The 72089-nt window shown below is 36.2% G+C and overlaps 1 protein-coding gene across 3 annotated transcripts; it reads left to right on the top strand.

Moving 5' to 3' along the window:
* Window positions 1-25206: 25206 nt before the first annotated feature.
* ANKRD50 (ankyrin repeat domain containing 50) lies at window positions 25207-60144 on the top strand. 3 transcript variants are annotated; one of them, XM_047718386.1, is made up of 5 exons: window positions 25207-25496; window positions 27062-28005; window positions 49044-49273; window positions 51949-55499; window positions 57118-60144. In XM_047718386.1, the coding sequence occupies exons 2-4, from the start codon at window positions 27494-27496 to the stop codon at window positions 55494-55496; spliced, it is 4290 nt and encodes a 1429-aa protein (XP_047574342.1). In that variant the 5' UTR covers window positions 25207-25496; window positions 27062-27493; the 3' UTR covers window positions 55497-55499; window positions 57118-60144. The 3 variants fall into 3 exon arrangements, with proteins under 3 accessions (XP_047574342.1, XP_047574344.1, XP_047574343.1); XM_047718387.1 differs by lacking the exon at window positions 25207-25496 and adding an exon at window positions 25527-26934; XM_047718388.1 differs by lacking the exon at window positions 27062-28005.
* Window positions 60145-72089: the final 11945 nt, after the last annotated feature.

Below are 72089 nucleotides of genomic sequence, written 5' to 3'. Positions count from 1 at the left end.
ATATTATTTCATAATTATTTTAGGATAAAGTGAATATTTTACAGTGTACTCTATAGAATCCTTTATTAATAGACTAAAACTTTCTTTTATTAAAAAATCATATAACTATATATACATATATTTTTCATATTGTTTATATTTTTATTTTAGGTCCTTGACCAAAAAAAAAGTTTTGACACTAGGATATAATATATTTGGATGTCAAAGAACCCGTCTTAATTTGGATAGTTAATAACTTGATATAGCCTTCAAAGTTTATTGTATTAATTGTATTTAAAATTCTTACTTAGATCTCCAAAATAGAATGTAAAATGAATATAAATTTAGCTATTATGGAGAAATAAAGTTTGTGACTTGATAATAGTAAGATTTATAGGTTTATTAATCATGTAAAATTATTCTAGAGTATTTCTGGTCTATAAGGTGGAGCCACAGATATAATGTTGTCTAATTCAACTATTGTGACATAAAATATATTCATTTTTTATTGAAGTATAATACTTCTTACTACTATAATATAATTTTTGTTAAGTGCATTAAAATCTACTTATCATTCCAGGGACACACACTCTTTCATCTTTCTCTTTAATAGATATAAATTTTAAGGACATTGGGATAACGAAAATGATGATAATCATTATTTAAAAAGTCAACTCAATTATCCTCATCACTGAAAATGGATATAAATGTTTTTTAAACTGTCACATTTAGAAAGTACAGAATGTGAAAAAAGGAAAGTATAGAATGTGTAGATGCATACTTTTTTTGTTTTCATGAAACAAATTTAAGCATAATCTAGCATTCTGTGTTTAGTGTTGGTTACTAATTTTACTTTTTCTTACTAAGGAAATGAAAAGTCTGGCTATGTTACTATTAAGTCATGTCATAATTTTTACTCATGATTATTCATTTGTACTAATCAAAGATAATGTTTAATGCCCCTTTTACACTTCAAGGGATGATTTAACAATTACCAACAATGAAATCTATGATTTAAAAGTTAAGAAATACAGAGGTTTTCTTTCCTATAATGCATATTAATTTATTCCTTAATCCTTTTTCATAAGACTTCATCATGTGCCTATTGAATGACTTTGTGAAATATATTCTACTAGGTTCTAAATATATTCCACTAGGTTCTAAAAGTTCATGTTAAAAAAATTTGTATTCTTAAAGAATCTAATGGCAAAGTAGACAAACATAATGCACTGTTTTAATGAAATAGGCATTAACACGTATAATGTGGAGGGACAAGAATGAATATAGTGAAGACAGCTGGAGGAAATCAAGAAAGGTTCCATAAAGAAATGTAAAGCTAAAGGTTATATAGTTTTTCTGGTGAATGGAAGTTGTGAGAAGGAAGTATTCTAAATAGAATCTTTCCAAAAGTATGGAAGTATAAAGAGTTCAAGCAATTCACTAGGTACAAATTGTATATGGGGAAAAAGGTCAGGAGATAATTTAGATTGCTAGTTAGGTACCATATCATGAAGGGCTATACAAAGGAACTTTACTCCCACACAGATAGGTTCAGAGCAGCCAAGAGGGGGAAGAAATTAACAAAGGAGCATGATGATCAGGGTTTTTTTGTATTCAAAATACAACTCTTACAATAGTATAGAAGATGAATTACGGAAGGTTGAGGCTATACGTAGGAAGACCAAAAGAGATAGGTGAAAAGCTGAACTAAATAGTAATGTTGAAAAGGAGAAAACGGGTATAAAAAATATTTAGGAAAAAAATAGAATTTAATATCAAGAGTAAAGAATATGAAGAAGTGTGAGGTGATTCCCAGGTTTTTGACTTGGGGCAACCAAGCGGATAATGTAGCTAAACAGCAAGAGGAAATGCAGGAGGAGGAACAGATTTGTGTGGGATGGAAAGATATGTTCATTTGACTTAAAATGAAAATATCATGTTGTGGGTATATTGAGTGAAGTTGCTTTTTATAAAGTGGCTCTGTGCCTCTCTGTATTAGTCACAGTACATTTATTTATTCAACATTCTTGTTGAGGAATAGCAATGTCAAGGTAGGGTGATAGGTGAGGGTGGGTGGTAATGACTAGTAATGGATATGCATGGCCCCTGCCCTTCAGGAACTTATAACTGAGCAGCAGAGTGGCAGTAAATTGCACAAATAGTCAGCTTGTATCATAAAATAATACTATGAGAATTCAGGTAAGAGAGCAATTATATACAGTGGCAAGTCTCAGCAAATACACTTCTTTTTAAAAAATAGAATTGGGACGCCTGGGTGGCTCAGTTGGTTAAGCAGCTGCCTTCGGCTCAGGTCATGATCCCAGCGTCCTGGGATCAAGTCCCACATCGGGCTCCTTGCTTGGCAGCGAGCCTGCTTCTCCCTCTGCCTCTGCCTGCCACTCTGTCTGCCTGTGCTCACTCTCGCTTCTCTCTCTATGACAAATAAATAAATAAAATCTTTTTAAAAAAATAGAATTTAAATTATATCTGGGAAAAGGATTTTGATGAAAAATGTGGGGAGGTCTTTCCAAGAGTAGAGAAGAGAGTGGGCAGAGAGGGCAAACCATACAGAAAGACCATGCAGTGTTAGTTTGACTGTCTGACAATTGTAGTTAAAATAGTGATGAGCAGTAACATTGGAAAACTATCATCTGACCTAAAAAAAGCCAGGGAATCACAATTCGACTTAGTAGTACTGGGAATCTACTGAGAGTTTCTGAGAAGGGAAATTAAGGATCTGTCAGAGCTATTCTTACTAAGATTAATTTTCAAGCCAGCTTAGTGGGAAAACCGTTTAAAGGGTTATCAGGGCTTACCTAGAAAAAGATCAGCTGGTATGGGGGAAAAGACAATGGGAAGACAATCCATGGAATTTGTCTAATTGTTGGAATTGACAGAACTGAAATAAATGATGGCATTGAAGTTTTAAACCAATATTACTGTATTCTTGCAGTGACATTAAAATTGGGAAGACCAAAAAGTTTTTATTTTAGGATAAAATTATGAAAGGCTATGGATGAATGATGTTTCCTAGCAGCCTTTTGCAAACAAAACACTGAAAGTCAAGAAGGAGGTTAGGCCTGGATTTATAGATTTGCAGACTGATAAAAATCAGTAATATAGGATTGTTGTTGGAAAACTGAAGATTCAGTCTCTGATGTATTCTGAGTCATCTATTTATAATGTTTGTCCTACTTCTGGTGACTGAACTCTGTAGGTGCAGAGGTATCTCCGCATCCCAAGCACCTAGAACATAATATGGACTCATTGTTGAATGTTTGTTCAGGCTCTTTTGGTTGCAAGGAGCAAAGTCACTTAAACAAGCTCCAGTAATGGAAGTTTAATATAAGACTCAGTAAGAGATGATGATGCTTACATAGAAATATATGAGAAAGATGCAGAATAGAATCGGTATGTATGGGGATTGGAACTAGATTCAAGGCAAGAATAGGGACCTCAGAAGTGAGAATTTATGATTCTTCCCTTTAGAAACTAACAAGGAATATAATCTCTCTACTTGCTTTCCCATTCCTCCTTTTTGAGTCTTTTCTCTTTTGTTTCAACTACAAACTGGTTTTATATTTCTTTATTTTTCTAGTATATGATTATTGATAGTTTCTGTCTTCTTATACTTCTGCTTTAACATGACCCATCATGGCTCTTATTGGAATTCATGATCTCTCTGCATCTTTTCATTTATAGTTTCTGCTGTACCTGCCTGAATTTCTCTGTGTATCTGAAGACTGCCCAGAACATACAGCAATGTTGGCCCAATTCATCCCAATTTTTGCAGAGCTTTTCAGTTTTGTTCACCTTTAGGCTTTCTGGTCAATCTATAAATGTCCTTACTTGGGTTAGCTGCTCATTCCTGGTCCAGTCAGTTGAAGTGTTATGTAAGGTGGATGGTGGGGGGGTTCGTGATAGAAAATACAGCCATCTAGTGCTACGTTTTTATTATAAGCTATGCATGTCACTGAGATATTTATATAAATACAGTTTTTCCCATTAGATGTGAATTGTTAATAGTACATATGTTTAACTCAAAATGATTTATCATATAAATATTACTTCACTGAAAGCAATGAAGGAACAGGATGATAACTCTATTAAATGCTATGAAAAATAAATGTATTTATTAAAGCAAAAAAGTTTTTCATTGTGTACATTTGAAATATTTCAGAGACTAATCAAATGATTACTCTCTATAAACTGCTATGATCATATTAAATTTATAAAGTTAAATTGGATGCGGTTGGTGGTAAAGCATTTTTTTTTTAAATTTTTATTTATTTGAGAAAGAAAGAGTGAGTAAGAGAGAGAGAACAGAAGTGGGAAGGAGCAGAGGGACAGGAAGAAGCAGACTTCTGGATGCAGGTCTCGATGTGGGTCTCGATGGGGGAGCTAGATGGAGGCCTCAGTGGGGGGCTCAATGAGAGGCTTGATCCTAGGATGTTGGGATCATCATAACCTGAGCTGAAGACATGCTTAACTGATTGAGCCACCCAGATGCCTCTGGTGATAAGGCATTTTCTTTAATTTCAACCTGCAAGTCATAGAATAGAGTCTTTGTTAAGGAGGAGGCTTTATTTCATGACATATTCTACCAATATTCTTTTACTATTTTATCAGTATGTGTTTTCTTTTTTCAGTTGCAGGATAAGCTGCTTTAAATCAAGCAGTATGTTTTCAAATAACATTTTATTCTCCCACAAAGTTTAATAGAATTGAGAGTACACAATTAAAGGAATGCTGTTGGATAACTGATTGATTTCAGGTTCTATAAATTCATACCTCTCAATTTAAAGTTTAAAAAGTTTGAAATTTAAACTTCAAAAGACTTGTTATTTTTGTGTATATGTATATGGGCATGCATATGCATACATCCCCACATACACACACACACAGATTATCAAATGCCTGTACATTATAATTAATGTCTTTTACCTGTCAGTCCACATAAAAAATAAGAGAATTGCTGTAGGGAAATTTCATAATTAACTGCATATATGTAATTGCTGTTTCCTATCTCATACTATTCGGCATTTTTTATGCATAAATATATTAAGATATACAAATAACAGAAGAGTAAAATCCTTTAGATTTTTTTGCTGACTCATTCATAATAGCATGATAGGATCTAATTACATTTCTAATTATCTTTTTTCTTTTTCATTTATGTGGAGTCAATTTATGTTGCTGTTAATTAACTCTCAAGGGCTAATAGCCCACTCATAAAGATAGCCAGAGTTTCACTGTCTACTTTCAATATGTGTATGTGGATATTGAAGATTAGAATCCAATTTTTGTGTTATTAAGATACAATTGTTTCTTCCTATTCTTTCACTTTCACTTTCTTCTTGATAGCAGTAAAATCAAAAAGGAATAGAGAAATGAACAATAAAGAAATAAACATATTTTTATTTATTTATTTTAAAGATTTATTTATTTGACAGAGAGAGATCACAAGTAGATGGAGAGGCAGGCAGAGAGAGAGAGAGAGAGGGAAGCAGGATCTCTGCCGAGCAGAGAACCCGATGCGGGACTCGATCCCAGGACCCTGAGATCATGACCTGAACCGAAGGCAGCGGCTTAACCCACTGAGCCACCCAGGCGCCCAGAAATAAACATATTTTTAAACCACTTAGCGGCCAATCTGAAACCTGTACTTATGAAAGAGTCAATGATCTTGTGATATTTCCACACCACTTGAAGAACCATTGTGGGCAGGTATTATGCAGGCTCTGGTAATACTGAAATGAATAAAAACAATATCCTGTCTTTCAAACGTTTACAATCTAGATGGGGAAGACAGATTTGGAAACAAATAAATGAAATAAAGTGTTATAAATCCCATATTAGAAGGCCAGGATATAAAAAAAAAAAAACTTAGTCTTCAAACACAGTGTGCATGAATTGTGATTTTACTTTTTCAGTAATTCAACATATTTCTATTGTGACTTCCATTCAGCTTGATAATAGAAATTTAATCTCAGAATCAGTCAATTTAGAATAGCCTCAAGAAAACTTTTGAATTCCCTCAGTTGATTTATACTTCATATTCCCCCTGATCCTTAGAATTATTTCAGTGTTCTAAGGAATCTCTCAGCGCCTAGATAGAATGGAGGAAGAAACAGTGGGGAATAGAATGGGAACAGTCTATTAATGGTTGTTACCCTCCAATTGCACTGGCCCCTGCTAAAATGTTCATATTCCCATTGGTTCTCTAGTTTTTTGTCCATGCAAGCCTGTTTTTCGCTTTTCAATCATACTTAAACCCTAATCTGGAAGACCAGCTCTCTAAAGTACTTATGAGCCCCTCAGAAGCATATAACGAACAACTGATTTTTACTCATACCACTCTGGGTACAAGAAAACTCTGGAGTCTGTCTCAGGCACCTTTGCTCAGATACTATCTGAGTAGTCTTTGCGACTCTAATCATGCAGCTCCACTCTGGAAATCTCTGCTCTCATGTTTCATCTTCTGCAAGTGACCTAGGATTTCCACTGTATATTCTATGACATGAAGCTAAGAACATGAGGCTCAGGGTGCATCCTCAGGGAGCCCCTGGTATCACACCTTCTCTCTACCTCCACTCTGACTCTCCCCTTTCTTCCCCCCTCATAGAATGTTTTCTCCCCCTAGAATGAGAAAATGTTGTTTTTATATCATTATAAAACTCCATGATTTATCAGCATAAAATGTATACTCTTCATCTTCCGAAGTTTTGGAAGCTCAAAGTACCTAAGATATTATAAATCAAAAGCTTTTGCTTCAGAAATGAAAATGACTTTTTTCTTCCTTTTTGTTGTGGCATCATCTGTCCCCTGAGGCAATGGATGCTTACTGTCTATATTGAATAGAAAATAGGGTATATGGATAAAAAGAATGACAGAAAATGAACAGAACAGAAAAAGAATGAACAGAAAATACATCCATTGATAATCAAGAATAAATCCTACCTTCGATATATATATATACAGACTTCAGGAAATGCAAAGAGAAGGAGTTATTGCCACCAGAACTGGGTTGGTGGTGATGGATGGAGCAAAGCTAAGCAGAGGCTTTATAGAGGATATTCTGTTAAGTTGAATTATGGAGGATGAAAAGGATATCCACAAAATATAATTTTGTATATGTATTACCTATTCAAATAAATTAAATACATTTTAAAAGCATAATGAACACTAGTTTATCAGCTTCGTTATGTGAGAAAGAGGAGAAGGAGGAGGGGGAAGAAAAGAGAAAAACAAAGCAAAATGAGTAAGAGTTCAAAGGATATGAGGAGGGAGAGTCTCAGGTGGTAGGAATAACATGCAAATACACAAAGGAATGAAAGCATTTAGGTAAGATGGCTGCCTTTGATTGGAACATGTGATGGAAGGGTGGGAAAAGTAGGAGTTGAGAGCAGTATCAGTAGGCAGGAGTAGAATTATGGAGGGATCTGTATAACCCAAAAAGGTTGTTAGGCTTTATCTTATGGTAATATGGGCTCAATAAAATATCAACGTTTTTAAACAGCTCAGAATTATGATTAGATATGTATTTAAAATGAGCATTATGCTGGCAATATGTAAGATGGATTGGAGAAGACTAGATAAACAAAGACCTGTTAGGAAAATATTATAATGCCTAGATAAGCTTTGAGGAAATCCTGAACAGAAACAGTGATGAGAGGAATCAAATATGAAAAATGCTGAGTTAAATTAGGAAAGCAAAACAGCAGATCCAGTGAATGCTTGAATTATGGGTTTACTGAATAAGGTGTAAAATGCCTTCCAAGACTGAGTTGAATCCCTGGATGTCTTCCTTCTGTCCTTTGAGATCTATTCTTCACTGGTCACTAGACTTGAGCCCAGAGATTAATCTGTGCGAATTCTACCCTTGCCCTCTGGTTTCACTGTGAGTTAGGCAAGTGGGAAGTGAGGAGAAGAGATGGGAGAAAGCAGGGATGAGAGGTCAAGAAGTTCTTCTAGTTCTTTTTCTGAGGATTCACCACAGGTTGACTCTGTCCTCTAACTGAAGGCCTGCTTCAGGCAGCCGTCTTTCTGAGCTCCTCTCTCCAGTTTCCAGTAATTACGCTCTCCACTTGTCCCTTCAGGTCTTGGGTGGTAACACTTTCTGCTGTGGCTAACCTTGGAGTACTGCACTTGTCCTTTCTTTGTTTCCATAAAACTTACTTACACACCTCTCTTTAGCTTATTTAGTAGATCTTTAGTTTTTTTAAGATTTTATTTATTTATTTGAAAAAGAAGATGAGAGAGAAAGAGCATGAGAGTGGAGAGGTCAAAGAAGAAGCAGACCACCCACCCCCCAAAGCAGAGAGCCTGATATGGGACTTGATACTGGAACTCCAGGATCATGACCCAAGCCGAAGGCAGTCACTTAACCAACTGAATCACCCAGTTTGAGTAGGCCCATCCTTTTTCCTGCCAGGACCTTCACTGAAAGTGGTGCCATTAAACAAGACAGGGAATATGGAGAGAGGAGCCAGTTTAAAGAAAAATATAATAAATATGCTCTCTCTTCCTATTCTCCACTGTAATTCATTCTCGAGTATAATTAGCTCTTCTCAAATGTGCTCTTTAGATCACTAAGAAAGGATCCCTAAAACCCTTTCAGGGTATCCATAAGGTCAAAATTACTTTCATAAAAACAATAAAAATTGGGGTGCCTGGGTGGCTCAGTCATTAAGCAGCTGCCTTCAGCTCAGCTCATGATCCTTGGATCCTGGGATGGAGCTCTGTATCAGGCTCCCTGGTTGGTGGGAAGCCTGCTTCCTTCTCCTACTTCCCCTGCTTGTGTTCCCAATCTCTCTATCAAATAAATAAAAAAAATAATAAAATCTTAAAAAAGAAAACTAAAAATTTTTTTTTTTGAAAACTAAAAATCTTTTGACTTTTCCACTGTGTTGACATTTCCAGTGATAGCTACAAAAGCAATAGTGAATAAAATTGCTGGCACCTTGACATGATTCAAAAGTAGTGTGTACTGTGCTAGTAGTCACTGCATTTTCACTGCCATACACTCACAGTTAAAAAAAAAAAAAAGCCAGTTTCACCTAAGAATACATGTGACTAAGCAATAAAAAATTATTTTTATTAAATTTCATGGTTGAGTACATCTCCTGCTGCATACCAAACTATGACTGACTCCATGAAAAGCACTTTTGTGTAATGTGAATTGTGAGGTAAACTGTTCACTTTTTTTTTTTTTTAAATGAAACACCATTTTTAATTGAAAGAACATCTGATGGACAAACTATGACTCTCAGACTTGACTATCCGGCAAATATTTTCTCAAAAAATGAATGAAGTGAGACTGTCACTTTAAGAATACAAGTAATAGTATTTATTGCCAATGACAGCATTTATGCTTTCGAACTGAAATTAAATTTTTAAAATATCAACTTCCATCTCTGTGAACTTGACCAACTTTTCTGATTCAATTTGTGGTAATATGAACAAACGTGGAGTTTTTTGACATCGTATAATGAAATGTATTTGCATAACTGTGTGAACTAAATTTTTCAAATGACCAATTATTGATGTAACAAAATCATGCATGGATAAAAGTCAATTGAAAGTTCAGTATTAAAAAAGAAAAAAAGAAAGAAAGTTCAAGATAGGCCAGTCATTATAAACTAAATGTTTGTGTCCCTCCAAATTCATATGTTGGAACTTTAATGTGTTGGTAATTGGACTGGGGCCTTTGGAAGATGATTATGTCCTCTCTATGGAGCTTCTATGCCCTTTATGCCACGTGAGGACACTAAGAAGATTGTCGCCTATGAAACAGAAAACAGGCTTTCACCAGACACCACATCTGCTGGTATTTTGATCCTGGACTTCCCAGAATCCAGAAATATAAGAAAAAATTTCTGTAGTTTATCAGCCACCCAGTCTATGGCATTCTATGCTGTGGTTATAGCAGCCCAGCAGACTAAAAGACCAATTAAATTTTTTGTAACAGAGTATGAAAAGTCCTTTGATATTGGTTCCAATTCCATATTGAAGCTAAAGCCTTAAAGCATTAAGACATCACCATTTGCCAAGTTTTGGTGTAGTATAAAAGAGAATATTATACATTGTCTGAAAGTATATTAAAATACTCTTCTTTTTCCAATTACCTATTTGTGGGAAGCTGATTTTTTTTCCCAACATACTTTAACCAAAAAAGCACATCAAAACAGGGTGCATGCACAGGTATAAGAGAGTCCAGCTATCTTTTATTAAGCCAGACATTAACGACATTTGCAAAATGTAAAACATTGACTTTTTCTCACATAATCTTTCTTGTTTTGGAAGACATAATTTTGTTTGGAAGATATACTTATTTTTATAAAATTATAATGGGTTTATGGCTATTTAAACATAATAATAATAGTTTTATTTTAATTTCAAATATAGTAAATATCAATGGATACAGTCTACATAACAGATTTTCTTAGCTTCCTCAGAAATTATTAAAAATGTAAAGGTATCTTGAGACAAAAAACTTAAGAACTGACAAGTGTTTAAGAATGAAAAAATATATGACTGATATAGGGGCTGATATTAACAACTTCCATTATAGTTTACTTCAGAATACATAAATATTTCTTTGACTTGTCTTTATAATGCAGAGTTTTCATAATTTAGTACTGCCCTTGAAAACAAGAGCATAACAAAATCTAGAGGCCACATTAACTGATAGCCATTGAACTCTTCTGCTTTTTTTTCAGAAATAGAGACTTGAGGGCTTGCTGTATTTTGCTTTAGCTTTCTTATCTCTAGCAAGTTTGCGCTGGAAAAATATTTACTCCAACTCTAAGATTTACATTATCTCCCTTCTATTTTCTCAGTGCACAATTTCCTCTATTTTAAAATTATCATTGGCATTCAATTTTGAACATAATGAGTCTGAAATCCTGTGTGAAATCCAAATGGAAATCTGCAGTAGTGAGCATAGTACAGAGAAGTTGGACCAGGCATATCTCTTTGGGAGATCCCTTCAAATACAGACACTAGCAGAAGTTGAGGCCTTGAATGAGAATTTGGAAAGAGAAAAAGAGGACAATGAATAGAAACAAGCAGAATAATCTTATTTAAGAGAAACATGGATGGAAATGAATGAACAAAAGAAGACTGGAAGAGATAGTCAAAGATTTATGAGAAAAAAAAACAGAACTGTGACTTGAAAATAAGGGCAAGCTAAAAAGTGTTGTTTTGACAGAGTAAGATTGATTCAATGAGGAAGAGTAGTCCATTAGAAGGTCATTAATGACATAACTGAAAATAATTTGGCTGGATTTTGAAGATAAAAGTCAAATGATAGTTGCAGAGAAACAGAAGTTGAGACACTGAAAACATTAATCTTGTCCTAATATTTCTGGAAGTTTGAAGTTAAGAATAGAAGCCAACAATCAGCCTTCATATTACTTGTTGTGCTTATGAGTGGATATTACTGTTTTTGTTCAGTATGGGTTTCACTATTGAAAAAAAGCAACAACAACAACAATGGATGAGCTCTGCACAGGGAGCAACAAAGGCACTGAACTACCCTGCCAGGGCTACTTTAACAGAACGCACAGCCTACATGGCTTAAACAACAATAATTTATGTTCTCACAGTTCCAGGGGCTGAAGTCCAAGATCAGATGCTGGCAAGGTTGTTTTGATGAGATCGCTCTCCTTGGCTTCCAGATGACCACCTTTTCATTGTGTCTTTACATGGTCTTTCTTCTGTTTGTATACATTCCAGGTGTCTTTTCCTCTTCTATAAAGTCATCAGTCCTATTGGTTTAAGGTCTCACCTTTCTTTCCTTATTTAATTTTAATTAATTATTAATTATTTAAAAAATTTAAATAATTTAATTATTTAAATTTAATTACTTGGAGGCCTTATCTCTAAGTAGAGTCATATTGAGGATGAAGGCTTCAACATATGAATTTTGGAGGGAACACAATTCAGAATCACAATAAAAGGCACATGGAAGGGCACCAAATACTAGGTGAAGTGTTAGAGGTCTGGTGCTCTGATTTCTAAAGGATGGAAAGTGCAGATTGAAAAAAAGAAATGACAAAATTGCAAGTCAGTTCAGAGTAGAAAGCTCAGGAGGCACAAAAGAACAAACAGCATGTCCAGGGACTTACACATAGTGTTAAGTATGTGTGGCTGGGATGGAGAACACAAGTAGAGGCATCATGGAAGAAAGATGCAGGAGTCAGATCTCTCTAAAAAATGAGGAAAAGACTATTTTATCAGAGACAACCACAGCAGTAACAGCAGTGTCACAGAACAGATAATTATTAATAATGATAATACATGGCTTTGCATTTCTTTAATGGTATTTTTGAAGCTTTTATTACAAAACTATCCTATGGTGAAAAGTGATTCCAATAAATGATTTGCTCAAAATTAGAATCAGAAACCTGATATCTGGATTTCCAGTTTTCTCTTCTGATAGGCTTGCTCTCTCAGACAATTCCATAGAGTTTTATCCCAATGGCCATTAAAATAGAGTACTATGTACTCTTGTCATTTTATCCCATCAATATTCTTCAGATAACATTCAGTATTGGCAGTGTAGCGAGAGTGTGGCTGTAGAGAGAGTGTGGCTGTAGAAAGGAACACTTATAAAATCAAAGGTGGTTCCAGCAAAGACACTGGCTTGTGTTTCTCATTTTAACTGAGGGGACACATTTTATGTGTATTGCTGAGGTACTGAGAGTTTCTCACTGCTTAAAACTGAAATGGGCTCATACACTCAAATACCAGAACAAACCCTGAAATCAAGAAAAGAAAGAGAGATTCAAAGCACAAGAAGGATTCCCTGTGCCTTTGCTGGCTCTGAAGAAAGTGGGGGGGGGGGTGGAGGGGCATATGCAAAGGAAGGTGGTCTGTAGGAGATAAGACTGGACCCCAGCCAATAGCCAGCTAGGAAACGGGGGACTACATGAACTCAATTCAGCCAATGAACTCTAAGACAGATTCTTCTTCAGAGCCCCAACATAAGAGTCCAGCCTGGCTGACATCTTGATTTTGTCTTTCTAAGACTCTGAGAAGCCAGATGAGCCATAATAAACTCTGACCTAGAGAACTGAGGGACAATAAACTTGCATTGTTTTAAGTTTATATATTTGTGGTAATTTGTTACACAGCAATAGAAATCTAATATAGTCATAGGCATTCTGGCCCTAAAACAAGGAAAATGAAGTCAGTTTTAGATCCAGCTAGGAAGGCCCTATTAGGTTTCAGGACTTAAGGATATTCTCTGGGGCTTTCACCTCTGCCCTCTGGTGATCTTAGCTCCTCTGAGTCATCCTTCCTTTTTCATGAAGGTAGATCCTGTTTGTACTTGACTAATATTATCAGACCCTGCTTCCTGCCAGGAGAATTTGGGGATGCTGAGAGTCTCCTTTTATTTCATATTCCTGCTGCCACTTTCAGTCAAAGCTGGAATGCTCTGCTAATAAAATATTCCCAAGTACCTTGTGGCTTTATGTGGATTTCTGGAGGGTTTACTCCATCAGACAAAGACTCACTCATAAATTTCTTTCTGAGGTAATTCCTTTTCTATTTTTGGCTTGAATGAAATATCTAAGGTACATTGCCAATAAGCTTCTCAGAGAGGCCATCGGATCTAATTGAAACCTATGAGGCATACATTTAATCTCTGGTGATTGAACACTCTGATCTTTGATCTTTCCAGGGTGGCAGCAAAATGTTGTATAGACACACCCACACCTTTAATTCAGTGCCACATTTTCAGGAGTAGTTTCTTAATTTTAGCATCTTTTGACATCTCTATAGGCTGAGAATTTCTCAAATCCTCATGTCCTGGGTCCTTTTTGGTTAACGGTTCTTTCTTCAATGTCTTTTTCTTCTTCTTACATTTTATTAAAAGCAGAAAGAAGGAACCAGGTCTCACCTTCAACATTTTGTTTAGAGATCTCCTCAACTCAGTATCCAGGTTTATTATTACAAGTTCTGCCTTCTGTGTAACAGCAGAAAACCACTTTTCTGAACTTTCCACTACTACATAGCAAGGATCTCCCTTCCTCTAGTGTTCAGAAGCAAGTTCCTCACTTCTTGCTGAGCCCTCAGCAGAATATTTTTTTTTTAAGATTTTATTTATTTATTTGAGAGAGAGCAAGCACACACACACAAGGTGGGAAGAGGTAGAGAGAGAAGCAGACTTAAGCAGATGCTTAATCCACTGAGCCAATCAGGCACCTCCATAAGCAGCATTTTTTGTGTTTGTATTTCTACTAATGGTCTTCTCAAAGCAGTTGAGGCTTTTCTATCATGTTTCTCATCCTCAGTTCATTACCTGATTCCAATCCCTTTCTGCGTTTGTGGGCATTTGCTCTGGTGGCATTGTGGATACCAAAATGTACTACAGAATAAATTATCAACAAATTTAGGAGCTTAAAACAACATACACTTAATATCTCACAGTTTCTGTGCCTCAGAACTCCAGCCAGACTTGAGTGGGTTCCAAGTATTCAAAACTAAAAGTTGTCTACTGGTTATGTTTTCATCTAGAATTCAAGTTCCTATTCCAGGCTCATTCTAGCCATTAGCAGAATTTTGTTCCTTGCAACTGTAGGACTAACATCCTCATTTCTTTGTTGGAAATTAGTCAGGGATTACTGTTGGCTCCTTCCTGTCATTATCCACTCTTTGCACATTGCCCCCTTCCATCTTCAAAGTCAGCAGTGGTGTATTAAATCTTTCTCAAGTTTTGAATCTTTTTGTATAAAAAAAAATTCTACCTGAAAATCATTACTCAGAGTTGGGTTTAGTCCAAATGTGAGGCTTGAACTGTAGATTTTCTATTTAACATGTAATTTGTGGACTTGAGTTTTAATATAAACTTCCCACAATGAACACTTAAATAATCTTTTCTGCCTTGGTCTGAGAGCACATCTTGATTAAGGTATTTATCTCTTTCCACGTTCTACCTCTATCTATTGAATGGGTATCCCCTTATTCTTCACCTTTCAGGAATCATGTAAAGCTTTCCTTTATCTAACCTGTGCACCTATCTGAAAGTCTTGCTTTTATCTTATCAATTACAGATTATAGACTAAAATGCCAGGCAGTTATTTATGTGACATTTTAAAATTCTTCTGGAAGCAAATAATAAATGTATATAAATAAATACAAATAATAAATAAGTCTTTATTTTAATTGGGATTTAGTCAAATTAAACTACCATGAGTTATAATACTTGTTCATTTCTTAAAGATTATATCAAATAAGAACTATGTCTTCAGAAGCTATTACTAATGTCAATTACTACACATGAAATTATTTTTGAAAAAAGTTCATGTTGATGTGTGTTCTAACATACACTTGGTTATTTTTTTTTAATTATTAACTAAAATTATGCAAAAATTCTACTTCACTTTTCCTGTTTGAGAGAAGATCCTTCAACTACCAGTCACTAAAGAAAATAAAAATAGGCTGCTTTTAACCTTCTTAAATTAAAAGAATTTAGTCAAAGATAGAATGACAACTTGATTTAATCAGAGATAAAGTGACAACTTGATTAAAATCAGAAGAATTTTAAAGAACTAGAAAAAAGAAATTGTCCTTTGTTATGCATTCATTTACATAAGTAATAATTTCATCCAAAATCAAGTGAATTATCAGTATCTGTTCAATTATGATATAAGTTTTCTGTGCCTTAACTCTTCAAAGTCCTGTTATGTTAAGTAAAAACATAATTTTTAATATAGAATATAGAATCTAACACTGAAAAAGATGTCATTGCAGATGGCCATATATTTCTTTAACCTTTTACTAATCCTTTTGACTGTATTCCTGTTTATTCATATTAAGCTATACACTGAATTTAAGGGAAGCTGTTTAAATCAGGGACTCTTAACCTGGAGTCCCATGACATACAGGGCATCATTGCTTTAAAATTAACACAGACCTTCTGTACATTTACCCCCCACCCTGTCAGTGGAGAGTTTAAATTATTCTCAAATTCTCAAACTTTTCTATTTGTAGTATTAAAATCTTAACAATAATATTCAGCCTTTCATCCATCAAAAGGTGAAGTTAATCTATCCCCCCCCCTCCTTGAATCTGGTCTGTCCCCCTGAATCGCTTTGACTTATGAACCATGGCAGAAGTGACATGGTGTGAGCTCCAGACCAAGGCCTCAAGAGACTTCCCTGATTCTGCCTTAGCTCTCATGGAACTGAGAGACAATCTTGCTGTGAAAAAGCCATGCGAAGAAAGCCCAGTCACCTCATGGCCAACCCAACATGTGACCCAAACATGGGAGTGAAGCCAGCTGAATGCAACTACATGAGGGATCCCAGGTAAGACAAGCAGAACCACCCAGTCAATCCACATCTTGTGTTGTTCTAAGTCACCAAGCTTTAGGTTATGGTATGTGATGTAGCAACAGATAACTGATTCACCAAAAATCTAATACACCTCAAAAAGCTGAATTAGAGGCAAACAGCAAGTTTCCCTTCAAATACTTTTTCCTTTACTAAGAACCATTTTGACCAATGTGGCCCAAATGGAGACTCTTTATCAACATTTTCATGCTATCTTCTAAGTCAAAAGTAGGTGATATTGATTTTCAGAATAAATGTATTACTTCACAATGCTTTCATAATTTTAAAAAATACCTTTGAAAGAATTTTATTATAAATGTTTTCTTCAATCAAAATTTCCAGGACCTTTGTATCAGTACAAGAGCTCACAGGCCTAAATCCACATTCAATTTCTCAGGCTAGGCAGCCACTTTTGCAAGTAATATTTGCTCTGCTCTATTATTGTCTGATTGTTTCCTTTTTCCATTAATTATATACATACCCCAAAATAATGTGTTTCTTTACCTTTCTGAAATTCTTCCTTTGACAAATCTCCAGCCCTGATTTGCCCTTTGTGTTTGCTTTTTCTATTGTCGTCCTATAGATACTGAGGATTCCTAGAGAAAGTCACAAAATTATACACCTACTGCTGTCTTCCTATGCACTCTCTCAGTTCCTTCTTACAAATGGAACCCCGAGTTTTTCAGGGTGGCAATGTGTCTAGCTAATATAATCCATTTCCCAGCTTATCTTGGTAGTTCTGGTAAGTTAGACGGGTGCTGAGAATTACTGGAAAAGTTTTATTTTTCTGACACAGGTTCTACACACCTCTTTTTCTCTACTTCCTCCTCATCTTCTTCCTGTCTCCAAGATTTGAGAAGAATATGAGATATGAATCTAAAAAACTAGAGGTAGAATATCATGTTGACACCATGAAAGGTGACCAGCTGTCCTGGTTTACTAGGGAAAAGGAGGTTTCCTAGATGTGTGACTTCCAGTTTTAAACCCAGGACAAATTGGTCATCCCTCCATGATGTGACAATGAAAATACAAGATATATACTTAGGATGGCAGAAAAGGAAGAAGAGAAAGATAGAAGGGTGATTCCTGATGGCACTTTAGAGGTCCTGTTTGAGTCATGACATCTAGGCTTTTTTTTTTTTAAGTTTATTTTATTTATTTATTTGGCAGACAGAGATCACAAGTAGGCAGAGAGGCAGGCAGAGAGAGAGGAGGAAGCAGGCTCCCCACTGAGCAGAGAGCCTGATGCAAGGCTCGATCCCAGGACCCTGGGACCATGACCTGAGCCGAAGGCAGAGGCTTTAAGCCACTGAGCCACCCAGGTGCCCTTAGGCTTTTTATTACATAAGAGATATAAGTCCCTATGTATCAAACCATTGGATGTGGGTTTGTTGCACCTACTCAAATATGATCTAACTGTCCTCACTACCTTGAGCTAGTGAAGCACATGGCAATCCATCTGAATGGTGTCATCTGCTGTTTTATAGCACACAGCCTATGTGTGCCAAAACTATACTTTCTTAAAGCCAGGAACTTCCTGATGTTCCAAGGATGATTATTCTTTGCAGAGAATGTTGTTTCTTGATATTCTCCTCTCGAAATTTCCCCAAACTATATTCCTTTTCTTGCCATGGGTCTTTTAGAAAACGATTAGCCTCTTTTCGAAGTGTACTTCCAGGTGAAGTGATTTCCCTCCCATCTCCTCTGGGGTCTTAATTTATATGATTTGATTGAAAAATATTTAGTTTTATCTTTTTGTGTTTGTAACAATAAATTTGATGGAATTCTCATATAAAGGTATGATCCTTGGGTAAACTAGTTTACCTCCATGTTAAATATTCTAGTTACATGGTGAGATTTTGAATAACTTATTAATGAGCTTGCTCTCCTGAATTATCCAAAATTTAGATCTATCTTTTATTTGTATAAGTTTCTTAATAATATGTTATTAGCAAATATAGAATCCTCTATGGAAAAAATAATTAAAAGCTCTTAAGGCTAATATTAAACAAATTTTTTCTTTTTACATTTTGAAGTAGCTACCAACATTCAGAACTTAAATCAACATTATTAAAATAATATACTTCTAGATCTACCCCATGCTCTTCACCAACACATGTAAAATTTTGGTGGTAAATTGAGAGGGCAACTTCTGATTCTCATTTATTATTAATCAGTGTGCTAGAACCTGATGTTTTTATGTATTTGGAGATATCACATGGCTATCTGATAGGCTACAGTGAGAAACATCCTTGTTGAATAAAGTTTCTAATGTGATAAGAAATATTCAATGGAAAGAAAAGACACTTGGAAATAAATATAAATCCTCAATCCGTATGATCTTAAAAAGTTCACTTAACTTCTGTCTCATTTTTCTTTTCTTTTCCCTTTTTTTTTCTTTTTAAGATTTTATTTATTTGTCAGAGAGCAGAGCAAACGAGCACAAGCAGGAAGAGGGAGACAGAGGGAGAAGAAGGCGCCCCACTGAGCAAGGAACCTGACGTAGGACTCAATCCCAGGACCCTGGGATAATGACCTGAGCCAAAGGCAGACGCTTAACCAACTGAGCCACCTAGGTGACCCTTCTGTCTCATTTTTCTAATTATTTCTCAAATGGATAGTGTATATACCACAGAAAAGTAGGATGGTATAAATAAAGGTATGTTATTTCAGTTATCCAAACTATGGAAATTGCCCAAGAGACTAGATGAAGAGAGGGACAATAGAAATTATGTGTAATATTTGTGAAATACTAAGAGATTTATTTCTACCATATAATGTTTTAGTTACTACTGTATAGCAAACCATTCTACAACTTAGACGCTCAAAATAGCAATCATGTTGACATCTCTTATAGTTTGTGATTCCACTAGGCTCAACTACACAAATCTTGCTGTGTGTCTACTTGGGATTCTTCATGAAGTCATAGTAAATGGTGGCTAGGGCTGGAGTCATCAGAAGGCACAACTGGGTTGATGGGCTGGCAGGTCTCTCCACTTCTCCAGAGGATCTCAGGGCCTCTCCATGTGGCCTCCTGGTGTGGTCTCTCCATATGGTCTCTTTAGCAGGGTAGCCAGACTTCTTTAATGGTGGTTCCCAAAGGTAACCATTCCAAGACATGAAACAGAAGCTGCCAGTCCTCTTCAAATCTAGATCAGGAGACTATATAGTGCCACTTCTGCCTTATTCTATTGGTTAATACAAGTCACAGGCCAGGCCAGATACTATGTGAGGCAATTGCTTAAGGGTGTAGAGTTCAGTAATCATGGTTCATTGAGGGCATCTTTGGAGTCTACCTAGGACAGAAGTTGAAAAAAAGTGTAAAAATCATTTCTTCCTTTTTTTGATGTGGGAATCTATAGATAAGCCTTTTAGAAAATAATTTTTGGGTGGTATTTTCATTATGTTTCTAGCTCACCAATCATTTCTGACAGAATGCTATGTTTCATACTTTAAAGACTTGGCATCAGCGCTCTTCAACCAATTCAGTTCCAGACTTGGGATTTCAGCTATGCTTTTCCATCAGAAGAATTTTTTTAAAAAATAGAGGGACTTAATCAAAATTAAACAAAAATAAAAGAAATAATTTAAAAGAATAATCATGTATTAGGCTAACTGAAGAGCACTAATAAGAAATATAGGCATCCAGATAAAGCTGACTGGGAAAAAAATTATGAATTACTTCATGGAGGTCATTTAACTAGCCTAATGGAGGAAAAAACAAAACAAATTTTCTGGGAAGTAAATCATCCGCCATAGGCCTCTTGGCACTGCTACATTATATGACCGTCTCTGCCTCTACCATTACCACAGAGATATAAATGAGTTCCCTGGCAACATGTGGGATGGGAAGCGTGGGATTCACAGGAGCCTTTGTGACCTTAAAAAATGTTTTCTGAGATGAGTTACTCCCACAGCTCCTTCATTCAGTTTATTTTTATGCTTTCTGGTTTATTATATTAATCTTCCAAATTAATACAACCTACCTACCTCTCAAAGGTTGCTGATGCCAGCAATTAGTATTTCACAAATACTGGTGTAGCAAATAAAAGAGACTTGAAAAAAAGGAAAAAAAAAGATACGGTATCTTGAAGAGCAGGAAGACTAAAGACAACAAATAAAATAATATCTCTCATTTACCTGGGGCCCATCAAGTTAACAAATTACATGCAGCAAATCAAGAGATTAATTATATCTCATATTTCACTGACATTTTATCAAAGAATGCATAGTACATAGGCATAATGAAATTAGAGAAGTCCACCTTGACAAATGACATTTTGTACTATTTTTAAATAACTATAATTATAGGTAATTACTGCTGTTTTTACATATGACCATATGACATAGGAGTCAGGAATGTAACTCATTACCAAGTCAGTTTCAGCTGTTCTCAGATCTTTAAAATATGGTTCAGAGATTTTACAAATTACCTTTATCAGGATAAGAGATGTGAGAAAAGGGCGGTGGCGACTTATGTTTGGAACTGGGCATTATAGAAGCTTATATAAGAAAAGGTAGGAAAAAGCAGTTATGAGAATCCAATGGAAGGACATATTTTAGAAGATTCTAGTTTGCTGCTTTATATTCCTTGCTGTCTTTTGGAGCTGGACAAGTATATGAGATTCAGACTCATACTATCCTGTGTACTATAGGTGTAATATTGGGGTCTACGGAGTTTCTGCTCTATCTGGGAGCCTGTAGGATAAGGTAGAGCTTTGTAGCCAGTTACTCGGTAAACAGAGCTAATTGAGTCTTTATTCTGGTTAGCTGGTAATTCTGCAAAATGTATCTTACTTTGGAGTTTGTTTAATTGTTTGAAGGAAAGCACTATACCTTGCACATTTTATAAGCAAAAACAATTTTGGGGCTTGTTTTCACAGAACAAACAAATAGAGCTGGCAACAATACTTTTTAAATGGAGAGCTTGAATAAGCAGTTTTTAAAAGAAGTGTTTAGGTAGATAGCCACAGCTGGATGTTCCTATTATTACACCTACTGCATCAAAGACTTCTATAGTCTAGGGCTACATCAGGCCCAGTTAACTAGCGTAACTTGTGCATGTTTGTGTAAACAAAGCCCCATTATCAACAGTAGTATTAAAATAATCCAGAAGGTTTGGTAGACCTTCATATTTATTTGCAGCTTCTGCTATGGTCTTGTTTAATAGTGTGTGAGATACATTAGCAGTGAACAAAATTCTTTAAATTTGTTGGGAAATTTGAAAGACTGCCAGCAATAACCCTTTTCCGGACTCTTTCCAGATGCAAAGTAACTAACCCCTTCCTTTCAGGGATGGTGTGAAGGATAGCAGCTAGGGGAAAGAAGTACAGTTTGATATGGGAGGCTAGGTTCAGCCAACTGCTGGTCTTCGGAATAGGGAAACTTTCAAGCCTGTTGATCTGACCAGGAGTTTGATGTACTAGTCAAGAGTGCTATGGTCTGGTGCTGCTGCCGCCTTTGACATGCATGAACTCACCAGGCTGCCACATCAGAGAATCAGGGGTAAATGTTGAGAAACCGAAGGTAAGGTATAGGTGAAATGGAGACTGAGTTACCCTGTAGTAGAGCATACAGCAAGTACACTGAATGCTTTTGTGTAGTAAAAGTTCTTTTAAATTTGTGGCATAATTTGCAAGACTGCCAGTGATACTTATTTAAAGAATTACTTTGTAAACAAATCTGAGTGATCTACACTAGTTAGAGTTAAACTAGAATCCTTTGCATTTTCATATCACTTCATTTAAAATCATCGAAACTTTAAAATTAAAATATTAGAATTTTGCAGCTTTCAGTGATTGTAATTATTGAAAACAAAAGTTGCAAACAGGAAGATATTGAAATATACCTCTACCAATCAAGGAAGGAATTGAATGTATTCCATAAGGACAACTATCAAAATAAATGGAAAGAACATTTAAATGATGAGCTTTGTCTTGTAAAAATGTCTGTTGAATGATGTTACTCTGAGTGAGGTTACAAAAAAGAATACACCTATGGAAAGATTTGGGCTGAAAACTCTGTACATTTCAATATAAAGAAATTTAAATTGAGAATATATTTTATTTATTAGAGTTTGCTTTCAATGTACTAGGTACCTCAGCACTTAGAAAGAAAATTTTCCATTAAAAATACCATGGTCTACAGAGAAGCATTGACGGTGTCAAAAATTTCAAATTTATTCAAATGTAAGGAAAATTCAGGCAATTTTTATGAACAGACTAAAATAAGGAAAACTACATCCTAAAAAATGCTTTCTTTGGAAAAATATCAGTATGGTGCTAGAAAAAATATACTGAAGTTGATTAATGTATGTGAATAAGAACTAAGAGTGAGTATGCTGCTTATGCCATTTTTGGCATTCATGTAATTGATTAAAAAAAGTCATAACATGTTGTACATAAATGTATATTTATGTGTTTATATATGTAATTGTTATATTTTTGGAAAATAATGCTTGAAAAGAACTATTCGATGTCTCCACTAAATATAATACAATCAAGTTTCCAGTCAATAAAGAAATATATCTAAGAATTACACAATTTTAATTAATTTTATTGTCTTTCTGTTTTTTTGTTCTCAAAAAATGTCCTGGTTAGGTGTGCCAGGGTGGCTCAGTCAGTTGGTCATCTGCCTTCAGCTCAGGTCATGATCCCAGGGTTTTGGGATCAAGCCCTGCATGGGGCTCCCTGCTCAGCAGGGGAGTCTGCCTCCCTGTCTATCCCTGTTTCTGCTTTCTCTCTCCCTCACTCTCTCTCAAATAAGTAAATAAAATCTTAAAAAAAAAAATGTCCTGGTTAGGTCAATAAATAGACTCACTAAGTGTACACACACAAACATACACACACACACACACACACACACACATACTTCCCAACAATGGAGATTTCAGCTTTTGGTGAGAGAGATTTAAAGGCAGCAATATAGTCTAGAAGAGGTTGAAAAAACAAAAAACATCATTGCTTCATATCAAAAATTGGGGTGATAAATGGATATTCCAAAAAGAAAGGAAGGCTAAAGTAATCCGAAGTTTCCTTTGCCCTGCAATAGTCCCCCAGACTTTAAGAAACTGTGTTCATCCTGCCAGTTGTGTATAACCTATCACTAAGCTCAACATAATGTAAGGTACATTGGAAGTCTCTAAGTGTGGAGTGAAAAAGCAGACAGGCTTTACATCCTGGGAACCTCGCTTAGTGTTGGAAATGCAAGGCTGTGTAGGGCATAGTCCCTGCTCTTCAGAGATTTTATTAGGGAAAGCAAAAAGCCATAAAAATGAAATGTGAAATAAACTTTAAAGTCAAAAAATTTTCTAAACGAGTCTGAAGATTATTACAGCTCGGTTATCCCTGATGGTATTTCAAACAGCATTCTAAGATGGTTGGTTATCATAAAAAAATTAGGCCTACTAAACCCAAGTTTCCATTACTTCTCTCTCTATTGGGCAGAAATTATTTTAATTATTGTATTAGCAAATAGTTTAGTGGAAATGATAGTATGATGTACATACTTATTTGTAATTTTTCTAAACATATAATATTACAGCCATGAAATTGAAGGACTAGATGACTATAAAGCTGTGTGGCAAACAAGCTGAGTGGTAATTAAAATTGCTTAAGCAAATGCAAATAAAAATTGTATTTTTTTTTAAAAAACAATTTTCAACTCTCTAATTCTGGGAGTTTTCTTTTGCCTTTTTTGCTTCTACTTTAGAAAAGAACCTCAGAAGTCACAAAAAATGAATTAAATACTAAGATCAAGCTTCAAAATGCCATGGATAGGCTAGGAATAAACAGAATGGAAGGGTAAGCACAAGCACAATCTATTTGGTTTTGACTTTCTAGTTACATGTGATAACTGTACTTTGAAATTCCAGAGAAAACAGATGGGAGGCTGGTTTAATATTTGGGAAATAAACATTCAAATTAATAGTGAATGGGAGATGGAGAGCGCATGGCTTTACCAAAAATAATGAAACAATAAGGATAGCACATTTTCTACTCTCTCAGTTGACAGTACATTTACCTTCCCAGCAGAAATGTGGAATCTAATAAAAGAACCCAGGTCCAAGCGAATGCAAACAACTGGCCTCTCTAGTTCAACAGTAACTACCTATAGTCAGGCCCTCTAAGGCAGTTTATCTGATTCTACAGTCTAACCTCCACTGTGGACTTTTTCCCCTATAGTGGCCCCTGCAGGTCATCCAACCACCCAGGAGGGGAGGAGCCTGAGACCGAATCATGACTACTTTCAACTACATCTGGTGGGAGGCCATGTCCTTTTGATGAGGCGGATGGGAATGTCGCCCTATACCCTACTATTTTTTTATTTTTACAATATTCTTCCCAGTCCTTTCCTTGCTTCTCTGTCCCAGACTGAGAAATTTAATGGATTGAAAGGGAACCCGGACGACTGAAGAATAGGACGGGTCTGGAGTGGTCTTTTCGAACAAGGGGTTTAAGGGAGAGGCAAGAGGGAACTCTGCCCGCCCAACTGCCCTTCCCAGGAGCGGATATGGCCCCCAAAGCCAGCGAGTCCCTCCGCCCTGGAAGACAAAGAAAGGCTCAGGGCCGAGTAGTGACGGGGTGGGTGGGGGCAGCGACTCGCGTGAGCTCGGGAACGTGAGAACGCAGCCCCCGCCCCTTTCTCCGCCCCTCCGAAAGGCGGGGCCCCAAGGCCACCCCCCACCCCCTCCCCAAAGGTTCCCCAGCGACGCGGGCACTGGGGTCCAGGCGCCCGCACACGCCCAGCCACTGCCGGCGACGGGTGGGCGCAGTAGGGGGAGGGGAGGGGCAAGGGGAGGAGCGGGCGGGCGAAGAAAGGGCGAGCGGTTGGGGGGCGGGGCCTGGGCGTGGGGGCGGGGTCGAGGAGTGGGGCGGGGCGGAGCCGGCCGAGTCCCGGGCTGCCTGAGACAGTCACTGCCCTGACGGCGGCGGCGGCGGTTGGCTGGTGGGGGTTGGGAGGAGCACGACCAAGGCTGCTGGGGCAGCTGGAACTGGCAGTTGCCGGGGGCCAACAGGCGAATCTGGACCGGAGAGCGAACCCCAGGCCGAGCGAGGGAGGCGGCTGCAGTTGGAGTACAAGGAGCGCTGGCGGTCGCGGGTTCTCAGAGGAGCAAGTGTCTGGGGCTTAGAGTCCGCCGGGGCGGCAACGGCCACGGCGGCGGCTGGGGCCGAGGTAACTGAGGGGCGGCAGCGGGAATAGAAGCGAGGCCCCTTCTCAGGTCGGAAGCTTGGGGGCTTTGGCTAGGCTCGAACCTGACTTACCCGCCCACCCTTTCTAGTCTCCAGCCCAGACCGACTTCTCCCCACGTTCCGCCGTGGGTCGGGGGGGCGGGAGCGGCGCGTGTTGTTAGGGGCGCAGAGCTGGACACCCAACAGGGAGGCGACCCCTCATCTGGGATTGGCAAGGACGTCGGGCACCCCCTCCCCCTTCAAAAGACACACCCCAAAATCTCGGGGCGGGGCGGGGTGTTTGGGGCGTTCCCAGCCTTCTGGAAGGGAAGACCTCAGCGTAGAAGCTGCACCTCAGTCCGTGTCTTCTCCGAGGTGGCCCCCCTGTGGCTCCTGGCTGCTCAAACCGAAGGTGGTTCCCGTCTCTGGGAATCCCGGAGTTCCTTTTGTCTATCAGCTGAAACTAGAGGCCGGAACTGTAGGCAAACACCAACCAGCCCTGGAGCACTCTACTCCTTATCCCTTTTCTGAGTGGGAAGAAATTCTCCCCAGCAGCCTTTTCTCCGGCCACAGTAGTAGATTCCAATCCTCATCCCAATCCAAAACGTTTATCTGTAGCGCAGAGGAAGGAAGAATTCACATTGTACTGGTCTTTAGATTTATGGTTTAAGATCATCCTCATCCTCCCCTCAGTTTTTTGTTTTGTTTTGTTGTTTGTTTTTAACCCACTCCCATCCAGCCACAACCCTGGTAATCATCCCCTAGGTTTTGCAAACTATCAACAAAGAAGTGTGACTAGTCGAGTAAACGGAGTCCTTGACTGGCTGGACTGTGCAGTTTAATAGAGCTTCCTTTAACTGGCGCTGTTCTACCAAGCTAGTCGGAAAGACCTTTTTGGCCAGAGTTAAGGATGTTACTGTGTGTGCATAAAGCCTTTTTTTTTTTTTTTCCTTTTTACACAGTTTTGTTTGTTTGTTTGTTTTAATCTAGGGTAACCTGATAAAAATGCAGCTCTTTGGGAAGCATAACCATAGAGGAAGTAGAATACAGAAAGGAAAATGTAATTTTGATTCTGGGGGCAATTGTCCAACTTTTTGAAAGTACCAAAGATGAAGCATATGGATTTTTTTTAAGTATATGGATTTTTGAGATTATTTTAACTGGCAAATTGTATCCTTTGTAAACTTTTAAGTAAACAAGCTCTTAACACACGATATTTTGCACTAAGATATTGTTGTTTTATTTTAGTTATTTGTGGAAATTGTTGATTGCCAGCTCTCTTGAACCTAGAAATCTGTGAACAGGTTCATTAAGAATCTACTCTCTTGAAAATGCAGTTTTTGAATGCTTTGGATTAAGAAGGTGGTAACAGTGGACTGTCATTTCTGCCACATAATCTGAAACAGTTCCCTCCCTGGCAATTGCCCAGATGCCTAAAACTGGTTAAGGTCTAGTACTTTGAGTGACTGTCCTTCAACAAGAAATATAGAACTACCAATCTACTGTATACATGTAACCTCTTTGATGGCATTTACTATAATAGACATCTTTTCTGCATCTAATTTTCAGATACAGAATTAACACTTCGAATTTGGAGAAGCATTTTGTACAATTTGAAAGATTGGGCATTCTCTTTAGTTTTCCAGATGTATTGTCTCATCTGCACACTTGAAACATCCACAATCACATAAACTCTAAGATATAACCATGGAGTTATGTGACCAATCAAGATTTAGGGAAAGTATTGCCACGCTTTGGAACCAGGCAATTTTCCACCAGTTCAACAGTTAAACTAATAGAATCTCTGCTGATAATCAAGAGTAAAGAGTCAAAGTCATGCACATTCTGTTGGCAAACGGCATCTATGGCTGTTGAGTTTTACTGTAACTCGTTACTGTATCATTCAAAGTCAACTTAATTTGCAAGTTATGTCCTAATGGATGTAAAGACCTGTGTTGATGTATCCAGGATCTAGCAAATGTTGAAGATAAGGAACCTATTATGACTAATCCTTGGGAAGAGAAAGTCTGCAAAATGGCTCAAACGAGTTTACTGCAGGGGAAGCAGTTTTACTGTAGGGAGTGGGTTTTCCACAAGCTTCAGCATTGCCTCCAGGAGAAAACTAACTGCTGCAATAGTGCTGTCAACACACCATCCCTTGTAATGAATTCTGGGAATAATGCTAGTGTTGTCTCTGGAAAAGGAGCTGCCTGGGGTGTGTTGTTGGTAGGAGGGCCTGGCAGTGGCAAGACAGCCCTATGTACTGAGCTGTTGTGGCCAAGTTCACCTGCAAGCTTGCAGAGAGGTTTACATCGCCAAGCTTTGGCCTTTCATTTCTGCAAAGCCCAAGACTCTGATACTTTGTGTGTTGGAGGGTTTATTAGAGGTCTAGTTGCCCAGATCTGCCGCAGTGGACTACTCCAAGGATATGAGGATAAGCTAAGGGATCCAGCAGTCCAAAGCCTCTTACAGCCTGGAGAATGTGAAAGGAACCCAGCTGAAGCGTTTAAAAGGTAACAGTAAGAATGCCCTGATGTTCTGGTTTCTAAGCAAAAATTAATGTTTTCTAGATTTTTTTTTGGTTTGTATTTTTGTCTGTTTTTAAAATTTTATGGGGTACCTGCACATTTGGGGATAATCTGTAGTTGTAAATACACATGTTTACTTTGAGTATTGAAGGAAACAAAATTTAAGCTTTGTGTTGCACAGGATATGGATTAAAAGTAATTTATTTTACTTTCTAATAACAGAATGTGAAGCACTGCAGGAACTTAATTTTTTTTTCAAATTTATGGCAATTGTTTATTTACTTTTCTAATGTTATCTAACTGGTAAGGGATATTTGTTCTTGTAGAGAAAACCACTTAGCTGCCTGGAAAAGAGGCTACAGTTTCAGGGAGGGTGAACTATATATGGCATTGAATTTAAAGGAACTCGCAGCATAGAATCTTTTTTGCTTATGGTATTCTTATTTCTCTAAGTGAGGCAAGTTCTTTTTGAAAGATCATTGGCCATTGAAAATCTGAAGAAAATCTGTGTTTTGGGATGTATTCCACTATCAAGTAAACAAAAACTTAAGTGGTGCTTTTAAATATGTGATATTTATAAAATAATGAAAATCTGGGGTAATTTTAGTACTTTTAGTGAGCAGTATGAAAAACAACTTTTTCCTAACCTCAAGTAAGCATTTTTCCATTGGTAAATTGGTTGGTCTAAGAAGAGAGCAAGTGAGCGAAGAAAACATGATTCCTTGAAAAGAATTTTTTGCATATCACCCCTCTGCTCATTGTAAAAGAAGTCGGCAGATTGTTATTTTTGTGCTTGCTATTGCCTCACTGCTGCTTGAATGACTCGTTTGCATACACTTTGATCCCTTCACAATAAATAGTTCTTAGCAGGCAGAAGTTTGTTCCCCAAAGCTGCAGGTATACGGTGTGGTAGAGATTAGCATACGTGTATGTATGTGTGACCCTATGTCTGTTTCTCTGTGTGTCTCTAGGAGTCATTTAAGCAGGATTTGAATTGTTATGAAAGGAGTGATGTTTGTTTTTATGATGTCCTCATTATCTAATGATATGGAATCTATTAATTTTAAGTGATATTGAAAATATTAATTATATAGCAAACATTATGTGTCACTGTTCTAAGTGATTTACAAATACTAAATTATTTTCATAGCAATCCTGTGAAATAGATACTATTATTATTCCCATTTCATGGATGAGGAAACCGAGGCACAGAAAGCCTAAGTAACTTATCCAAGGTTAAAGGCTAGTAAGTGGCAGAGCTGGGATTTGAAGTATGTGTATTTGAATACAGATTTGTAATCATAGAAATTCTTTGAAGGACTTGAAGGGGAGAGTGGATTAGAAGTTTGTGGAGGACAGGGGTATGTGTCACAGTTGTGATTTGAGTGTACGTTTCAGATTACCCATATAAATGATACAGTAGTAGTACAGAATTATCTTTATGTTTAGTGGTATGGAATTCAAACATGGGATGGGTATTAAAGTCACCCAAAGGGATGTGTCTTTGAGAGGTGTGATATTATTGCTGAGTTTTTAATGATAAAATGCAGTCCCAGTAAAACTCAGGACAGATCTATTACCTTTTGCTTTTAGCCACTAACATCAGGGTTAAAACTATTAGATCAGTTTTAAATAACAAAGTAAAATCTGTTAGGTGATATTGGTGCACACAGACATGAAAATACCAGGTTCAGTGGACGGTTTAAATAGGAATCAGGGATATCTTTAATATATATAAATCTCTACTTTTTAAGAGTGTAAAGTCTCTGTACATAACAGCTCTTTTCCTGTGACTTCCTACTTTTTGTGAAGATCCTATCACTAGTTGAAGACTGAATTTTCATTTTTATGATTCATTTCTTATAATTATTTGGATTTAACACTTAGGAAATCAGTTCCAAAGAACTTAGCTAACTAAGTTGAACTTAGTCCAACTAAAGTATGTAATTACACAGTTTATTTTCTTGGAATTTTATGTGTAAATTTCAAATGTCCTTAAATATTTAAAATCATGTCCAATGACTGTATATTTTGCTATATCCGATTTTGAGCAGACTTTTAGTATGGTATCATAAATTTTTTGAGAAAACGTCCTTCTACTGAGATGATACTCCTATTTTTTCCTCTATGTGTATTTTAGTTATTAACTAATTGAAGGGACATAAGAAGCAATTAGAGATATTTATAAAAACCACACCAGTCCCGATTTTCTGACTGACAGAAGTAACTAATCACTTTGTATTCCCAAATGATAATGGAAATATAGTCTTTCTATTTGGAACATTTTGGTGCTTTTAATTTCCTCCTGGATCTTTCAGAAACCTGGGTTACTTTCTTCATCATTAAAGTAATTAATCACTAAATAAATTAGGTAACTCTGGTATTGTAACAACTGTTTCTGATAATTCATAGAATGCATTTCCTCTAAGACTGTGAAGTTCTACTATAACCATAGTCAAATAAATGCAAATGTGAGAATACAAGTCATAGCTAAAGAGAAATATTTTTGCATAGTGTATGGCATTAGATGATCTAAGCCTTTACTTTTGGAACAGAGTCAAGATTTTATTTTAGGTTTATTGGTGATTGATTTGTTAAGAAAGTCCTTTAGAGAATTTTAATAGGAACCTATCTTATTTAGGCAGGGAGAAATGTAATTCAACAGGTAGGCAATCGTTGTTTTCAATAAATTATATTATTTTAAGGGAGACAGATCAAAGCTTATTATAACATGATAGGAGAGGAAATATAAGCAAAGTAAAATTTTTTTTCACTTTTGGGAAAAAACTCAAAACCAGTTTTATATTGTTACTTTTTTAACATCGAACACTTGGTAATATTGATGGTTTCATATATTCATGTGTGAAACAATTTAATAGTATATAATAATTGGAAAATTGATAAAAATATTACTTGGTCACAGATCCACAAAGTTGGGGAAATTGCAGAGAAGTGATTCAGTATCAAATGTGTTTTATACACTTCAGTTTACTTCCTAATTTTTTCCCTAGTATTTATCTTTAATGATACTAGATAGAATATGTAATACCACAAAAAATCTTACATGATTGCAGGTCTTACACCTGCGTGGTAACTTGTTAATTACTGGTCTTTTACTATATGATAATAAAAATAAGAGGAACATTATTTTAATCTAGTTAAATGTTGCTGCTTTCTTTCCATTCTCACAAGATATACTATCTTGATTTTTTGATTTAGTTGTCACAAGATCTCTTCTGACATTCATTCATTCTTAAGTCAAATATTTGAGAGTCTTTTGTGTTTTAAGCACAGTTCAGCTGGAGATATTTATTGAGAACCTTCTCTGTGTTAAGTAGAGTTCAGCTGGAGTTAAGTCAGTGAATAAAACAGACAAAATACCCTGCCTTCATGGAGCTCAAATTCTTAGAGTAATATTTATCCTATTTCTATAAAGAAGTAATATTTGGGGTAAATCCTTGTTATAGTGTTCATGCAACACGTGAATGTTTTAACACTAGTTGGAAGGAATTATATGATCTAAAGGGAATGATGAATGAAGACCCATTAATTTCTTTTTTTTTCCCTTTTTCATTTTTCTCTCTTAATTGGTTAAGTTACAAAGCTGTTGTTACTGTGTTTAGAATTTTTTTTCTCATTTCTGTTGATGGAACTAAGTCTATGACAATTACATTTTTACTTTAGAATTAGGGGCGGTTTCTTTCATTTTGCCTTTTCCCCTTCAGGCTCTTATTGCAAAACTTTGTGTATATTGTGTATTTTCTAGAGTTAGTGTTAGACTCTTCTGGTAGTCATAAACTGTAAACAAATACAATTATTTTTGACAGGCGTGTCAAGGTATCTAAGTTAGGGAATGTGAGAAAGAGAGTAGTAGTTTCAGATCTTGTGACTGGCTTAGAAACACAGCTGGACATGGTTATTTCATTCAACCAGAATCTCCTTTCTGAACCTTTCTCTCATGATCCTTAAACCCAAGGATGTTCTCGGAGATTTAGACAGATGTGGTAGTGGGAAATACAAATTTTTGTTTCTGGTAGATAACATTTTCTAGTTTTTATTTCTAGTTAACAATATGCAGGACCAGGTATGAGTTTTCTATGTGTGATATCAGTTTTTCCTTAGTAAAAAGACTTTGTTCTGTGTAATGTGTAAATGGAATAAATTGTGATGAAGAATTAGGATGACTGACTGAACTTTGAGAATTTAGCAAGAAAATGCTAAATGTTAGTAGCGAAATGCTTGTTAGAAAGAATTGGAAACTGGAAGACCAAACTGACATTTGTTTTTTTATGTCAGTTAGGAATCCTCAAATGGTTGAATCCTTTTTCCTCGTCTTTTTATTTCCTTCTCCTTGAACATATATCATTTTTCACTTGTATCTCTTTAGATTTTTAGCTTCTTTTCTGGCTATTTATGCATATCTCTTCTGTTATCTCCTCTATTAGGCATATGCTTCTTCATGACATTATTCATGACTGATTAATTTTTTATATTTACCATAGTGCTTTGAATAGCACTTTGCATATAGCAAGTGCTGATTATCATCTGAATGAGTGAATAATGCTCCTTACCTTTCTAGAATATGTTTGAACCTAATTGAAGGACTGCTGAAGTTCTTGCGTAAGAAAGGGAATTGAAATGTTATTTAGGTCAGTTTTCAATGCAGACCAGATTGATATAGTGATTATTAATTTACTAACCTGCTGTGTCTGCTCTTTAGCATGTATGAATATGGCATTAGTCCAGATAGTTTTAAGTGGCCAGATGTCTATCTTCTGTCTTAACTGGCTCCAAGTATTTTTGGCATACTCAACAAAGGGACTAAGAACAGAATGAGACTGGTATGTGTACTTCCCTCTTACCTTCAGTTTTGGGGTATTTTCAAGGAAAAATATTCCCTTTCCATTATCTGTCTTGTATAACTAATACTACTAATAATTTCTAACTGTCACTATCCATTCTTAGATGTTATCAGATTAAAAGATCTTCTAAAGTGTCTTTACTGTTCACTTTTTAAATAAAATAAATGGATTAATGTAATTTTCATAATCAAAATTCTTTATTCGTTATAGTCTAAGTCATTTTTCACTGAATTGTCTGTTTTTCCAATTTTTAACCATGTTATTCACTTTAAGATGGACTTCCATTCATTCAAGCCCTCCCTCTTTCCCTTCCTAAAACCTTTTCTTTCTACCCTTGATATGGGTACTTTCTCTTTTATATTCATATCTTAAGAGCTACTACCTTTGGTTCCCGTTCCTGGTACTCTTTATCATTTGCTGAACCATTCCACTACCTTTAATCACTTCTGCTATAATGACATAACATATTGCTCCATATTTTTACTGTTTAATTTTAGTTATATTTTTAGTTCTACTTGGCCATTCTTTGATTTACTTCTTAATAACTCAGAATTTCTTTTTAGACCAGAGAGAGTAAAGTTATATCCTACAAGTAGAATATTTTTTACCCAATTCAGGAAATTTCACACACACATCCAGATTTTTAGTTTTTCTTGAACAAACAAAAGGAAATTTGACAATATTAGGTTCTCATTCTTTAGAATCAGTTATTTGGTAGAGCTGAGTTAAGTGCTGTCTTTAGATGGGACCTACACACCAGTTCCCCCAACTCTGTTACTCTATTCCAAGACCACTTCATTTGTTTATATATCCAGCCTGGCTCCTACTGGCATTTTCAGACACGAACATGTTTTCTGTTCCTCTGGGAAAAAAAAAAAATGATTTTTTAAAAAATTTCCCATCAAATCTTCATACTTTGAATTTGTATATGCAAGTACTACTTCTATGACCTCATTTTTTAACTTACTGATGTTTGACTTCTATATATACATACCCACAGAAAGATATTTATGTAGTGTAGTTTTTGAACTCATTGCTCTCTCTATCTTAGCCTTAGATGATAAGTCCTAGAACTTTTTTCATTATCTGTAATTTCTTCCTTTCAAAATCCCCTGACTACATTGTTTGGTCACTCTCCCTCTAGGTTCTCTTTGAGTGTTTGTCCAACAAATCTTACGTAGTTCTTCTCTCTTTATACATGCTCCTTTAATAATTTTATTTACTTATGTGGCTACCAATGGTCATATCTAATATGATGGCAATGAAATCTACATCAATAGCCTTTATCCTCACTCTGATTAACATGTATCTTTTCACTAGAGTGTTCTTCACTAACCTTTCTGTCTTTTTCAAATCAGCATCTCTTTCAGCGTTTCTATTCATTGGCTCATTCATTTATTTCTGAAACAAATATTCTGCACCTGCTGGGTGCCAGAAATACACTCAGTGTCAGGGCTAGAGCCGTGAGCCAAACAGGACACTGGGTTAAGTGTGTGGGGGGGGTTGGGGGTGGGGGTGGGCGGGAATACACATTGGACAAATATTCACAAAAATAAATGTAAAAATGCAACTTTAGCAACTGCCAAGATGGAAGGATACAGGATGAAAGCATTTAATATGAAACTTGGTCATTATCTGGAATTCTGGGAAAATGGACTCTTAGTATCTAAGTTGTTTCTTAGTTCTTAACTTCCTAGACTTAAGTGTGGTCTTAAGGTCAATATTATCGGCATCTCTTGGAAGTTATTAGAAATGCAGAATCTCAGGTCTATTGAATCTGAATGTGCCTTTTAACCCATTTCCTAAGTGAATCCAATGCACGTTGAAATTTAAGAAGCACTGCCCTCAGTTTGTTTCTAGAGTTTTCTTTGATTATTTTCTATTAGTTTATTCTAAAGTATTTAATCATTTTCTTAGAATGTTTCTTGAATCTTTTATCCTCATCTAGAATATTATTCATTTACTCCTAGTTGATCTTTTTAATTTTAGCCTCTATATTCTAATTCATTTTGTTCATAGTTGGCTGATTAGCCTTAATAAAATAGTGCTTTCTTTAGGTCATTTCTCTGAGATTGTGATGATCTAACCTATATTGCAAATTCAAATTTCCCTGCTTACCTTTGTTAAAAGTTCTTGAAAATTTTATTCTATTCCATCTAAAGTAGGTATCCTGTTTCCAAAACTGCTCAGAGCACACAAGCTCATTTGTTGTTTCAAGAAACATTTTAAGTGTATAAGTCAGTGTTAATGTGGGTAAGAGATGTGAAAAGTAGGAATAGTCTTATTTTTCTCAGTGTCTAGTAAGAACTTCCCATATATACATATGGAGAGAGAGAGGGAGAGGGAGAGAGGGAGAGGATATGAACTTTCTGTTATGTATGTTGCAGATTTTTTGTTTTTGTTTTTGTTTTGTTTTTTGCTTCACCTTGTTTTTAGCATTTTTGATTTTTTTTTTTAAAGATTTTATTTATTTATTTGACAGAGATCACAAGTAGGTGGAGAGGCAGGCAGAGAAAGAGGAGGAAGCAGGCTCCCCACTGAGCAGAAAGCCCGATGCGGGGCTTGATCCCAGGATCCTGAGAACATGACCTAAGCCAAAGGCAGAGGCTTTAACCCACTGAGCCACCCAGGTGCCCCGAGCATTTTTGATTTTTTTTTTTTTTTTTAAAGATTTTATTTATTTGACAGAGAGAGAGAGAGAGAGAGAGAGATCACAAGTAGGCAGAGAGGCAGGGAGAGAGAGAGAGGGGAGGAAGCAGGCTCCCTGCTGAGCAGAGAGCCCGATGTGGGGCTCGATCCCAGGACCTGGGATCATGACCTGAGCTGAAGGCAGAGGCCTTAACCCACTGAGCCACCCAGGCGCCCCCATTTTGATGTTTTAAAAAAATTTTTATGAAATCAAATGTTTTCCATATGATAAAACGGTTTGATTTTATGAAATAAAATAAGTAAATACTTTTCTGCCCTTAAAAATACCTTTTAAGGGGCACCTGACTGGGTTGGTCAGTAGAGCAGGTGACTCTTGATCTCACAGTTGTGAGTTCAAGTCCCATGTAGGTTATGGAGCTTAACATTTAAAAAATGCACCTTTAAGTATATTCTGATTGATTGCTTATTTACTCTACATTGTTCTAGTTTTGTCTTTGACCATACTATACATAAATGTCTTAAATTATAAATCAATTTCTCTCTTTCATGTTATTCTAACCTGAGAAACACATTTTTTTTAATGGTATTTATTTACTTGAGAAAGAATGTGAGAGATAGCACGAATGGGGAAGAGAGGGAGAGGCAGGCTCCCTGCAAGCAGGGATCCGGATATGGGGCTTGATCCTAAGACCCCAGGATCATGACCTGACCTGAAGGCAGATGCTTATCTAACTGAGCTGCTCATGTGTCCCTCTAATCTCAGATATATTCTAATGTAATGTTGTTGGTTTTTTTTTTTTTTACTATATACATGCATAGTTAAATATAGTCATTGGAAGGGTGTCTGGGTGGCTCAGTGGGTTAAGTGTCTGCCTTCAACTCAGGTCATGATCTCAGGGTCCTGGGATCCAAGCCAGGCATCAGGCTCCTTGCTTAATGGGGAGTCTGCTTCTCCCTCTGATCCTTCTCCCCACTTGTGCTCACTTTCTGTCTCAACAAAAATCTTTTTTAAAAATAAAAAAATAATAAATATAGTCATTGATAATAAAATAGACTCTTAAGTGCTCATGTAATTGCTTAATTTAAAAAATAAGTATTAATTAAGAGAACTAATTATATCTTAATTGTTATCTGGAAAAAAATTTGGAGCTTTCCAGAAGCTGCTGACCTTTTACAATTATGACTCATGATTTGAATACATAAAAACTGTAATACATTGGGGTGCCTGGGTGGCTCAGTCGGTTAAGCATCTGCCTTCGGCTTAGGTCATGATCCCAGGGTCCTGGGATCCAGACCCAATTCATGCCACCTGCTCATTGGGGAGTCTGCTGCTTCCTTTCCCTCTGCCTGCCTCTCCCCATGCTTATGCTCATTCTCTATCAAACATATATAAAAATCTTTTTTTTTTTTTTAGATCTTATTTATTTATTTGACACACAGAGAGAGATCACAAGTAGGCAGAGAGGCAGGCAGAGAGAGAGGGGAAGCAGGCTCCCCACTGAGCAGAGAGCCCAATACAGGGCTCGATCCCAAGACCCTGAGACCATGACCTGAGCCGAAGGCAGAGGCCCAACCTTCTGAGCCACCCAGGCACCCCCAAATAAATAAAAATCTTAAAAAGAAAATAAATTGTTATAGATTGAAGTATTTGTTTTTGATCTTCATCTTTCTGTGTATTCTTGGGGTTTGCCATGATATTGCAGTTCCTTCTACTAGAGAAGTATGCTTCTCTGCCTTTTTCCATTTGGCTCAACCATGTGATTTGCTTTGACCAGTGGGATGTCAGTAGACATGATCCAAACAAGCTTAAAGTGAGCATGAGTAGTTGGGCTTATCCTCTTTGCTTCTACTATGACCGTGAGAAGGACCTGTTGTGGCAAGCTTCTCAGTTCAAAGAGGATGAGAAAGGTATGGAACCAGTAATATACCACTATTGTAAAAATAACTAATGATAAAAAAGCTAAGGAAATAATATTTCAAATAGGAAATCCATAATTTTCATCAAAAATTTAGAAATCATAGATTCCTCAATTTCATTCATCCCCTACATTTAATTCATTAACTACTTTTGTTTTAATTCAAGTAAAATAAATATCTTCACTTCTGCAGCCCCATTTCTGCTACTCCAATTATTTCTTGTGTAGATTCCTGCACTGGCCTCCCAACATGGTCTTCCTGTTGCTATCTCTATTCATCTCGCTTATCTTCACAAAGCACTTAGAGTATCAGATCATATTACTTACCTGCTTAAAATCTTCCAATGCCTTCTCACTCACTACCTTTAGAATAAAGTCTAGGGGCGCCTGGGTGGCTCAGTGGGTTAAGCCGCTGCCTTCGGCTCAGGTCATGATCTCAGGGTCCTGGGATCGAGCCCCGCATCGGGCTCTCTCTACTTGGCAGGGAGCCTGCTTCCTCCTCTCTCTCTGCCTGCCTCTCTGCCTGCTTGTGATCTCTCTCTGTCAAATAAATAAATAAAATCTTTAAAAAAAAATAATAAAAATAAACAAAATAGAATAAAGTCTAATCTTACATGGTCCCTTCTTTGCCTAGCCTTTGACCTCAGCTTGTACCACTTTCATCCTTGTTCATTGTTCTTTTTCCACATCATTACCTTAATATGCTTTGAAATAGGTCAGTTTCCAGCAAGCGGATGTTTTTATATGACTACTTGATCTGATATCACTTAGATATCAACCGACTTTAATATTATCTCCTCAGAGAGCCTTTCCTTTCCATCGAGTCTTTAAGAAATCTCCCCACCCAGTCAGTTTCTTAAATCAGACCATCCCACTTTGTTTTATTTCTTAATTTTCAGTATCTATCGTGATCTGAAATTATTTTGTGCATTTGTTTACTTTGACTTTATGCCTACCTACTGGAATGAGGAGACAGCTTGCCTGTCTTGTTTCCTTTCTATCTCTAGGGCATAGAATATAATAGAGACTCAGTAACTATTTCTTGAATTGAGGAATAATTGTTTTAATTTAAAACATTATAAATTTGCTCATATTGATAATTTGAGTTGCTCTACCATATTCAGTTTTGAAATAGTACATATTTTACTGTGGAGCAATTGATGTAGACAGATTATATAGTTTAGACAATAAGAATCCATTGGAACCAGTATTTTTTATTTTATTTGTAGTCTCTTAAAATGCATGTTGAAATTAGTTTTTATAAAATGGAAGACTCTTTAACAGTATCAGACTGATGTTACATGATGTGAATCATGAGGCCACCTTTTGCCTCTCCTGTAAACGCATAGTTTCATCTGTGTTTAATAGTTTAATTTTTATAAATCTTTCTGAGATTATCATTTAAAATTCATATTCACTAGGAGGAAAAAAAAACTTTTTATAGCTTAAGTCTCAATTACTATGTTTATTAAGTGCTAATTTAGAGAGAGAAGCAGCTTGCAAACCATGGGCTTCACAGGAATTGAAACATAAAAATTAGTGGCACCAAGTACAAGAAATGGCTGCAGAAAAAGAATTTGTGGAGAAAATGATAGATTGTTCCTACCCCTGAGATTTTTCAGTTATACAAGAAAGTAAATAAAATAGGAAAACAAATATGCCTCTACCTACCTATTTTACCATATTTGCTTGAAATCTGAGTTTTCTGTTTTATTTAAAGAAAAAAATGATCCACATTGGAAGCCTTCTCAGGTATCCCTTAATAATTTTGATCTCACACCCCATAAAGATGATCCCTCTTATGGATTTACTTTCTATATCTATGTAGTTTGATTAACTTAAATGCAGTTTGACTACATAGGGAGATATATGTATATTTCCATATTAGTTGTATGCTCAAGTTTATATTTTATTTTAATATTTATTTAATATTTAAAAAATATTTTATATTTTATATTTTTGATTCCATATCAACAGTTCTCAAAATTTTTTTATTTTAGGTTCTCTTTGCACTCTTAAAAATTAAGGACCTCAAAGAACCTTTGTTTTATGTGGGTTATATATCAGTATTTGTTGTATTTGAAATTTAAACTGATGAATTTTAAAAATATGTACTAATAAATATTAATAATAAATCATCAACTATTAAACATAAGTACATTTCAGTGAAAGAATATATATTGTCAAGGACCAAAAAAAAAAAAAAAGAAACAAAAAGAAAACCAAACCCAAAACACATACTTAAGAGCATTGTTTTACATTTTTTTGCAACTCTTTCTAATTTTAGGCTTAATAAAAGACAGTTGGATTATCATATCTGCTTTTGAATGCAGCCTCTGGAAAACTCCACCGTATCCTTCAGAGTGATCTAGAGTGAAAGGCAAATCACATCTTAGTTTTATTCTTACCCTGAAAGGTTCTAAGGTATAGGAATCCCTTAGGGATCCTCATACCACACTTTCAAAACCACTCTTCTATATAAATGGCATTGTGTTGTTGGCAGTATGCTGCAATATTTTTTGTGTAACTTTTGTTTTTATGTTATCTGTGTTGTTATTTGTGGTTCTTCATGATTCATTTAACTACTATACAATATATAATTCCAGTCTTTATGCAGTAATTCATTTGTTGTTGTGATGTGATATTCCTTTAAGAGTGTATTCAGCTTTTTATGGGGCACCTGGGTGGCTCAGTTGGTTAAATGTCTGACTCTTGATTTCTGCTGGGGTCATAATCTCTCTGGGTCATAAGATCAAGCCCCACATTGGGCTCTGTGCTTGAGTGTGGAGCCTGCTTAAGATTCTTTCTCTTCCTTTCCCTTTCTCCCACCTGATTCACATGCATGGGTGTGCTCTCATTCTCCACCCCCATCCCCAATCCCTGCCCCCCAAAAGATATATTGAGCTTTTAAATTTTCACAGAACTGTGGTTCTCAGAACATTCTCTTGGGGATATATACTAGAAATGAAGTAGTGAAGGGTGACTCCAAATTGCCTAGTTAGAAGTGAACTTTGGGATCATAAGGTATGTATATTCATCTTCAATTCTGTGAGATAGCACCAAACTATGCTTTAAAATTTTATCAGTTTAACCTCTTACAGTGTTGTGTATTTGAATTTCCATTACTCTTTTAGGTCACTGACACTGTATTCTCATAGTTCTTTATGTTTCAGAAAGTGAACGTGAAGTGGTAGCTTTTTATTTTTAATATCTTTGATCCTGTGGCTTGCCATTTTGTTTGTAAAATTTTGTTTTGAAATGTAAAAAAAAATGAATATTTTTATTATTTCCTTTATATCTTACCTTTTTTAGGTCATAATATTTAAAAATTCTTGATTGTTTTACTGGCATTTGTTGGGTGGCATGTCTTTCACTATTAACCTATATAGTACCAGTGTGAGATATAGACATGTATGTATGTATTTTTTTGAGTTCTCACTTTTACTTGGTTCTATTAATTCATTCATTCACTTAACAATTATATATTGGATACTAGGAATGCACCAGATGCCATTCTTAATACTGGGATATATTAGTAAAAGTGAAAATGTCATCCATGTTTATTGAGCTTACATTTTTTGGGTTGGAGTGGGTGGTTGGTAGAAAAATAAAATATTAAGATACTATATAGCATATCAATTGACAGTAAAAGTTGTGTGAAAAATCAGACGAGTAAAGAGAATAGTAGTGATGTGCTGGGAGATTGTGGGAGAAAGATTGCTATTTTACAGAGGGGAGATTAGGGCATTGTGAAGGAAGCTTCTGACAGGAACATTACAGACTGAGGAAATATCAAGTGCAAAGTCCTGAAGTAGAACCTGGTTTAATATAATCCAAGAAAAATAAGGGAGTCTGTGTGGCTAGAACAGAGTAAGCAAGGGAGTATGTGTAGGAGACTAGTAGAGAACAGGATCCATCCAGTGTATGGACTTCAAGGCTGTTGTAAGGACATTTACTTTACTTTCAGTAGTTGGAAGACATCAGGTCTTTTAAACAGAGTAGTAACATTGTCTGGTTTAAGATTTTAAGGGATCATGTGGCTACTTTGTTGAGAACTGGTTTGGTGAAGGTGAAATAAGGAAATCAGTGGCTGGCTAGTGTAGAAATGAAGGTTAGAGGCAGTGCTGCTTGGACTTGGGTAAAGTGTTGGAAGTAGTGAAAATTGTCCTATTTTGATTATTTTTAAATTGATCTGAAGGCATGTTGCATGTGGAGTATGAGGAAAACAAAGAGGAGTTCCTAAACATAGGACGATTCTAAAACTTTTGGCCTGAGAAACTGGGACGATGGGATTGTTCTTTAATGAAGCAGAAAAGACTAAGGGAAGCACAAGATGAGGATTGAGGTCTGAAGCTTAGGTTTGATATGTTTAACATTAGATACCTAAGCAGAGAAGTTGAGTAAGTAGTTAGATTCACAAGTCTAGATTCAGAAAAGAGGTGCTAGCTGCACATGTAAATTTCAGTGGAATATAGATGGTACTTAAGGACATTAAGAAACTAATGTAAAAAGTGAACATAAATAGAGAAGAAGAAAGAGAAGATCCAAGATCTGAATATTGACATAGTTTCATGTTGAAAGGTTGAGAAGATGTGAAGAGTAGCTAGTGTGGTAGGAGGAGAGAGCCAAGTCCTAGGGGAGGGGGGATAGACGTGGAAGAGCTTCATTTCAGCCTTACAACAACATTACACAAATAATGCAAGAAATTAATTTGACAATAAGAAAACAGTTGAGATGGAGTGTTTAGAATAATAACAATAAGTGATGATGAAGTCTTTGTAAGACATGGTGATCAGGGAACATGTCTTTCCGAAGCAAATTTGTGTTGAAACATAAAGAATAAAAAATTCTATATGGGGGAACTTTCTAGGCAGAGGGAGTACCAAGTGCATTGGCCTAAAAAAACAAAAACAAACAAAAGACCAAACATACATGTTTGGTGTTAGAACTGAAAAGAGAGCATTATGACTACAGCAAAAGGGAGGACTCAGGAATGACACTCAAGATTTTGGCATAAGGACTTTGGCTTAACTTGGTTTAAGTTTCTGCCTTCAGCTCAGGCACGATTCCAGGGACCTGAGATTGAGTCCCACACTGGTCTCCCTCCTGAGCAGGGAGTCTGCTCCCTGTGCTTGTCCACTCTCATTTGCACATTCTCTCTTTCTCTCTCCAATAAATAAATAAAATCTTAAAAAAAAAAAAAAGAAACTAGGGGATGCTGAGATACGTGAAGTGACATACATGGGAAAGGCAGTTGGGGAAGAACTTACTTGGGTGAGATCATATGTTAATTGTCTTTCTCTGATTGACTTATTTCGCTTAGCATAATACCCTCTAGTTAATCCATGTCATTGCAAATGGCAAGAGTTCATTTTTTTGATGGCTGAATAGTATTCCAGTGTGTGTGTGTGTGTGTGTGTGTGTGTGTGTCTTCTTTATGTATATATCCTATCTTCTTTATCCATTCATCTGTTAATGGACATCTGGGCTCTTTCCATGTTTTGGCTATTGTGGACATTGCTGCTGTAAATATTGGGGTGCGGGTGCCTCCTTCAGATCACTTCTTTAAACATATTAAATTTGAGGTGCCTATGGGGCATCCACACAGGAGATAGATAGCAGATAGTTTGGGGGATTTTTACTTTTGAGTTTAGGGTGGGGTTAGGGCTGGAAAAAAAAAAATAGCTCAACATTTTTAAAGCCATAGATTGGCTTCCGGTTATAATATGACTAAGTCATGGAAAATAGTACAAAAGGAAAAAATTAAAACTGTGAGAGAACTATAAGCCCAAACCTCAGTATAATGTGGATGCTGGTATTAAATTGAGATGCAGACAAAACTGGCAGAGGATTTATGCTTTATAATAAATGCATACCCTGATTATCATCAAGAGTATATAAAGACTCTTATTTGGAAACATGGAGACAGGTTATAGACTTATGCTAGAAGTTCCCCTGGACCGAGTTAGGCAGAAATGAAGAACAAAGAGGGCTGGGAAGAATGAGTCAGACATTTGGGGATAGTTCAGGAAAGGGTTGTGGTGAGAAACCTTGCTTTATGTGTATCCCCACAGCTTCTGATCTTAATTGGCTGGAGAGAAGTAGAAGCTCAAAGAAATTTTTCATGTCTGTTACTCTGAGTCATAAGGAGAATTCTTACAAGCCTGGACACTGGATACTAACCTGCAGTTGCTGGTCCAGAGAGAACTACCTTACTAAAGAAGAGCTGTCACAAATACATAAAAATACATCTCAAGAACAAAAGAGGAAGGAATCTGAGAAGCAGAGCGCAAGAAACACTCACCAGAAAAGTGTTGCCATGGGACAAAAGAAATCTATGGCCAAGCATATAGCCTTAAATGAAAATATAATTGATAAGCAATTGCCTAAGTTAAACAAATGCATGAAGCAGAAATAAAAGTGCCTGGAGAGGGATGCCTGGGTCGCTCAGTCACTTTTAAGCGTCTGCCTTGGTCTCAGGTTGGGACTGAGTCCTGCATCAGGCTTCTTTCTTGGAGCAAAGCCTGCTTCTCCCTCTGCCTCTGCCTGCCATTCCCCCTGCTTGTGCTCTCCCTTGCTCTCTCTTTGAAAAATAAATAAAATCTTTAAAAAAAAAAAAGTTCTTGGAGAAAAGATGGTAAGACAATGGAATGAAATGAAACATATATATATATATGTATATATATATATATATATATATACATATATATATATGAAGGTTTATTCTGTGAAAAGAGATATTTCAGATCAATAGGAGAAATAATTTCATAATAGTTTTGGGATATCTTTGGGGCCATGTGGAAAACAAAATTGGAATCCTAGGTTACATCTTTATGTCAGAATTAATTTGATTAAAAAGAAAAAATGTTTAAAGCTTTTTAAGAAAGCATGAGGAAATGTTTTTTTAAGCTTCAAGTTGGGAAGGCCCTCCCAGAAATGTGACATAAAACTGAGGAATCATAAAAGAAAAAAAGACTCTGATATATTATTATCTGTATAAAAACAAAAAAAAGAAACTGCATGTCCAAAAAAAATATTAAAAAGTCAAAAGGAAAATAAATAGTGAAACAATTTAGTAACAAATGTATTTTCTTAATATTAAGGAGTCCCCAAAAGGGAAAATTGACAGTCTTTTATAAAATGGGCAAACAGATATAAAGACATGGCTTAAAGAAAAGAAATATAACTCCTAGGCATTTGTAAATGTGATTAGCCTTATGATAAGCAAAATGTAAATTAAAACTACAATGATGCCATTTTTTTAATGTATCTGTAAGAAATAAACAGGAACTCTTACATAGCTGTTGGGAATATATATTTTTGTAATTTTTAAGGAGAGTGTTTTGTCAAGTATACATAGGTATGCCCCTTAACCTACCAACTGTAATCCTAGTAATATATGTTACAGATGTGCTTATACATTACAGAATGGCATGTACAAGAACATGGTAGACTTAGACTGAACCATATCAATAATCATATTAAATTTAAATGGTAAATATCGTAATTAAATGGCAGTTTGCTTAGTGAAAAAATGTAAGATCTAATTATATGTTACCTGTAGTATACTTTGTATACAAAGAGACATGTAGCTTAAATGAAAAAGAGTGAGGAAATATATACTGTGCTAACTCTAATCAGAAGATAAAGCTTACATTAATATCAGGTGATGTAAAATTTGAAGAAAAGAATACTACCAGGGGTCAGAGAGGATCATTTCATAATGATAAAGGAGCGAATTTCTGAAGAATATAACAGTCATAATTGTTTCTTACTAATAACACAACTTCAAAATGTCAAAAACTAATACAGTTGCAATAGGACATGGACAGATCCACACATACCTTCTGATATTTTAACACTCCTCTTTCAGTAACTGGTAGTGCAAATAAACAGCAGATCAGTAAGAACAATTAAACAATACTATCACCAAATTGACCTAATTGACATTTGTAGAACAGTCTGCCCAGCAATAACAGAGTACACATTCTTTTCAAGTGTCCATACAGCATTTAGTAAGATAGATATAATCTGGGCCACAAAACAAATCTTAATAAATTTAAGGGTATGCAGGTTATACAAAGTATGTTATCTGATGACAGTTGAATTAAATAATGATAATAACACAATAACATAAAAAACCTGGGAAATCCCAACATATTTGAAAGCTATACAACTTATTTCTAAGTAACCTATAATTCAAGGAAGGAATCAAAGGGAAATTATTTTGAACCAGATGATATGGAAAATACTTAAGTGACTTCATAGTATTGAAGGATTATATTAGAAGAAAAGTATGAAACAGTTATTTCAGTTTCTATTGTAAGAAACTAGGAAAAGAAGGGCAAACAACGAGTAAGCAAAAGCAATGAAATAATCATCAAATCCTATCAGTTTCACCCACCAGATTTCCCTCAAATCCTCATAGCATTTGTTATAATATAATTATAATTAGTAGAGCCTAGCAGTTAAGAGTATAAACCCGGGTGACCAACTACCGGTTTGCCCAGAAGTTGGGGGTGGGGAGGAGGTACAGCTAGTTTCTCAAATCATTGCTTAAAACTTGGACAGTCCCAGGCAAATGGATTAATGGTCCATCCTTGGGGGTTCTGGAGTCCAAGCTTAGACTTGAATCCCTTCTTTTAACTTTGGACAAATGACTTATCTCATGTACCTTGATTTCCTCACCTGGAAATGTGTATTATAATAGTACCCATCTTAAAGAGTTTATGTGAGAATCAGATGAGTTAATGGCTATGTAAAGTACCTAAAGTATGTAAAACAATGAATTAAAATTAGCAGTGGTCCCCCCCCCCCCGCTTTTTTTTTTTTTTTTTTTTTTTTTTTTTACAAGCAGTGGCCTTCCATCTCACTCTTCCCTTATAGACTTACCCTTCATCAGGCTTTCCTTCAAATATAGCCAGTTATCTTTATATACAAATATAAACATATCAATTTCCTGCTTAAAATACTTCAGTGGCTCCTTAGTATCTTTAGGTCATAGTCCAAATTTCATAATAAATTTATAAAACCCAGTATTTATGCATTTTCCTAACTTTTCTTCCATACTCTGTTCAGTGGTCTTTCTCTTCTTCAAGACTGAAGGGTGAGGTTGCCACAACTAGATTTTTTTTTTTTTTCTTTTTGTCTTGTGTGTTGTCCTCACCCTGGCTCTTTTTCCTAAGGTTCTTTTTTTTGGTTTCCCTGAGCTCTCCCCCACCCAATCCCTATCAAAAATAAGGTAAGTTGGCCCACTATATACTCCCATAGCACTGTGTGTTATTTCTCACAGTAATTATGGTAATCTCACAGTGATTATGGCACAATACTAGGGTATGTTATATACTATGACATATATATTACTGTAGTACCTGTTATTCATCAACCTTCTTTGTTCTTATAATAGAGGAAATATAGACATAAGGTACAGTAAATTTTCCCAAATTTAACATATTCCTTCTGGCAATATTGCCCTTCTTCCTCCTAATTATAATTTATTGTAAAATTTATTATAATTCCTGGAGAATTATAATTGTTTTTTTAAAAACAATTCATCTGAGCACCTAATATTTGAATATTTCTTTGACATCCTCTGCCTTTCCTTTCTACTTTCCTTGAGTTGGTCATTTATCAGTCACATTAGTAATGTGACTGCTTTTTATCATAGCACTGAGCACAAGGCATTGAAGTTCTTTATTTTCCATTCTAGACTATAACAATGTCAAGTCTTATTTAGGATCTGTTATGGTCACAGCACTATACTAAGTCCTGGGATACACTCATGAGCAAAACTGACATGGCCCCTGTTTTCTTTTTTTTTTCTTTTTTTTTTTTTTAAAGATTTTATTTATTTATTTGACAGAGAGAAATCACAAGTAGGCAGAGAGGCAGGCAGAGAAAGAGAGGAGGAAGCAGACTCCCTGCTGAGCAGAAAGCCCGATGCGGGGCTCGAACCCAGGACCTGGGATCATGACCTGAGCCGAAGGCAGCGGCTTAACCCACTGAGCCACCCAGGCGCCCCTGGCCCCTGTTTTCTTGATGCTTTAAGTGTAAAGGAAGAAATAAGGATTATTGATATTAAATTATTAAGTCTAACATTGCAAATTTGATGGTGTTATGAAAGAAATATTTAATGCTCTGAAAGCATAAGGATTCAGTCTTGGCAAAGTGACTCTTAGGCTTAAAATTGAAGATTAAGGAGGAGTTAATTACATTAGAAAAGAAGCACATTTCAGGCAGAGAAAACTGCAAAAGAAAACGTCCTTGTGTGGACACCTAAGTGGCTCATTCGGTTAAGCTTTGGCTCAACTCATGATCCTAGCATCCTGGGATGGAGTCCCACCTTGAGGTCCTTGCTCATCAGGGAGCGTACTTCTCCCACTGCTTGTGTGCACTTGCCCGCTCTCTCTCTCTCTCTCTCTCTCACAAAATCTTTAAAAAGAAAAAAATGAAAAGGTCCTTGTGTAATTGTATCTAATAAAAGTCACTGAAAGAAGGCTAGTGTGGCGGGAGTAGTATTGTAAGGTTGCTTTGGCTGCAGTAGGAGCTACAGGGAAGTGGTTGGAGACATGTAACATACAGAACATACTGGTGATTATGGTGGTCCGGGTGAGAGAGATGTTGGTAGTGTGGAGTAAGGTGGTGATGTTACAGACTGAGGTGGATTTGAGAGATTTTTATAAAGAAATACTGGTAGGACATAGTGACAAATTAGATCTTGGTAGCTATGGGATTGGAAGTTTGAGAGTTGTAGAAAGGATTATCTGTAAATTTTTGGTATTCATAACTAAATGGATTATGTCCCTTTCAGTGCCATTTTCAGCACATGACATGCTTTAAGTAAATATTTGTTGAAAATGAGCATTGTTTTAGTTGTAAAAATTATATTCAACTATTCAACTGCAGTATAAATTATGAGTAGGAAATGCATTGTTCTGTGGAATTAAATGTAATAATTTGTTCTTTAACACTGAAAGGTGAACATACACCAAATGGGACCTAGATTATAAGGAATTTATCTTCGTACCATCATTAAAACAAAATTTGTGCGTGACAAGCTAGTATAGCTGCAGTCATTTTGTAAGATGAAATGAAATTTTGTAATGAAACATTTCTAAATTGTATGGGACACTTGATACTTTCTTGTTATTAAAGTGGGCCCCAAAGTTGGTTGTTTTTTTGTTTGTTTGGTTGATTGGTTGGTTGGTTGGTTGGAGTTTTTTGCAACACATTTTAACTTGGTTATAAGCAATTCAAGCTTTTTATTGGTGATTGAAAAAATCAGGATGGGAATATTGAAATGTGGTTTCCTAAAATTCCTACTGTCCTTAATTATGCTGAATTACTAATACACACATGCATACACACATATACTCCCTCACTCACACACTTTATTGTGGAAAACGTTGTTACTAAAAATGTGAACTATTTAGGACTAGTATTCTTAAAGTAAGAAACTGAAACTTGTACAATATTTGTATCTAAAACTTTATTTATTCTTAACACATATTTCTAACCTGTATTACTAATGTCTGAATGAGAAATTAAATGTCATAGCCAGTAACATTCAAAATGGTCATGTGGGTGTGTTTTACAGATGTGTTCTCCTCCCTCTTTTGGGAATGAAGCCTCCCCAGCAAAGCCTCTATCTACTTGTTGATTCTGTTGATGAAGGTTGTAATATCACCGAAGGTGAACAAACGTCTACCAGCTTATCTGGAACTGTTGCAGAGCTTCTGGCTGGTCACCATGAGTTCTTTCCACCATGGCTATTGCTTCTGTGTTCTGCCCGAAAACAGAGTAAGGCTGTTACTAAAATGTTTACCGGTAAGTGCAATTACTGCCATGTATGTATATCGATGTGTTATTGATATATTTCTAAACTGTCTTGTCTTTTCAACTGTCGGCATTTTTGTGCAAATGCCATACTGGTTTAATATTTTTTATTTTTTGTACACTTACTTCCCAGACCTTATTGTAACCAATATTATTATTCTGAATTATATACTTTTATTCCTCTGGACTGACTTTAATACCATACTTTTTAAAAATTCTAACTATTAATGATATAAACAAAAAATTAAATTTAGTTAAAACTTGTAAGAGAAGTTTGAAATACAAAATATGCTTTCTTTCCATCCATGAGCATAGCATATTTTTTCATTTACTCATTTTTTTCCTAGACTTTTATCAGCTTCCCTTGCCAATGTCCTCCATATTTCTTTCTACTTTTTACTGTTGTTTTAAGTTGTGATATATGGGTTTTGAATTGAAATGAGTGCATTCAGAATTAAAATTGGTAAGTGTATCACCTTAGGGAAAGAACATTAATATTTTTACTGGATCTAAATAAGTTTCACCCACTCATATCTGAGGATTTAACATTGTTGGGAAGAGATTTTTCTCTTTCCTGATGTATTCAGTACACTAACCAGTAGCATTTTTAGTGATGGCTTCAGATTAGAGTCAATTTAATGAAAATTACTTTGGCCCTTAAGCAGAATCTTGACTGCCTATGAGGATAATATTGTGGGCTAATGGCAATTGATACATGTTATGGGACTAAAGGAAATAGCCCATTTGAAACTGTTTTGTGCACAAATTAATCCTCAAGTATTTTTGGAGATCTTCATACATAATTATTTATATCTGGTTATAAAATAATACATGCTCCATATAGAAAATGCTTTAAATGACAGGATACTCAAATATTAACATCTTTCAGGGATAAAGTATTAAATAACCACTCTTTAACATTATGTGTTAAATACTGTGTATGTTATCCTACCTAGTTGAGATCATACTTATATCAATTTGATTTCCTGCTTTTTAATAAAGTTTAACATTTATAAGCCTTTTAGTATCACTATATTGTTTTTTTTAATAACTATTTTAGGGGCGCCTGGGTGGCTAAGTTGGTTTAAGCGACTGCCTTCGGCTCAGGTCATGATCCTGGAGTCCCGGGATCGAGTCCCACATTGGCCTCCCTGCTCGGCAGGGAGTCTGTTTCTCCCGCTGACCTCTCTCCTCTCATGCTTTCTCTCTCAAATAATAAATAAAATCTTAAAAAAAAAAACAAAAAACTATGTTAATGGCTACATAATTTACTAGTGTATCAACATGCCAGAATTTATTTGACTTTTTTATTGTTTTACTTTTAGGTTTAATTTTCCTAGCCCCTACCCTCAAAGATTCTTCAGGATAATAAATAATTTCAATGAGCAACAGGTTACAAATCCTGGCACACATCCTGTCATTCTGTCGTTCTACTGTCAGTAGCCCTAAGAAGTTTCATACCCTGGGAAATATTTTCAGTAAGAATACAAAAGTGGTTCAACAGATTATGGTCCAACATTTCAGTAAATCCTGTTTTTATTCCCCTAAAAATGATGAGAATTTTCAGCCTTATAAAAATGTGTTAAAGTGCTTTGTATAGCAATGTATTAAATTGTGCTTATTCATAAGAGAACTGCATATATAATGATTAGGAGTTGCAATTTTAAAAAAAGTATTTTTAGTAAAGTTAACTTAAAAATCAAATTATTAACAGGTATTCTCAGTTCTGTTTTAATGAACAGGTAACTATCATTAATGATAAACAATAATTTATTCAATCTAAGTACATATTACTAAACACTTAGATTTGGAAGAGCTTTATTTCTTAAACTGTAAGCATTTTGTGTGTATTCTTTATGAAAGTGTATTTATAATAGTAATTCAGAGGCAGTGACAGGTAATACTCTTAATTGGATATAAATATTCAGTCCCATCATTAAGGCTAGTGTACATTTAGGTATATGGATGGAAATATATAAATTTTTACTGTGAAAAAGATCAGCCTTAAAAATAAGCAAGTGTTATTATTATCTCTGGCAACCTTTTTTCCTTAGTCGTTTGGAAGTTCAGAAAATCTTACTAAGGTATTTTCATGGATATGTATGTAAGACTTTCTAATGTTGAGTTTAGTATCTCTTGTCATTAAAATTGAGAGGAGCCCTGAACTACTAATAGAATAAGAAATAGTTCCTTTTGTAGATCAGAAAATGAAATACTTTATCTTCCATTAGTGGTTTTTATGGAAGGAAGAGAGAACTGATTTATATACTCATAGATATTGTGACACCTGGGTGGCTCATTTGGTTAAGCAGCCGTCTCTTAGTTTCAGCTCAGGTCATGATCTCATGGGTCATGGGATCAAAGCTCCCTGGCAGGTTCTGTGTTCAATGAGCAGTCTGCTTGAAGATTCTTTTCCCTGTGCCTTTCCCCCACCCACACATGCTCTCTCTCTCAAATAAATAAAGCTTAAAAAAAAATATATATGTGTGTGTGTGTGTGTGTGTGTGTATACACACACGCACACTCATAGGTATTAATTTATTAGTATTGATTTATCATTGATTTCTTTGCTTATTAGTTTATTATATATTGAAGACATCCTCTTCAAATATATGGCAGCTTCTGTAATCATTTTCAATTGATGACATCTACTTTTGTCTCTTTAGGTTTTCGAAAAATAAGCTTAGATGACCTTCGGAAGGCATACATTGTTAAGGATGTTCAGCAGTACATCCTTCATCGTTTAGATCAAGAAGAAGCTTTGCGACAACACCTCACAAAAGAAACTGCAGAGATGTTAAATCAACTGCACATTAAAAGCAGCGGATGCTTTCTTTATCTAGAGCGAGTTCTAGATGGAGTTGTAGAAAATTTTATTATGTTAAGAGAGATTCGTGACATCCCAGGAACTCTAAATGGTCTCTATCTCTGGCTGTGTCAGAGACTTTTTGTAAGGAAACAGTTTGCAAAAGTTCAGCCCATTTTGAATGTGATTCTTGCAGCCTGCCGGCCTTTGACCATAACGGAATTATATCATGCGGTATGGACTAAAAATATGTCATTAACCTTGGAAGACTTTCAACGTAAGTTAGATGTCCTCTCCAAACTTCTCGTTGATGGACTAGGAAATACTAAAATACTGTTCCATTATAGTTTTGCAGAGTGGCTTCTGGATGTGAAACACTGCACTCAGAAGTATTTATGTAATGCAGCAGAAGGACACAGAATGTTGGCTATGAGTTATACCTGTCAAGCCAAGAATTTAACACCATTGGAAGCACAAGAATTTGCATTGCATTTAATTAATTCAAACTTACAATTAGAGACAGCTGAGTTAGCTCTCTGGATGATATGGAATGGTACACCTGTCAGAGATTCCCTGTCTACTTTAATACCCAAGGAACAAGAAGTGCTACAGCTGTTGGTTAAAGCTGGTGCTCACGTTAACAGTGAAGATGATCGCACATCGTGCATAGTCCGACAAGCCTTGGAAAGAGAGGATTCCATTCGGACATTATTAGATAATGGAGCATCAGTAAATCAGTGTGACTCAAATGGGAGAACATTATTGGCTAATGCTGCATACAGTGGCAATCTTGATGTAGTGAATTTACTTGTCTCCAGGGGAGCAGATTTAGAGATTGAAGATGCCCATGGACATACACCACTTACCCTAGCTGCTAGACAAGGACATACCAAGGTGGTTAATTGTTTGATTGGGTGTGGTGCAAATATTAATCATACTGATCAAGATGGTTGGACAGCATTAAGATCTGCTGCTTGGGGTGGCCATACCGAGGTAGTTTCTGCACTACTTTATGCGGGTGTAAAAGTGGATTGTGCGGATGCTGATAGCCGAACAGCTTTGAGAGCAGCAGCTTGGGGAGGACATGAGGATATTGTACTGAATTTGCTACAACATGGTGCTGAAGTCAACAAAGCTGATAATGAAGGTAGAACTGCACTGATAGCAGCAGCATACATGGGCCATAGAGAAATTGTGGAACACCTCCTGGACCACGGAGCAGAAGTGAATCACGAGGATGTTGATGGCAGGACTGCACTCTCTGTAGCTGCACTTTGTGTGCCTGCAAGTAAAGGACATGCATCAGTTGTTAGTCTTTTAATTGATCGAGGTGCTGAAGTAGATCATTGTGATAAAGATGGCATGACTCCACTGCTGGTCGCTGCCTATGAAGGACATGTCGATGTGGTTGACTTGCTTCTAGAAGGGGGAGCAGATGTAGACCACACAGATAACAATGGTCGTACACCCCTCTTAGCGGCAGCTTCTATGGGCCATGCCTCCGTTGTAAACACGCTTTTGTTTTGGGGTGCGGCTGTGGATAGCATTGATAGTGAAGGTAGAACAGTCCTCAGCATAGCTTCAGCCCAAGGAAATGTTGAGGTAGTACGAACTCTACTGGACAGAGGGTTAGATGAAAATCACAGAGATGATGCCGGATGGACACCTTTGCATATGGCAGCTTTTGAAGGTCACAGGTTAATATGTGAAGCACTTATTGAACAAGGTGCTAGAACAAATGAGATCGATAACGATGGACGAATACCTTTCATATTAGCTTCGCAAGAGGGTCATTATGATTGTGTTCAAATACTATTGGAAAATAAATCCAACATTGATCAGAGAGGTTATGATGGAAGAAATGCACTGCGGGTTGCTGCATTAGAAGGGCATAGAGACATTGTTGAATTGCTTTTTAGCCATGGAGCTGATGTTAATTACAAAGATGCTGATGGGAGGCCTACGCTTTATATTTTGGCCTTAGAAAACCAACTTACAATGGCTGAGTATTTTCTAGAAAATGGTGCAAATGTAGAAGCAAGTGATGCTGAAGGAAGGACAGCACTTCATGTTTCCTGCTGGCAAGGCCATTTGGAAATGGTACAGGTACTGATAACCTACCATGCTGACGTCAATGCCGCAGATAACGAAAAGCGATCTGCTTTGCAGTCTGCAGCGTGGCAGGGCCACGTAAAAGTGGTTCAGCTTCTGATCGAGCGTGGTGCCATAGTTGATCATACATGTAATCAGGGTGCAACTGCTCTCTGTATTGCAGCCCAGGAAGGGCACATTGATGTTGTGCAGGTTTTACTAGAGCACGGTGCTGATCCAAACCATGCTGATCAATTTGGACGCACTGCTATGCGTGTTGCTGCCAAAAATGGACATTCTCAAATAATTAAATTATTAGAAAAATATGGTGCATCTAGTTTGAACGGCTGTTCCCCATCTCCTGTGCATACAATGGAGCAAAAACCTCTGCAGTCGGTGTCTTCAAAAATGCAGTCATTAACAATTAAATCAAATAGCTCTGGAAGTACTGGTGGAGGAGACATGCAGCCTTCGTTGCGTGGTTTACCTAATGGGCCAGCTCATGCATTCAGTTCTCCTTCAGAATCTCCAGATTCTACAGTCGATCGTCAGAAGTCGTCGTTGTCAAACAATTCCCTGAAAAGCTCAAAAAATTCATCTTTGAGAACTACTTCATCTACAGCAACGGCTCAAACAGTGCCAATTGATAGCTTTCATAACCTGTCCTTTACAGAACAAATTCAGCAGCATTCGTTGCCACGCAGTAGAAGTCGACAGTCAGTTGTTTCCCCGTCTTCCACAACACAGTCCTTGGGACAGAGCCATAATTCACCAAGTAGTGAATTTGAGTGGAGTCATGTAAAGCCCAGTTTGAAGTCAACTAAAACAAACAAAGGGGGGAAATCAGAAAATTCCAGCAAATCTGGGGCAGCTGGGAAAAAAGCTAAACAAAATAATTCTTCACAGCCAAAGGTTTTAGAATATGAGATGACTCAGTTCGATAAAAGAGGGCCTACCACCAAATCAGGGACGAATGTGCCACCTAAGCAAATGCCCGCAGAATCGCAGTGCAAAATTATGGTACCTTCGACTCAGCAAGAAATTGGTCGATCTCAACAGCAATTTCTTATTCATCAACAAAGTGGGGAGCAGAAGAAGAGAAATGGGATAATGACCAATCCAAATTACCATCTTCAGAGCAACCAGGTTTTTCTTGGTAGGGTGTCAGTCCCACGGACAATACAAGACAGGGGGCATCAGGAAGTGTTAGAAGGGTATCCTTCCTCTGAGACGGAATTAAGCCTTAAACAAGCCCTGAAGCTTCAGATTGAGGGTTCTGACCCTAGCTTCAACTATAAAAAGGAAACGCCATTATAAAAGGTAAACTTTCATCAACATAGAGAATAAAATATCAAAAGTATGGTTCCCTCTACTAAGGATACTCTTTTCCCTAATAGTCACATGGCCAATTCCCTCGCCTAATCTATTCAGATGCCATCCTCTCTCTCAACAAGCCCTTCCCTTAGCATCCTTGTGAATTCGGATTGTCCTGCCACCAGCACTCTTTTTTCCTTTCCTGCTTTTTGTTATCCAAAGAACTTATTATTTAGTATACTTTATATATTTTATTTATTATTATGTTTATTATTTGTCTCTTCCCAACTAAAATGTAAACTCTGTGAAAGTAGGGATTTTTATCTATTTTGTTCTCTGACGTATTCCGTGTATTTGGAATACTGTTTGGACCTGTAGTCGTTTCTCCGTGAAAATGTATTGAGTATGTGAATGGATGAATGAATGAGAGGATGAATAGATGAATGAATGAATAATACTACTTAATGGATCTCAGATTAAGAATTTCCTCCAATACCGTCATTTCCCCACTTCAAAGTTCTTTGACGGTAATGGAAGGAGGGGAGAGGACCATTTCGGTAAACCTCACATTTTGGTTTGAATAAAATAGTGTGTGTAGTGCTTAGTAGATAGGTAGTGTTAATTTCTTTCCTTTTCACCCTGGAGGAAGTCAAAGATTTAATCAGCAAAAGGTAATTTTTGTTATGACAGATCTCTTAAAAACCTTCCAAGTTAAAAAAAAAAAAAAAAAAAAAACAACTTCCAAGTAAAATTTGCACACACACAAAGAATATGTGACGAAAGATGATAAATTGGATGTGTTAGCAAGAGGATATTTAGAACTTAGTATATTCAGACATAAGAATTTTATGTGTAAACCTCAAAATAAATCCTATTTATTAAAAACTTTCTTCTTTCCACCACAATGGATGTTTCACTAATTATATAGGGGAAGTTAATGGGAAAATATATACCTAATTTTATATAATAGATACTTTTTCAGAAGCACAGTTCTCTCATTAGAGATAAATCCAAAGGTTTCATTAGGAATCTTTGCTAATTTGTACTACAAGTATATTTATCCCACTTTGCTTAATCATTTTTCATCTTCTAACAAAGTTGTACTCTTTAGTAAACTGAAATTTCCTCCTTTTTCTTTTTTTGTCTTTGGAGCTATATTTTGGGGTATTTCAGGTGAAGCATTATTACAAATTATAAACTTGTTATGCTTTCTAATAGTAAAGCCCTTCGATATGAATTGATGGATGACTGGTCAGATATCATTTAAAAATAATTTGTGTAAAGTAGTTCATTCTGCAATGTGATTTATTTTTAAAATATTCAACTCCGATGGTACAGCCCTCTAACTCTCATGATATCTTTTGTAAAAGCAAAGTATACATATATGTTAAACAGTAAAACACATGAATTAGGGTAAACATTTTGTGGATTCTTTAAAAGTGATTTATAAGTTGAATAATGAATCTCTAATACGTGTGTCCACTTTATGCTTTACATAGTAAATGTATGTATGTGTGTGTGTATATATATATATCTATATATATATAATTATATGGGGTCTTAAAGCTATATGTAGTTATAAGTATTATGTAGAAATTAATTTTTTCTTTAACTTTTGCATTAGTTTCCTATTCTGTGAAACAGAAGACATTGTGATTGGAGTGGTTCTTCAGCTACTGGATGAAATCATAAAATGCCTGTTGATTTGCTGAAAAAAAATGAAGAATGTGATATCTGAAGTACAGTTACCTTAATTACTGTAATGTGCCTAAATAGTAAGGCTGCCTTCTCAATGTAACCCTCTGTGCTTAAAAAAATTTCATTTTGTGTGCTTTGTATTCACTACACAAGAATAAGCACTTTTGTTTTTAAATGCAGATATATACTGCAGTTCCCTGGTAAAAGCTAAAAAATTTTTAAGTTAAGATTTGATAAATGTGCATGTGCCATGATCAAATATGTACGAAAAGGCAGTGTTCTTTGTATTTATTTTTTTTTCTTTTTTGTGGCGAATGAAATGTAAGCATATTGTTTCAGTCACATTTGCATTGTTGTAGTGTATGGCTTGTTTCTTGTATCTTTAAAAATGTTGCTCAATAAAATAAATCATGCAACTATTTTATGTTCAGTACACCTTCAGCACTGGTTGAAAAATGTGTTTCTATTTAATGCCACATTGAAGTGAAAATGATTTGTTGACAGATCTTTTAAAAATAATTCTAGTGTTTTAGGGAACTGCTCTGAGTAGTTTAAATTTGGATTTCCCAGTAGAATCCTCCTAATCTCTGGCTAAAGATGAAAAAAAAGTAAAAGAGAAAGAGAGGATAAAGCAGACTATAATCAGAACAAAGTTCTGTTTCATTCACTGGGATGCAATTTCACGTTCCACTCACTTGTCATTCCACCTCCAAGAAGACAGACTATCATTCCTGAGGCATGAAAATTCTCAGGGACAAAGCCATGCCTCAGGGCGTGTGTAAGTAGAAGGAGATGCAGCTGTCTGAGGGTAGATTTTTGATCCCTGAACAATTCACTGACTACACTTAATCTCTTCTGTCCAGTTGAATACAATTTGCCAGTGTAGATTTTCATGCTGGCTTCTCTCTCAGTTGGTTCTATCTTGTAAATCACTGCATGACCAAAATAGCCCCCTCTCAAATCAGCTGAGTCAGTTTTAGTGGTAGTTGGATGAATAGTTTTGATGAATGTAATATGTGCGGTCCTTCAAAGATGACACCACTAACCTGTCAATCATAGCACATGTGTATTTTTTTATTGATACTTGGTAAACGACAGTGATGGATTTGCACTTTTCTGTCCACATACTCTTTCCTGTTTTCTTCTTTGGCCAGTTGCTCACAGGATAACTGGATGGCAGGGTTAAAGATGAAGTCTCTGACTAGGAAAAAAAAAGGTGACTGGTTCAAATGAGCAGGGGACCCACAGCCTTGGCCACCTGGATGGACTCTAAACCAGTGAGGCTGGCTTAGCTGGGTTGTGTTTATGTCTGGAAAGGTTAGAGTTGTTGAGGAGCCATGGTTGTAGGTTCGATCTTTGAATAAGCCCCGTGAATTTTAGAAAACCCAGAAATTCTATTTTTCCCATGTGCTGTTGATAAGAAAGAGGAATGAGGAAAGAGAATTTGGAGATTCAGCACAAAAACACTGCTACTACTGGAGAAGAATGTTGAGTAAAAGAGGTCAGTAATGCCATCTTCATATATGCATTGTTCACAGAAATAGAAACGTGTAATTGGTTGCGATAAGTGTTTCACTTGAATCTTCATGTAAGGGTTTTGTTTTTTATTTTTTTAAAGTCAGCGAAACGCATTTTGTTTGTCATTGGTAAGTCATAATCAGGAATAGGAGAGAAGTTCATTCGCTATTAAGGTGACATGGCAATATTGATAACTCGAATGTGAATGTTTCAAGTATTGAATTTTTGTCCCTATGGGACATTTATTAAATACACTTAATAGGACTCTTGCAAAGTAGCCTTAAAAGTGTTAATGATTCTATTGATAAATATGAATACATACTATTATTAGAACCAATCTTACTCATTTCTCAAATATAGTACATTTACATTACTGTAGAAGATGAAGCTCTAATTTCTTATTAGGTGTATTTTTCTTTAGAAAGAGAACCCTGAAAGCTGCCAGTTTTTCTATTAACCTTGAATTATTGGAATTGTATTTATTTAATTTTATTGTTTTTTTACAAAAATGCACCTTGTGGCCAAAGGGCAACAATATGACTCATTACATAAGGGATTTATGTTTTTCAAAGAGCTGAATGTTTTCATACCCATATTATGTACACTTGAAACAGTTGGTAGGAAGAAAATCTGTTGGGAAAATACGATTTTCAAAAGTAAGTATTCCTTTGGATGTTTTTGTATTAATTGTGTTTTGGAATAGGACAGAACTGGCTTTTAGTTAGGATGATAAGGATGATAAGGGTGCTGAAGATGCCCCACTTTGCCTATTTGTTTCTGTGGGGGATTTAAAAGTATGACTGAAAACGGCATTTGCTTCATGAAGAAAAGTAAAAAACAGTCCCCTCAATTAAAAATGCCTAAATAGCTATTTTAAAAATCAAGATGTTTAACTTTTGTAAATCACCTGATGTCACTAACACACCTATGATGCCATGTGCTTGTAACTTGTTTTACATTCCATCTGCGCCCATTCCCTAAGTCATGAGTTGATGATAAGGGAAGTGATTAAAAAAATATATAGTAATGAAAAATTAAAATCTGTACGTAGGAAAGGTTTTGGAAGGAAAATTGTCTGGAACTCCTGTGTACTGCAAAATACAGCCAGTATCTTTTGTCTCTCTTCTTTATCCCCCACCCCTACTGGAATCCTTACCAAAAATAATTCACTATTTTAAAAACAGGAGTAAATAATTTTCTCAATATTGTTGGCTATGCAAATGTTTGTTTTGCTTAATGTTCTCCATTTACACTTCTCAGCAAATGTAGTTGCAGACAAATGCTTTCTTTTTTATTTTTTCCTTGGTTTGGGGTATGTAAATAGCCTAAAGTGTACATTGAATTTCACATTGTAAAAGTTTTATTTTATTCCTTGTATTATATTAAGCAAAAATCCCTATGTATATGAAAGTGCATAATAAATATATTTGCTCTACAGAGGATATCTTGTTTTAATTTTATCCTTGAACCAACAGAACATGCATGACATGATTACAGTGAAAACAACTGTAGGTTTTAAGTTGTTAATTTATTTTAAATAAATATGGAGAAAATGAATTTGTAAACATTTTACCAAAAAATATGAGATATAAAAACTTCACAAAGGAAGATAGAAAAACAAAAAGATCTAGCTTTATGTCTTCTAAAAGCTTCGGTGAGGACTTAGTGTTCTTTTTCTCTCTTCCCTGGTTGATAACCATAGAACTACCATAGCTCACCGTGTCAGGCTTCATGACTCGGAAATTGCAGTGAGCCAGTCAGTTGTGTGCATGCAAGCTCCTTGGTCGATAGAATATTATGGCCATCTCACATTTGATAGTGTGGGATTTATTGCAGGTATGATCATTGATTTGTGTGTATTCTTCACTTGGTAAAGTTGAGTCACTTCGCGATCCACTTCTCCCACCAGAACACACCTTATATATGTCTGTGCATGTGTGTGAAAATAGACAATGTATTACTCCAGGGAGGGGTTTCTAAAAAGGCCAGCAAGGTATTCTGTTAGAGTATTTTATGATAATTACAGAGTTCTGTAGTAATTACCATATATCATTTATAAATGTGTTGGATTAATAAAAAATCTGACTCAAAACTTTTTAACAATGTTTAAGCACAAAGGGGTGGTATCCTTAGAAGAATTTCGAAACAGACTGGTTGACTAAAACATAAGGAGTTCACTAGTTGGTGGTCCAAAGAAATGCACAGTGAGAACTTGGCAATGACTAAGGTTTTCAATCCCTTGCCCTAGTAGTTGGAAGGATTCCAACTAATAGTAGTGATACATACTCTAGGTTTGGGGGAAATTTTCACTCATTAAGCAAATACATGCACTAATCTTTCAAGATAGGACTTCTGCCGGCTTATCTTGCTAATAGAGTAAAATTAAAAAATTATTAAAATTATCCAGTATTAAAATGGAATCATTTGAAATTCACTGCATATTTAGATTATTCTTAAAGGTACACAATCATTACCCACACTGACAAAATTTAAATTACAAGAAACATATTCGTAGAAGAATATACTTCTAATATTTAGAAGAAGTTTTAGAGTTTTTACCTATTTCTGTTCTACATGTCTAAAAGTGAGGTAACAATAGGTCCCCAAAGAATTACTGTACATATTTAATGTGTGTTACTTCCATTTTGTTTGTAAAGTTATGCTAAACTAAAACATATACAGGAAAATACACAAATCTTAAGGCGCTGTCCTAATTTTTTTTTTTTTTACAAATTGAACGTACCTACTTAACCATCCCCCTGATCAAGATGTAGGTCACAACCATGTATCTAAGGATAAACCTGTGTTTGAAACTAATGATTATTGTGAAGGTAGAGGTTAGAAGAAATCATGTGATTTTATGAGATTTGAGGTGATTTAATAACTCCCATTAGTAGGTAGGTAAAGACATAACAAACATAAACGCTGTATACATGCAAAAAAAGAAATGCTATAATTTTGATTAATTCCCGTAGGGAAAGGCAAGTTACGCATTTCCAAATAAATACCTGCTAAAAAACTGCATGCATGTTTTAAAAACACTAAGTTCAGTATATCCAAACCTAAAGCCGTCAACTTTCTCACTAAATATCAGTCCTCCTAACTCTTTTGTGAATAGTTTTCCATTCTATTTTAAAGAAACTGAAATCGGATATTGTAGACGATGTTCTGTGGGTGTGGCATATGCACAGAAGAGGACCAGGAAGTCCCGGCAGGGAGCCCTTCTTGGGAGAAAAGGCTTTGGTCCTTCCTCAAGAAATTAACCAAGGGATGATGCACTTCTATATATTTTAAGTTAGAAATACAATGTGACTAAAATTTTAAATAACTCACTAGTTTGATTAGAAAACCAAATGTCCATCCTAGCTGAATCTCTAAGAGGGCTTTTACTTTACATACACATCGCTCTCCCTCTCCCAGGCATGTAGGTTTTAAACTCCAAAGTAACATTAATGCACTTTGTTTCCAATATGTGTTGTTAGGTCTAAAATAGACTTTCATGTTATATTCTAGGTTTCCTAAATGCTGCACGTGTTCTTCTCTCTTGGCCAATTAAGGTGTATCATCATATTAAAAGCTCAGAGAGGTCTTTTAGGAAAAGATAAGTTCATTTAACTTTGTATATACTCGTGTGTTTTGTTTTGGTTTTGGCTTTGGTTTTTGGTTTTTTGATGATAGAGTGCCCTGCCCCGTAGTTTTTGAAAGAGCACTTGTTAAAAACATGGGTGAGAAATATATTGCAGTGTCATCTTGCCTCTCTTGGCTGCTCATGAGGAAATAGCCGCGTGGACTCTCCCCCTACCAGGTTTCCTATTCCCTCCTCCATGCCTGTTGTGGCCATTCTTGTATGGGCCTCACCTGGTCTCCCAGAACCCCTTCTTTACCAGGATGCCACCCTCTGTGCTGGGCCTTCTGCAACCCTACAAATTGAAAGCAGATGCATGTCTGAAAGCATGGCTCTTTTCTTGCCACAGACTCCAGCCAGCCTTGAGTCTGTCTGTCTCTGCAGTCTGTCCTTCAGGTAGCCACCAGTTACCTTTTTAGAACATCACTCTGTTCATGGGTTACCTGCCCAGAAACCTTCGATATCTCTTAGTGTGTCTTACAGAATGGCACAGTTCATGACTGTCACAAAAAGCCCTCACAGACTGTGTCTTTCACCCCTCCGTCCCGCTGCTGCTTCCCTGTCCTCTCCTGCTCCTCTCTCATGGGCCATGCACCAAACCCTCCGCTCCCCAACCCCCACAACCGTATTTGTTATTGCTAGAACACTCCATGCTCCTCTCGAGCTATATTTCTCTGCTTACATTGATCTTTGTCTCCATCTCCCAGCCGGAGAGAAGTGTTTTTTAATTACTGTTGTATTTTATACTTGCCTTTTATGGTTGTTCTTCAGCATTATGCTAAACATATCATCTCCTTTTCTCCCACTGTAATCTTCTTTTCAACAGGATTTGCGTCTTACTCAGCTTTGTATCTTTTGGATTGTCTCGTACATAGTAAGAGTTCAGTTACTATTCTTTTTGTGGCACTTTCTTTTCATTCAGAAACAGCTGTGGGAAAAATATTTAAATTATACTATTTTGGTCCACTTGTTAAAACATACCGAGCTTACCCAAGCTCCAAAAGTGATCAAACTCAGAAAGAAATAGTACATATTTTCTTATTACTGCTTCCCCATCTGTTCTATTCACTTGGTTTGTATTGAATATAGCAGAAAAGCCAATTATCATTTATTAGAACATATGCGGATGACTGATTGCTTTTTAGCTGATAACCTGAACTGACCTCTTTGTAACCAGAGACAATTAAGTTGAATTCAGTTTATTCTTTTAAGAAGAACTTAGTAACTGCCACTAAAATTCAGAAAACTTACCCATTTGTCCTTTAATTATGCAGCAAGCAGGGAAATACCAGTGGTTTTCAGGGATGCAAGGGTAAGTGTAGGCTGCCAGCCGTGCTCCGCATCACAGACACATCGCTCCCCGACCCTTTCCCTAAGAAGCCACCATAACTTTTTCTGGTGGTGATAATAATAGGCATTTGATTTGAAACCCGGTAATAACTCATTTGATGTAGATCTTAATAGAAGCTGCAACAAAAACTGTTGGATGTGGGGAAAAACAGCCCATTAAAAATGAGATTAAACCAGTAAAATAAAATTTAAAAAACGAAGACAAAAGAAAATATGATCTTAAAAAAGAGGCTCTAAAAGAGAAAGCAAGATGAGATTGTCTAACTAATTAATGAAAACAATGATTTTGCCTTATTTTAAAGTTCTAAATTCTATTTCATTTGATTTGTGCAGAGGCTTTCATTAAACTAAGTTAAATTTTATTCAGACTTATTTTATTAGTTGCGATTGCTACATTTATTACTTGTTCTCTTTAATAGTAATCATATTTCCTTTCTAGTTAAATTCTTACTTAATAATGACTTTCAGTATCCATTCAACATTGAAAATTTGTCATATTGATACAAAAATTTAAGACTTAAATACAAAGAGATCTTTATCTCCTCATCCCTTTGGGTTCTAATGCTTTTCATCTCCGTTTTGGACAGTTGTTTGTGACCAATAATGCAGACATTTCAGGGCCAGCAACTTCCTATTGGAAGTAAGATTTATTTATTTAGTCAGCAAATATTTATTGAATACTTAAGCAGTTACCAATAAAAATGGTAATCAAGAAAAACAAGGTTTGTGCCCACAAAGCATTTACATTTTAACAGTCTCTTTTTAAAGAGAGAGTAAAAATGATAGAACTTAGAATAAGATTATAAACCCCATGAGAAAGATTCATTTTCTATTTTACTCACTGCCATCTTCCTAGCACTTCTTGCTATAAAGGAGGTACTCAGTAAATATTAGTTAAATGAATGAATGAATGCTTTGAAATAGCTTTGTCCCAGAGAAAAGATCTACAGGATCTAGAAATGCAGAGTGGTTTTTTTTAATTTATGTGTCTAATATTGTCTTATTTCTAATGCCCAAACTGTAGTGAAGGCTAATCGTGTTCTGTGAAAACACAATCCACAACACATATGAAACACATTAGGACCTGCAGAGTGTTAGATCAAGGCTGAGTACTTTAGAGGTCTTTGGTTGAAGGTGACGAAAACCAACTCAAGCCAAAGGAAATGTATTTGGGGAATATCAGAAACTCACAAAATTCATGAGAAATGTGAAAAACTGGCCTGGACACAGGGCAGAGTTCAAGTTGTCTATAGATTCTAAAAAAAGGATGTTCCGAAATAGCAGGAAGTATTTGTTTAGGCAACTGGGATAAATGAATACCAATTGTTTTCATTGTGTCTGTCATTCTGTGTAAGTTTCAGGGAGGTTAGCTTGGGTCATGCTCCTATCTCTTAGCTGGGAGAGGACAGAACATCAAATCACTTTCCTGAGATCGTATCCAACAGGGAATACAGAATTCTCAAGAGGGAATCAGGGTGTAATTAGGAAAAGAAAATAAATGTTAGGAAACCCTGGCTAGAAAATGCCAGCTATGGTGCTTAGGTCAACTGAGGTATATCAAGAATTGTAACATCACATTTTACCCCACTGATAAACTCACAAGTCAAACTATGCCACAGTTTCATAGCTATACCAGCGGAAGACAAAAGACTTTGAGGTCAGAGACAAAGAACTTTCTTACTCATGGCTTCATGTTTGCATTGGTTCTCCTTGTCCCCACACTGTATGGGAACGATGCAGGAGCAGGCCCTGAAGGATGCCACATGCACAACTAAGGAGCTACAGGCCTAGGACTCTTGATCTATGAAAGGGTTGCTAACAGACTTGCCCAAACTCTGCCCCAGAGAGAGCCATTGTTTTTATCTTGGACAGCAAAGAAATCTGCCCTCTGCACTGAAAGGAAACACTCTATTTCCAAGCCTATCTGCTACACAGACATCCTTGAGAAGATATTCCAGACAAATGATGTCACAAGGTGGGCAGAGACAGAGGGATTTATGGGGAATTGTCTACTAACAAGACCAGAGGGTGAGCTGAAAGGGACAGAGAGACATTGATAGATGAAAGTCTGATTCAAATCAAAGGAGTAGAAAAAGAACAATGTCTAAAACACTAAAACTCGAGTTCAAAGATACTAGAGGATAAGATAAGGTTAGGGACATTGCTGAGAGATTTGGGTTTTGTATGTTTTGAGGGATAAAGGCAGTGGTACTGGCACTTGTGCTGGGAGGTGTCCTTCAATCACAAGGGTCGTGTGTTACCGTGATGTGTCAGGCAGGCCTATGACACCAAGAACAAAATGGATCTTTCGTTAGTTTGTGTTTCTATCTGCTGAGTGTAACTTGGAGACTTACATAAATATATTTATGAAGAAGATCCAGGAACACATGACGATCAGGAATAGTTGTTTGGGATTCAATCAAGAGATCAGCTTTATGTCACTGCCTTAACCACAGGGTACTTACGCTTCACCCAATAAACTGTTCTTTGGTATTCCCAGAGTAGTGTCTGGGCCTTTGATGGTTTCCTAAGGGAGAAGAAGACTGTGGCCATCATGCTTTGAAATATTTTCCTCAATAAACCTTACTCCATATGATATAGGCATCTCCTCTGTCCTAACTCACAGGTGCTTCTTAGAAGAAAAGACACCAAACACAGTCACTATAGGTTTCAGGCCTTTTCAAGGGTGGTGATGGTGGTACAAATGTGGGACTTGAGCCAGGAGTGATATCCCTAACCTTCTTGGGAGAGACAGGGCAAGAGTGGGCCATGTCCCTAGTTATCCTACCTATATTTGTTTCTGCTATAATGGGCCTCACAGGAATATTCACAGAAACAGCTCTGCTTTGAAAACGTATCAGTGGCTTCAGAGCAAAAATTTGTGTTACAGGGGAAAAACAAACAAACAAGCAAATAAAACTGTCTTTAACAGCATTAAAGAAAAAAAATTTTTTTTTTTTAATTTTTAACTGAAGTATATCTAATATAGGTTGAAATAAGAGTAAGAACTTCAAGTAGTTACCCCATTGAGGTGGTAAACAATTTAAAAAATATTTTTTAAAGGAAAGAAAAACTGGTCATTTTTTGAAAATTAAATAATGAAAAGCTAGAGAGAATGTAAAACTTACATTAAAGAAATGTTTTATCACTTAAGAAGTCAAATAGAGGTTTTATCTGTTGTTTTTTTTTTTTTTTTTTTTTTTTTGTAGTGACCCCATTCAAACCTCAAATAATGAATTCCTTCATGATAGTGAAGTACTTGAGAATATCTCAAAGAAAATCTTGACTTCAGGGAACTAAATCTATTTAAGATATATTTCAGTCAAATATACTCATAAGGGAATGCTTAAGAATAAAGATTGAAGGTGATTTAGAATTTCCAATGGATAAAAAACAATTATAAGTAAGAGTATTTCTCTAAGGCCTGAAAATGCATATATGGGTTGGTTTAAGAACTCTCACTTTTTCAAACAATTCGTAGTTAGATAAGAATATCACTTATTTCTGCAATGGATGGTGTTTAGTCCTGCTTAAAATAGTAATTTTTGATGTAAAATTTATCTTGGATCAGTGGATTTCCAAACTCAGCTAGCCACTTTAGCAGCTTTTCAGTATATTCTGAAAACCTCCCAAGTTTGTGAAGTGTTGCCCTTGGTCATCTAGTTCAACTTCCTCCTTTAATGGAATGACTTGGAAAACTTAGTCTCAGTCATGTGACAGATCTTCTTAATCCAAGCTGAGTGATTTCCCATGCCCAGGTTTCGCATGTCAACCTCTAAGATTTTACATTCCAGTTTTGTATTGATTATTCTGACATTCTTCCTTCCCCATAAGGGAATCCATAGAGAAGTTTAATTATTTCAAAGAAGAGTGGATCACATCTCCTTTAACCTATCACGCTACTGAACAGAGATACCTCTGTTTTCCCATCATAGATCAGTACAGGAAACAATAGTATTTATCCCAGTTTTGAGAAATTTTTAATCCAATCTTTCAAGTGAGGATACCATGCTGTATGAAAAAACAACCATGACGTATGAACTTTGAATGAGCATAGACTAAACAGTATTATTGGGTTTCCAACTATCTCTAAGAATATCTAAATATCTACAAGGTCTAAGTTTCTATAAGAAGAAATTGGGGACACCTGGATGGCTCAGTTGGTTAAGCATCTGCCTTTGGCTCAGGTCATGATCCCAGGGTCCTCAGGCTCCCTGCTCAGTTAGGAGTCGGCTTCTCCCTTTGCCCCTTCTCCAGCGCCACCACCCCACTTCTGCTCTCTCTCTCTCTCTCTCACTCAAATAAATAAATATATAAATAATCTTAAAAAAAAAAGAAATTAATCTAAGAATTAGAGCAAAAATTTACCAAATGTAAGCAAATTTTTAATTTTACTTGCAAAAATGATTTAGGGTTCTTGTGTTTTCTTTACCTGGATTCTTTCAGTGATAGTATTATGTAATTATAATACACTTATTGAAACCAGGAAACTGACATTGAAAAACACTGTTTAAAAAACACTCATAAACCTTATTTGTGGGGCACCTGGGTGGCTCTCAGTTAAGCCTCTACCTCTTAGTTTCAGCTCAAGTCATGATCTCCTGGTGGTGAGATTGAGCCCCACCTCAGGCTCTGTGATCATTGAGGAGTCTGCTTCAGATTCTCTCTCCCTGCCCCTCTGCCCCCTCCCCTGATTGTTCACTCATGTACACTCGCTCTCTTTCTCTGTCCCTCTAAGATAAATAAATTTATAATAAATAAAATCTTAAAAAAACCCTTTATTTGTATTTCTCATTTTTCCCCATTTTTAAATCATTCTGTGACATTTTATCACACACATGGATTTATATAACCACTGCGATAATCAGGATAGAGAACTGTTCCACCATCACCCCAAAATTCCCTCATGCTCTCCCTTTATAATCACAATTTTCCCACAAACCAAGCCCCCTCATCTATGGTGACAAAATAATTCAGTTTTAAAAATCCAATTTTATTGAGCTAAATGCATATATTGAATAATAAAATTTGTTAACTTTGTGTTGAAAATCCAGTGATTATTTCTAGAGAAACATGAAATGCAAGGCAGCTATTTCCCTTTTGTCTTTCTGGGTTTTTTGCAAAAGTAATAAGAGGAACATTAATAAAACCTGTATGCTCATTTTCAGTGAAGTCAGAAGACAGACATAATTCACAGATTCAAATAAATGGGTAGGGTCTGCTGTGAGTGGTAAGAGCATCTCCTAACACCTCTTTCTTGGGATGAAGAGCAGCAAATACTGTTTCAGGGGAAGGGAACAACAAGATAGCCCAATGGCAGCAGAACTCAGGTAACAAAAGAAGGCAGCCAAAATACACTTTCTTAGGTAAAAGACCAACCTGAAGTAATCAACTATATTTGATGCATACATCAAGATCTGTTTAATGTTATTTAAGTAAATTTGAAAACCTGGAAGAAATGGATAATTTTCTTGAAAATCTAATTTACCACTACTGACCCCAGACAAGATTTTTTTTTTAAAGATCTTATTTATTTATTTGACACACAGAGATCACAAGTAGGCAGAGAGGCAGGCAGAGAGAGAGGGGAAAGCAGGCTTCCTGCTGAGCAGAGGCTGATGCGGGGCTCGATTCCAGGACCCTGAGATCATGACCTGAGCTGAAGGCAGAGGCTTAACCCACTGAGCCACCTAGGCGCCCCCTCCCCCAGACAAGATTTTTAAGAAACTAAATACCTTATGTCCATAGAAGAAATATAGCTATTTTAGGGGGAAAAAAAAAAAAAGAATAGATCACTTCACAGAATTCTATCTGACATAAAGCTGAAAATTTTCATGTCTTTAAAACTGTTCTAAAACATTGTGGGGAAATAGAAAAAAAAACACTTTCAAATACTTTGTATGCAGCCTTCATAATGCATGAACTTGTTATTACAGTTTAGTTAAATAACACTAGTCCCTCAACAACAGGGTTCAAATTTCAGTAACCATGATATATTAACCATGAGTCATTGCCTAACGTAAACACTTCACTGCTGGTTTTCAGTCCACAAATCTCTGGGTACATAACAGATACACATTATGACCAGTGTCCATCATGTCACCTCTTTCAAAGTCTATTGGTGAAGGGTCACTGAGTATCTGTCACTCACTTTATGCACAGCAGCAAAACATGAAATCGTGTTGTTTCTTTGTCTCCCAATGACAAACCCCTGTATCATTTTACAGGAATGGATCATTGAAAGAGGAAATTGGCCAACAAAGTTTTAAGTGTAGCAAAGACATGAATGAAAATGGATGACATTAGAGTAGAATTGGATGTGAGGAGAAGATTTAAAAGTAGCAGTAGCAAAGATAGGGTGAGATCCGGGCCTCCGTGAAGTTTTAGTACAAATTGTGTTAGCAAAGTTTGATAAATATAAAAAACAAACCAAAGTTGTTTTAGTGTTTTTTAGTTTAAAATGTGTAAAGGACAGGAAGCCACTATGGTTGAAACCATATATAGCCATTATGAGAAGACTGAGGTTTGCTCCACTGCCAATAAAGGTTGGTTTCTTTGTGTTAGGAGTTGGTGCAAATTGGTATTATTGGTATTAATATTATATATTATATATAATAATATTATTATCTGGTGAAACCGTTAGCACAACTACACTGAGAAATGTGCACCCAGATTACAAGGGTTCGTAAGAACTTTTTGGATGGTTTCAGTGCTCAGGTCACTTTTACGTTTTCACAACATGTTTCACAAAACATTTTCACTTTTACATTCCACAAAATGAGGACTCCCTGTACAAATGGTACCAACCTACATGAAAAAGAAAATACTGGACCCATAGGATCTTACTTACGATTTTTGATCCAAAGAAACTTAAGTAAATATTGGCAACTGGAAACCAACATTACATTAAAAAAATATTTTATCATAACCAATGGGGTTAATCCAGGAATTCAAGCATGGTTCAATATTAAGACAGCTATTAATATAGTAGTTATTTTAATTATAATCTAAAGAGAAATATATATCCTTCATGGATTCTAAAATGATATTTAATGAGTTACAACAAGAATTCTTGATAAAAACACTATAGAAATAGGATAAAATATATTCCTCAACATAAAAGTCATTTTTATGCTTAATAAAAAAATAGAAGAAACAGCCCACTAAAGTGAAGAATATATCAAGAAAATTCAGTATCATCATTCTTATTTAATATTGTTCTAAGTTAGTAACCAATACAATTAGAAAAAGAAGAAAAAATGGTTGAGTTTGTAAAGAAGCAGGGAACATTATCACTATATGTAGACACTGTCATCATATACTTGGAAAAGTCCAAGCAAATCAACTGGAAAACCACCGTAAGCAATTAAAGATTTCAATAAAGCAGGGAGAGAGATATGTATTTTCAGCAATTTTCACATATACACACAATAACCAAGTGCAACAAACAGTGGAAGAAATACACAAAAATGACATTTTGGGGGTCTATCAGAATGACAAAAATCCCAAAGTTCGATCATGTAAAGCTTTCCCTTTTTGCTCTTTTTGAAAGTCCACGAGAGTCCTCAGGTCCCTGCTGAAGAAACTGATAGCTGCAGTTTCTATTTCCTCCCAGTAATTTCAAGACCTCAGTACTTTAATGTGGGAAGGTAGATGGAAGTTCTTTGTGTGGATTGAAAAAATAGAAATACAGGTGAGACACTCAAGAGTGTGCTTTGTGAGAAGCTCCATTCCAATGTTTCTCTTTTTCTTATGATCTTTCTGTCTATAAATTGACATCAAGGATTCACTTTGCTACGGCGTATGACCCCTGTAAAGGCTTATGGCAACTGCATAAGCACATCAACGGAAGGCTCTTCCCATGGTTAAAAAAGAAAAAAAAAATAGAGCTTTTACTACATATAAAAGAAAATTGAAATCACAGCCCTGGTCCTTTTCCCTTTCTATCCACTCTACTTTTTAAATATTTTTTTGTGGACGATGACAACGGCTACATGTGATATTAGTGGTTAGTGTTGCTCTAAAGACATCTTTTTTCTCAAAATCTGGTGAAAAGTGCCTCCATCCCATAAAGATAAGATGAGAAGAAGAGGAAGCCAGTGTTGTTCATTTGGTCCACACTGCCATTTTTATTGTCCTTTGGCACTTTTTCATTATGTAGTAAGTAAATTGCTCTCCGTAGGGATAATAGCAGCCTGGACTTCCTTCTGCAGGGAAGGAGCACGTCTGTTTTCTCGTGGACTTTCAAAAAGAGCAAAAAGGGAAAGCTTTACATGATCGAATTTGGGGATTTTTGTCATTCTGATAGACCCCCAAAATGTCATTTTTGTGTATTTCTTCCACTGTTTGTTGCACTTGGTTATTGTGTGTATATGTGAAAACTGCTGAAAATACATATCTCTCCC

The sequence above is a fragment of the Lutra lutra genome, chromosome 2 (genome assembly GCF_902655055.1).
Source record: "Lutra lutra chromosome 2, mLutLut1.2, whole genome shotgun sequence".
NCBI classification, from domain to species: Eukaryota; Metazoa; Chordata; class Mammalia; order Carnivora; family Mustelidae; genus Lutra; species Lutra lutra.
The sequence above is the reverse complement of the archived record's forward strand: the minus strand, read 5'-3'. Positions and strand labels throughout refer to the sequence as shown.

Excerpts from the sequence above, each read along its gene's own strand:
- ANKRD50 (XM_047718386.1), top strand. The coding sequence starts at position 27,494 with ATGACTAATCCTTGGGAAGAGAAAGTCTGCAAAATGGCTCAAACGAGT. Across the intron at positions 28,006-49,043 it reads CCAGCTGAAGCGTTTAAAAG|ATGTGTTCTCCTCCCTCTTT; the intron begins GTAACAGTAAGA and ends TGTGTTTTACAG. Across the intron at positions 49,274-51,948 it reads TGTTACTAAAATGTTTACCG|GTTTTCGAAAAATAAGCTTA; the intron begins GTAAGTGCAATT and ends TTGTCTCTTTAG.